The 72,089-nt window shown below is 37.8% G+C and overlaps 6 protein-coding genes and 1 long non-coding RNA gene across 7 annotated transcripts; all 7 read left to right on the top strand.

The window, feature by feature from the left end:
• Positions 1-24,696: 24,696 nt before the first annotated feature.
• On the top strand, positions 24,697-27,489 carry LOC110370234 (uncharacterized PE-PGRS family protein PE_PGRS34). The gene is made up of 2 exons (XM_064036827.1): positions 24,697-24,811; positions 25,118-27,489. Exons 1-2 carry the CDS (start codon positions 24,779-24,781, stop codon positions 27,074-27,076), a joined length of 1,992 nt encoding a protein of 663 aa, XP_063892897.1. The 5' UTR covers positions 24,697-24,778; the 3' UTR covers positions 27,077-27,489.
• Positions 27,490-28,759: 1,270 nt separating this feature from the next.
• Positions 28,760-34,290, top strand: LOC135117545 (fibroin heavy chain-like). Its single transcript, XM_064036950.1, has 3 exons — positions 28,760-28,777; positions 29,586-30,324; positions 30,377-34,290. The coding sequence occupies exons 1-3, from the start codon at positions 28,760-28,762 to the stop codon at positions 34,288-34,290; spliced, it is 4,671 nt and encodes a 1,556-aa protein (XP_063893020.1).
• Positions 34,291-34,460: 170 nt separating this feature from the next.
• Positions 34,461-35,216, top strand: LOC135117544 (uncharacterized). The gene has a single exon (XM_064036949.1). It carries the CDS (start codon positions 34,461-34,463, stop codon positions 35,214-35,216), a length of 756 nt encoding a protein of 251 aa, XP_063893019.1.
• Positions 35,217-37,527: 2,311 nt separating this feature from the next.
• LOC110370188 (uncharacterized transmembrane protein DDB_G0289901) lies at positions 37,528-43,990 on the top strand. Its single transcript, XM_021325929.3, has 2 exons — positions 37,528-37,616; positions 38,524-43,990. The coding sequence occupies exons 1-2, from the start codon at positions 37,560-37,562 to the stop codon at positions 43,093-43,095; spliced, it is 4,629 nt and encodes a 1,542-aa protein (XP_021181604.3). The 5' UTR covers positions 37,528-37,559; the 3' UTR covers positions 43,096-43,990.
• Positions 43,991-48,342: 4,352 nt separating this feature from the next.
• On the top strand, positions 48,343-49,355 carry LOC110370152 (uncharacterized). The gene is made up of 2 exons (XR_010276924.1): positions 48,343-48,508; positions 48,616-49,355. It is a non-coding gene; the product is annotated as an uncharacterized LOC110370152 (long non-coding RNA).
• A 3,262-nt stretch (positions 49,356-52,617) lies between these two features.
• LOC135116554 (uncharacterized) lies at positions 52,618-54,957 on the top strand. The gene is made up of 2 exons (XM_021325858.3): positions 52,618-52,803; positions 53,807-54,957. The coding sequence occupies exons 1-2, from the start codon at positions 52,783-52,785 to the stop codon at positions 54,809-54,811; spliced, it is 1,026 nt and encodes a 341-aa protein (XP_021181533.3). The 5' UTR covers positions 52,618-52,782; the 3' UTR covers positions 54,812-54,957.
• Positions 54,958-67,601: 12,644 nt separating this feature from the next.
• LOC110370129 (uncharacterized) lies at positions 67,602-69,025 on the top strand. The gene is made up of 2 exons (XM_021325859.3): positions 67,602-67,691; positions 67,928-69,025. The coding sequence occupies exons 1-2, from the start codon at positions 67,671-67,673 to the stop codon at positions 68,843-68,845; spliced, it is 939 nt and encodes a 312-aa protein (XP_021181534.3). The 5' UTR covers positions 67,602-67,670; the 3' UTR covers positions 68,846-69,025.
• Positions 69,026-72,089: the final 3,064 nt, after the last annotated feature.

Here is a 72,089-nt window from a genome sequence, read left to right as displayed (position 1 = left end):
TATGTCATTTAAGTTTTAAATTATTAAACATTCAGCATGTGGCTCAATTAGGATGCGTAGAAATTTTTGCGCTATTTTTTTTGTAAATGCTTAGCTTAGTGAATCTCTAAACCCAGCAAAGTTAATTTTATTATTTATTCAACTGTACAAATAAACTATCATCAAATAACGAATGCAGAAGAAAGGGTTCGTCTTGCGTGGGCTAATCAACGCGAATGCGAAGCGATCTGAAGCTATTCAATGATGCACGCTGCGCTGCGTGTTGTGCCAAGACACGTAGGCCAACTCAAAAGGAATCGACTGTCCGTTGTTTTTACGTCGCGCCGCATCGTATTCTCATCCAGATTGCTCACATAGGACGCACCGTAACGGGTGATATAATATAAAACAAGAACCCCACAGATGCAAGGGAAGATTGGAAAAGTTTTGTTGTATACGCTCATATTTCGCATCATGTGATGCAGCGACGTCTCAAAACGATTTATACAATCGAATAATAGTGATCGAAAAAGTTTCTCTTGTTTTCCTTTTGTTTATTATTTTATTGAAGAGTTGATAACTTTTTGGTAAAAAAATATAAAATATAGGTATTTGTGTGTCTTCGACATATGGATAGTGTAGTAATTATTTATTTCCAACAATCAGAATATTTTATCTACCTAGCATACTAGTCAAACAAAAAACTGCAATATCTGCGTATTATAGAATGTAACGTTAACATGATTTTGTCGAAATATTTCGGAATAATTAAATGAGTTGAAAATGAAATTATTAAACAACGTGTTATGACTATTAATAGATAATTGTAACATTCCATTTTTGAATACCAATGTAAAAGTTCAAATATTTCATTAATTTCTCAATAAAATTATTTGTTGCAATCGAATTAACATGACCTCATTAATATGCTGACAATGAAAATCATCATCATTCATTTGATTGTTTAAAATGTTTATTACATGAACCGGTACTTTTTAGGCGTATTTTCACCAACAGTTCAGGTCAGTTAAACGACCAACTGTATTTTTATGTGATGTATATGAATGTAATTTTCCTAAAACCAACTGCTTATCCAACCTTGCTTTAGGATTCATTTGTTTTGGTAACATTAGTCCCCAATAAAATGTTGTCTTTCGAATATTGGTGGTGTCAATTCAACTGTTTCACATGTTTTCTTTAATCAGATGTTTATTTTTTTATGTAAATGGGCCTAGGATAAATAAAATCGATTATATTATTATATAAAAGCGTTACCCAGGCACTCAGAGACATTATATGAGTATTTAAGTCACTCCTTAGTGATATATTATTATCATAGAAATTCTGCACTAAGGAACGGCTTAAGTAACCATTAAATGTCTCTGAGTGTGTCCATGAGACTCCAAAAAACTCTGAAATAAATTGGCTGGCACAGTTACACTATAATAACGTAGTTATTATAACTGTGAAAAGAAAATGAACGTCTGACGAAGGATATGATCCCATGACGCGCGTTATAAAGACAAATCGATGGAGAACTCATTTGTCAAAATCGGTCAGGGGAAGGAATCATGATTACTTATTGTACGGTGTGAACATACAATATTATTTGAACGGATATAATAAATAAATATTGAACGCCATACCTTGTAAGTGATCCTGTCATGAGTGAACATGGTTCTTATTCTTTCAGTTAGGTTAATTTTACACTGATGAATTTGGTGGTTTTTTTTTGGTAAATTGACAGACAATACAAGAAGTAGACCTTAGACGCTAGTAAAGTCTAGTTTCATATTTATGTTAGTAAATAAAAATTGACAATACGGTAAATTATTGAAAACGTGGCGTAGCTTTAAATGAACCGTTTAGTTTCAATATATAATAACTCATTCGAAATCATATGTCCAGATCTGTAATTAGCGGCAAACCTTGCAAATCTATGACACGAAAAAAGGTAAAAAAGAATGTTTTTGCAGCGTCTACCAGTGTGGACGCGATAAGTCGATTTGATTGATGATAGTGATGTGTGCCAAAGTCGCGTCACTCCTGATGGACGTCCGAACACCTATTCCATTTCAAACGAACTTCTGAGGCAGAAAACGAACCTTTTTTTGGTTTACCAATGTGGATAGAAGGTTTTGATACTGGCATAAAAATATACCAAGTACCTAAATGTTTTCATAAAGATACTCTTATAAAAAGAACGTTCTCTTTTTGATTTCAAACATCGATTTAATCGTCTTCGTGTAAAGTCATCAATATATGTAGTACTAATCTATTTTAGGAACAAATACTTGTGCTGTATAAGGCACTATGTATCCACAATACATTTTTATAATTACATTAGATCGGGCTCGCTTCATCACTCACTTTATGTAAGTAATTACACCTAACAAATGACCTACGTTATTCATCATAAAAACACACGTTTTTCTTCATATCTATTTGTATCTAAAACTTCTAAACAGAATTCTATCGAAACATTTTATTCTATGGTCGAAAAAGTTTATCCTACCTTTGATAATTCTCTACTGTTCCCAAAAAATGTTAATTATCTTTTACGTTTAGTCTTTCAAAAAGGAAGAGATAGTTTATGAGGTGGCAAAGCGTCGCTGCTAATTAGAACTTCAGTCACTTATCATTGAAACGCCTCTCTGGGGAACAGGGGGCTCAATATCAACGCTCCAGCTCTTTTATTCAGCCTTTATTATGTTTAAACTGCTTTACTTTTAAACAAAGCACGATTCAGTTTTAGTACCTGCTGTGATTAAAAATGTACACTTAAACTTTTAGTTATTTACTCTAGAGACTAATTGAAGCGGTAGAAACCTGCAGGTGCATTGTTGTTGATGTGTATGTATGCACCCTTACTAATATTGTAAATGCGAAAAACTACAGAAGCAATATGCCTAAAGAAAAAGCACACTGACATTGTATGGCATGAGACAGGATCAGCTACTTTTCATCTGGGTGCGGGAAGAAGGATGCGGTTGGAACCTCGGGGTATAGCTAGTACAAGATGAAAACAATCAATTACCATACTCAGTTAAATTGTTTCCATTTACATTCTAAGTGATAAAACAGTCACATAAAACTCCATCCCAGCGTAACATAATAGAATAAATAAGTTCTCTAACAGAAAAGTGGCAAGTGTTCACAATTTTTACATCCCAACTAATTTATTCAGTGCATGAGTCCAATTATACAGTGGGAACGGAATAAACTTCGTTAGCATGTAATTAATGGGCCTGACAATTCGGTGTGGGGGTTTAATTTAGCATATTGTCGTAGTCTACGTAGAAATGAGTGGCGTAAAAAGGTAGGAAGGTCGACTGATCTTTTTAGTAGAAGAGCTCGCGGCATGTACGCGAATGGCAGGCTGGATTATTCTTTAATTAACAAATTGTGTATTGTAATGTATGTTTTGAATGAAATTGTGTGTGGTTACTTACAGTATTTTTTTTTCTTTAGGGTTCTTGAAGTCTGAAAGCTTAAAAATATTGTCATAGAAATGTAAATTAATCGGCAGATCGTGTATGTACGTGTGTATATTAAAAATATGAAGAGAAAAGATAAATCTTCAACTATACCTTCATGATTTTATCAATATTAACAAAAATGTAACCTTAATAATAACGTTTGACTTGTTCGGTTCATCAAGAACAATTTATTTGTACAGTAAATATTTGTCCAATTACCAGAAGACAAGACAAACATGTTGGTCGGGCGTGTCCCCGGACTACGCGCGAACTTCTACCAATTCTACTAAATTACAATTAAATATAATCCCTCAGAAACACGGAATTATCATATTTCCTTGGCTTAGGGAAGATTTTTTTTGGTTATATAAACGCTTTGTTTTTTTCCCAAAGGAAAGTAAAAATCATAATGTTATTGGGAAGACGTGTTTTGTTTTTTAATCGTAAGATGTAGACCATGTTATCTAAGTTAATTAATATTTTGAAAATGGAATAGATTTTTTGTCTGACTGGTTATACATTAATGTACCTAGCTTAAGTTTGTTTTCATTACAAAGAGAATTTGTTTTTCTACAATGCTAAAAATATTCCAACCTCTTTACAAGACAAACACACTAATGAAGCATAGTTTTCAGTAAAACTTAATTAGAGAAGTAAAGTTTAAGCAAAATATTAAAACAATCATATAGAAATACCGGGTTAATTAATATTCAAAAGTCGTTAACAAAGTTATTTCATTTTCAATTTGCGCCTCTATTTTCACATTTTAAGCGTTGAACCCTTTTAATGACTAGTCGAATAGTTACTAATTTAAACTATTTCATTGGGAAGGTGTTTAATGTACCCCATTTGAAATTAAAATACGGGTTCCTATTTCTGGGTAATTCTAGAATATTATATTTATCTAAACATGTTTATACTGTTAAATAAATGGTTGTTGTTTATGGAATGTTATCGTTAATTTGAATTCGAAAGTTATTTGTTTGTTTAGCAAATTGGACGAGCTTTAGCATGTTATTTGAGGGATTTAAAGTATGTAAGTGGATCCATAATTATAATTTATGTTTTCATAACATTGGGTTAACATTTTTAGGAACGATATTTAATAGGTATGTCCTCTGGCTTCTGAAAGCCAATTATTATTTGCGTATGCTGAATGTTTAAGCTGTAGGTACATAACAAACATTTACTTAACTTAAAAACGAGAATTTATATTATTGATATGCTTACTGTGTACATAGCATTTGAGCTTCAAAAGGACCAAATTATTAGCTATTTTTCGTCCTTGTCCCAATTATCCTCTTCAGATCCATATTTAACTACACCAATATCAGAAACACACGCTTCGCTAACACAAGAACGAACCATGCGGATTGTCAGGGATTTGGGCGGATTGTGATCATTATCCTCAGATTCAATGGAAGTACCCTACTTTTATAAATCCCTGTAAGAGCCTTCCTAGGCGCAAATACTTGTTCAACATAGTTCAAGATCTTGTTTCGATATCGGTAGGCTATTTGCATGTTTAGTTCGTTCATTTGGATCTTGTTTTTCGAAATGGTGCCGTGGAACTAGTGTGGTGTTCTAGATAGGAATGTATGGACTATCTTGTATCTGATGGGGTGGGCTTGACTTGGAAGGGAATGAAAGCAGGATACTTTAAATCGACTTGCCTAAAGTCGACCTACATAGTCAAGCTGTGTGAGTAGTTATTGCGTTTATGTAATTAGGCTCTATGAATCTCTGAAGGTATTTTGATGGGAATTTTAATTTTGATCGTCTTGTGTTTAAACATAATATCCGCAAAACTTGAACCCTTATCCATCTGTGTGGCGTACCTACCCATTACATCAAGAATTTGTCAAAACGTCAAATGCAAATAAGCATTCTACATTAGTGGCAATAACTCACAGGGAGTGCGTAGAATTTCTGCTATCACACAGACACAAATCCAACATTTTTTATTCTTACGGACCCGACCTTAACTCATCGGCTTCGGCGAGCTCCCATTACTTATTGTCGGAATGTTCTAGATATATATTCTTTTGTCTCTATAGATTTTTCTTCTGCGAATACAATATAGACGGGAAGTTTATTGTAGGAACCAGTCAGCTGAATAATGATTTCGTATTACTACAGCTTGAAGCGTTTTAGCCCTTTTCAATGTAATGGACGTTGTCGGAAAATGTGTTAACGACTGCGATCTTTTTGTTGAAGGTCCTGAACAAAACGATTATGGCGGAAAGTTGTGAATTTAACACTTCGTTTACGCAGTAAAAATACAGGAGTTAAGCGAAATAAAGAAGCTCGTGGCTAAATAATATACGCAAGCGTTTATAGATCAAATGGTACTTAATGCTTGACGTGATCGGTCCATGCTAGGTGACCATCTATGTATGTCTTCTTTCTTATTTCGAAAACACTTAGGAAAAATTTACATACACATGTGATAATGTATTTATTACGACATATTCAAAACAGCTAAACCAAAAGAAACAGCAGTTTTCTGAACACCAAACAAGGGAAGTAACCTAAAGGAATATTTTCAGTACCTAATATTAATTCCCCGTGCACATTAAGAGATCCTAATATAAGATAGGGCTAAAAGTCCTAATCAATTACGTGATAACATCAGCCCCTATTGCCCCCTATAATTTGGGATAAATGTGTCAAAGGAACCACAATCTGATAAAAACACGTACCTTATATTACATGTAGAAGAAAATTCTGTAGCTAGAAATAGTTTAATTCTAAATGTTGATTTTAGAATCGTTTATTTACTCGTCTGAGCCTAGACTTTAGGTTTTATTTGAAGTCTCGTGAACTTATTTTCAGACTTCACCTATTTGAAACATAATGCTATTACTTTGTAGGGCTTAGTTTTTGTGTTGGGTGACTAAACTAACAATCCGAATGTGATACGCCTATAGGCCTGAAATAATGATGATGTTTTAGGTTCACAAAGGCATACAAACTTATGAAATAGAAGCTTATTTTTTATCAACAGTATAATGTAAAAGTTAGGTCTTATGGTTTTTAGTAAGCTTAAATAAACTAAAGAGTTGACTGTCTCATTTGAGCAGTGTTTAACAAAATAAAAAAGACATGTTCATTTTCTTTTAACTCTGAGTTAGCAATACCAATATTCATCAGCAACGGCTTATAATAGCTATCATTATAACGGATACAAATGTTTTTTTAACCACCCAGCTAATGTTTTAACCTTGGTCCATTTACACACATAGGTAAATGTCTACCTGCCGTTAACGAACATACCCACTAAAACAAATATTCCTTCCGCATTTCACTTCAAAATAAAACGTACGCACGTCGCTTAAAATTCAACGCAAAAGCTAAAAAAATGGGGACATCAAACAAACAGTAGATTATCCTAATTCAATAGAATCCTGCGTTGGGACGTCACAGGGACCCCAAAAGGCTGTGGACCGGACTAACTTAATATTAAGGGTCCCTAATGTTTGGTCATTAGCTACTAGGAAGAATGACGCCTGCCTGATATTTGTCTACCTGTAAAAATAACTGAATTACTGATGTATTTTTCTTTTTACGTCTGATAATGTGAATTTTGTGAGATGGGAGGAAAAATACTGGAGTATGGTTAAATATTAAAAGGTGTAAGAGTAATACCAAATTTTACTATTAATATATTTTTTCCTCGATGCAAAAGGTTTTCCTATGAATAGGGATATTTTACGTATGAGGATGCTAAAAGATCCGTATAGGTATAAGGAAAGTAAAGGTTTTAAAATGTAAGAACGGATAAGATTTCATGCACATATAATTTGATAGTAAGTAATATGGACGTTTTTACTTTTTCAAGAACTAAGTTCATACAATTTTACCTATGCATATGAAACAAATGAATACTCACTATTTACATAAAATAAAATTGTAAGCAAATTTGAATAACAATGAAATCTATATATCACGATACATCATGCGTAAAATATAGCAGTTTCCTCATTCAACTTTTATTAAAATTTATTCGAGGTTTGCTGCCTTCAGATATTTGTTTATGGCGTGTAGGATAGCTGAATAAATGTATATTATGAAACAATAAATCACCGCTATGGAACTTGTGCTGTAATGCAATGTGTTTCCGAGACATTAGTATTCTATTTTCCTGTTTTACGTCACACAATATTTGCATTTTGTGTTTTTAGGACAGCCCTATGTAGTTTTTGTTCTTTATTACGCTTTTGTACTGTTATATGTTAGAATTTGTTCTGTACTAACTCATAAGGTTGAGTTATGATTATGAAGACGTCGAAAGATTTACTTGGCTTAGTTTTATTCGGAGAAAATGTAGGTGTGTGTGTGTAAGAAAACTTTGACTTTCATGGGAAAGTTTTTGATCGATGATGTGATTTTAAAGTTGGTCTCCATGGGATTTGACCTTAAACTTTAAGCCATGAAACTTAGCGACAAGAGGGAGTTGCCAAATACCCTAAGATAACCAACAAAATTATGTCGATAGTTAAAATCACACAAAAAACAAATAAGCTCGCAATCCATAGTAAAAAATTCTACCATTAGAAATGACACTTTTTATTACCATAAAGACTAAAAGGTCCCAAACGAAAGAATCGCTCACCCATTTACATATTTCACACTTAGTTAATTGACTTTGCTGCGACGCATCCAGACTGGCACGGCGGACATCCGCGTTAACAACCGTCCAAATTGCCTTAAACCCATTCACAAGAGAAACCCAGCTTTAACGTTTACAAAATAGGGTTCATTTTAGACTGTAAGGCAAATGGACATCAGCACTTTTGTTTCAATTACAGAACGGGAAGCCAGGCTGTTTTTTCTGTCTCCAGTTACGGGCGGATTTGCATACTATTTGTTCAGTTGCATGCAGAATCCTTTGATTCATTTCTAAGACTTTTTTCAATGACTTCATTGTCAGCGTGCAGTGTAATGTCTATTGAAATTGTGTCCTCCACGCTGCTTTTACGGAAATTGGATGTCAATACGATTGTTTGCCGAAGAGACCGAATATGAAAATGTTTCGGAATTGTTTTAGTGACTACTAAGTTGTAATTTCTATGCTTGAAATGGAGATGGTGTTTTCGTTTGTCTGAAATCCTTTTTTGTTTTACATGATACATAAGTTCCATCTCATTGGTTTGTTTGTAAGTTTAGCTAGTGGTTCTATATTTTGATTCGTAATAATCGTAATTCTAAAACCAAGTAGCTAGTTTGGGGTTAGACTCTTAGATAACCTGAAAGTCTATTTAAATTCTATCTAACAAAGTTTGACTTTTCCTGTAAGTACCTTCATAGTTCTGATATAACCCTATGTAAGCGAAAGGCTTAATATCCCTACTTTATACAGAACTTTCCAACCTGCCTAGGGCGTTAGCAAAATTAGTTCAAACTAAACTTGAGTATTCGAGCAGTTTATTGTTTTAATAGGTTATACAAAGTGATACTTAGTGGTTTTGGAGTTACCGCGGCCTTGGCACATAAAGGGCTTAAGAAGGAACATGATGAGTTTTAGTCAGTAGATTCTGACGCTCCCTCACGCTGCACCATCATTTTATGATTACATCATAAAAGAGTGGTATCGGAGGGCTTGTACACGTAACCTCTCCCTGCACCCACCTCCCGTGAAAAGTGTTGTCCATACCCAGATAAAACATAGCATAAGAAATTTTAATATTTTAAAAGCTAAGTTGATTGTAGGATTAGACTTATTTTATTTTGAAATTGGGTATAAGATACTTTTTTTTTCTCTGCCTGTGTGAATCTGTCTGAAATCACTTTTTTCCCGATATAAAATATGTTACCTTGTTATAATTGCGTAGTGACGTCATTTCAATGCTTTTCTTTCAGGATACGTGAATAGAAGAAAAACCTTTTCTTTCTACTTTTTTCATCATTCCGGGCACGTCTGTGAAGTCCACACGAAGAGGGTTATTGTCCCTCCCTGTAGTCCCTTCTAATAGGTAATAGGTCATAGACCTTGTAACAACGAGATAGTAATGTTCTTAAAAATCTCAGTAGGTAGTAGAGTGGAGCTGGTTGCATTTGGAAAAAGGTAGATCAACATGAGGTCAATAAATTGAAGTTTTAATAAGTTCTAAAAGCAAATAAACGTATCGTCCATCAACCAACGAGACATACTTTTCATTACCCCCGCTTCTAATTCCAAAACTCTTAAATAAGCTCTTCAAATTCGAGTTGCAGCACTTTTTCCGAACGATTCCTTAATTTGCAAAGTTTCACGACCACACTTTAGTATTCGCCATGCGAAATGTAAACTGAGTTAACTCGAAGTCTGCACTAACTTTGACAATAATCAACCATGAGGAAAATCACCGAGAAGTCGGCAAACTATGTAGACAAGATGAATCGTCTTAATTCTACGTAAACATGTGAGCGTGAGAGTACCTATTGTACATACAGAACATTTACAGCTATTGTTCAGGTACTGAGAGTAAAGATTATTTTGTCTGTAAATAGGTTGTATCTACCCAAAAAACGTGTGATTTATTTACCTAGCAGAGGTAATTAGATAGCTTCCGGATAAAATTAAAACACTTGAATAGATTTTTTTAAGATTACGTTCGGCAAAGCCTACACCATCACTAAAAATGTAACTTAACTGACTTATGTATAATTGGAAGTAGCATTAGCATTTATTCAGTTCTGTTTATATAAATAAAGACTAATTGGTCGTACATTTATACATATACGTGCAGCAGTATTCGTTAATCAAAAACAATGTGTTACTCGTGTACAAACATTTTGTTCATTATTTTTTCGAGCAAAAATAACGTTTTTTTTTACTGCGTCGTTTCAATTAAAGTTATGAAATGTTAGTAAAGTAGTTACAAGATAATTTTATAACCTAATAACTTTGTTATTACTTATGAATTTATTATAAAGTACGCATATTTTTTGGACCGAAAAATATTGAAAAACTTTTACTATTTGTACACCATTTACATAAATTAGAATTAGAAAAAGTTCTAACCAGCCAGTTGCAAAGCACACTTTATGACAGTATTTCTGAAACCACCAAAAAGTTTTGACATAAATTATAGTATGGTAGACTGGGTGTACTAATTAGAATGCAAGTCACCGCGGTGAATGCTAGCACAACGCTATAATTCTCGCTTAATGACGGGTGGCACTACCAATCGCCGTTTTAGAGCATTAAACACCAAAGATTTATTGATACTGCGCGCACATTTCCTCACAGTAAATTGTATTGAAATGTCGGAGTTCAACGGTCCTTTATATTTAATGAAGTATTGTAATGGAAAGTGTTTCTAGAACTTTTATTTTAATTACAATGTACCTTAGGAGTGAGAAAAGACAAAGTTAACAATTTATATGTAAAGCCACAGTATCAGGTTATGTTGTAAGGTCTGCACTGGACCATATCATTACAGTAGTACATATCGCATCCATAATTTAACTTACAGAACCAGCCTAATTCTCTCAGAAAAAAGTTTTACCGCCAAAAAAAAGGCAGTTACCACAGTACATCCATTTGGTCGGTAATTAAAAATTGACGCATGAGAGCGGACTGCAAAGAGGTACAACTACATAGCCGAACTATTTAGATGAAGTTGTTTCGAACTACGTTGTCGCTAATTAGGCTGTTTCAGTACCGTAGTCCCGTATTGCTGTACCAAAGAGGTTTCACGGCAAGCAAACCCGAATAATATAGAACTATTTGCACTTACACTAGTTTACGATTTCAATTATGGTGCGTGTCTTTTTATGTGTGTGGACGGGATTAGGTCTTTTCGTTCTTGTATATTGGGTTCTTTAGACTTTAGCAACTGCTTTAGTGCTTTAGCGACAAATAAAGCTTAATTTACTGAAAAAATAATGTCATTTTGCAGTGCCCTTATGATTTTAAAAGTTAAGACATACAGATGCTGAACAGTTGTTGAATTCCAGAGAAATAGGTTTAAAATGGAAGTGACAACTTTTTTCGGGATATTTATACCTAATGATTATCGGAGAGCATATTTATTTAGTCCATTTACCTACTACAAAAGGATTTCGTTTTTTTCGTAAGTACTCCAAATTGTTACGTGAAAGGCTCGTATTTCAGTAAAAACTTGAACAAGAACTAGACCATCAATGATGACGGCATTGTACTCTAATACTATACAGTCATATACTTTCATAATCATTACCATCACTAACATAACAGACTAAACTGTCGCAAGTGCAGTGAGGTAGCAACTCCAAGACTGCAATAACAATTAAGCAAGCTGCACCAGTTCGTGGTGATTTGGGCGCAGCGCACTGGAAAATGTGCGCCACAATTATTACCACCATTGTTCCGACGTTGTTACGTTTGTCATGTCACAGCTGAAATAGTATTCCAACTGTTGGTGACAGTTATGGGTGTTCATCCTTGCTAATTATATAAAGGAGAAAATACCTACTCGTTTAATTCTACACATGTCTTTGACTGTTTTTGGACGCAATTTGGGTTGGAGGTATATGACAATCCGGGAAAGTATCAGCATTATGAAGCAATGAAAACAAGCTTTAGGGTTTGGAGAATGAAAAAAAAGTGAGAACTAATGCTATTTATAATTTGGCAGTAAAACAGCTGTAAGCCCAGCGAGACAACAAAAGGTTGGTGATGTTTCTAACGCTACTTTAAGGCCATGGAATGTCTGAACTTATTAACTTGTTTACTATCGCCTTATGCTTTTCACAACATTTACCTATAATAAGTTTGGTCATGCAGTAGAGTTCTACAATATCTTGATAACATAATAATCAGGTGGGTCACGTAGCTATACGTAAAATATTTGTAATTTACGCAATGGAAGTAAAGGGACATCAATCAAATTGACGTCATTATTATTGGTATTATGTTTGTTTGTTTTCCATATTTCGTGGCCTTGAGTTGGTATTGTACCTTCATTATGGAAATGTAAGGGATGATTTACAACATAATTATGTAGTCCATACTTTTTGTGTACAGGTAATGATTGAGACATGAGATGACTTATTTGTCGATTGAAAGATTGTCAATTGTTTATGTAGAAACAATAGAAAATCGTAGATTGTTGAATGAGTGTAGTAGAAGAACGGATAATGATGTATGGATCACATTATGGAAGGTTGTCTATATAGGCTGACAATATCGAAATTCCATAGATTTAAGAGTAAGTAGAGTAGGTAGTAGAAGATTATTCAGTCAAACCGAGAACTCCTTTTCCCAAGTTTCTATTCTTAAAAAGATGTATATTTAAATTCTGCCATTGTATAGTTATCGGCACGAATCTTTAGCTCTGAACTACATTTGCGCAGAAGTGAGGACCGATAGGTCCGGTAAAACGTTTTCCAACTACCGGCCCAACAGTCACCCGACTGTTTAGTCTGTAGTATGCACGTAGGTTTACGGAGGCTTAAAAATAATTAGAAATGCCGGGTAACAACATACTTACAACTAAAACACAATTCGATTACAGAATAATTAATGTTCCTGCCTCGTATTAAATATTGAACATGGCGTAAATAATTACTACAAATTAAATATGTACTGACATTGACTTCTGTCGTGCCTGCGTACTGGTGGCGTATGGAATGAGCGAGAAGGCAAGCTGTACACATGGGTGCGTCTCTTTCATTCACGGTACATTCGGTTCCAGCTCCAAGGAGAACCAAATGACTAGCGGAGATGTTACAACGCAAAATCTCCTAAGAAAGTAGTGCGCCAAAATGCGGGACAACAACGTTACTTTACCTTTCACGCCTTCTATGGAATCCGCCCATTATTTTCAAAATAAAATCACCAATCAATCAAGATCAATCTTTGACAGATTGGTTTTGATTTGACAAGGAACACGAACGTCTTTTCAGTTCTAGTAACTGATCACGCCTATCGTATGTTGCTTGACCTACAAGACAATACCTGGCTTGGCTTCCTTATGGCATCTCCGCTATCTTTTCTTTCCTCCGTGGGTACCTCTGTGCGACATAAGACGAGCAGACAATGAACAATTGCAGACGGAAACATTTACCGAACCGCGACTGAGGGTGTCTTTTCCGTCAAATTCTGTGCAGAACATTATGAATTGTGTGACGGTAATTAAACAAGAATGTCTCCTGAAACGCACGTCGTGTTTCTCTACTGAATACGCATACGTTGTAGGAAAATGTAAGTAAGTACCAAGTTCCATACACATACTTTAGTTAAAAATAGTTACTTTTTAATGATGTTACTTGGCAAGTTTTAATAGAAAATTAAATACTTGAGTCATTACGTTTAGTAGGTTTATAACAAGGTGTGTGAAAACTTGCCAAGTAACATCATTAAAAAGTAACTATTTTTAACTGAGGTATGTGTATGGAACTTGGTACTTATTCAGATCTCACTTCTTTTATAGGCGAAGTATTCCCATTTCATCGAACTTGGCAGTCTTTCACATTTTTGTTTTGGGATGGTAGTGTTTTCAGTAAAGCATGTAGTTTAAACATACTCGTTCCTACAAATGTATGCAGTTCACAAGGTTAAAAACACACATTTTTTAACTTGAAATAAAACGCTTCGCCTGGATTTAAGATAATAGAAATTCATATGGATATCGACAAAGTTCGCCCTCTGAAAGGCAGTCAGATTAAAAGTAAGACCGTTCTCATGAAATTATAATTTAATTTTTTCTCCACGATATTCTTTCTCTTTTGAATACCATTGTGGTTGTATTGTTCAGGTTTATAAGTACTCAGACTTATTATTTATAGTTGCGATATGTAATCGTTTCTCTTTTTATAGCCTTTTTTTAAATTAGTTTATGTATTTCAATGATTAAGTTGGTTTTTTATCTGGAAGCGTACAAAGGTCCGTTTCTTTTCAATGAAAACTAACTATCCAACTTTTTTCGCATGTGGTATAAAATGAAACTTGTCGAAAAATAAATAGATAGATACACATAATTTTTAATAATTTGGCCTCACATTGTACACTGTATTTTATAATATTGTCCATATTTAATGAAAATACTTCATACCTACCTAAGTAACATTTAACGATATACATACAATATATGTATGTACATATCATTGTTTAGCACAAAGCTTAATATTAGAATTTTGTTCACCGATAAATTTGAATTTTCTTCGCTTATTAAACTTTTAATATAAAAGCTTGGATCGCTGTATCGTAGTATTTTTCTAAAATCACTATTGCTCAGTACATATATATTTTATTTTCTACTACTGCTATTGTAACTAGAATTATTAGACTATGGTAGTTTAATCATAAAAAAAATATGTTGTTAATATAATATTTTATAAACTTTCGTTACAGTTACATTGAGAACTTATCAAAAAATGTACAAAGACCTAAAACCAGGAAAAACATACTGGAGAAAAAAATGACTGAAAAATTATCATAAACACCAAAAACAAGTAATTTCGGTTATAAAAATTAGTTTCCTTAGACCCGATGTGAAATGTTTCACAAATGAGGTAGCTTTTGAGCTTTGTATACAGCTCTCAACTTTGCCTATTTATTTTAGAAAATTATCATTTTGTTTTAACGTTTACTTAACTTCTATGAAGTAGAAACGCTTAGAAGTCAAGTGGTTGTTATTTGAATAGACTACGACTTCTCAAGGAAAACAGTTTTATATAGTATTTGTTTTGACGGTCTTATTTTTTTAGGTATAAATGTCCCCTCGATTGAGAGTATGTTAATAAATTAAATACTTATTCTTAAAATGTTAAATGCCAACCAGACCAGAGGACTCTTCACTTTATAGACATAGTAGTTTTCTGGCCGTACAAGTATACTTTAATTCTGTAGTTTGCGTTTCCTTGCACGCAGTAAAGCTTTGTTATTAAATAATCAAAAAAGCTTGTAAACGTTTAATGTACCTACGTTTTCAGTTTAAATGTAAATGATGGGACTACAGAAATGGTTTGCTGAAATAACATACCGGTTGTTTCAGTGCGGTCGCGACGGCTTCGAAAATAAATTATTTTATGTGTTTGCTAATTTATTCAACTCATTTGTTGCACACTGGAAATTAATGAAACGAAAATTAATAAAATAATTTGGCAACATACGTTGTGAATATTGTATCATTTAAATGAGTGTGTTACACGGAATTTAAGCTTTAATTACTTTGGAATGGAATGTCATAAAATATGGAATTGTTGAAACTACATGATATGATTACGATAATAATTATGGTTTGATCAAGCGAGGGCCAGAATGAATGTATGTAACAATTATTGACGTCTCTTGTCATTATACATTTGACATAATATATTTATTTGATAATTTAACATGAAAACTTTAATTTTGATTATTAAACAAGTAGCTACATGCTACATACTAAAATAATTTTCTTATAAGAAAGAAGATATTCTAAGCTGTATAAAAATTAAATAAATAAATCGACCTTCGTGAACACTAAAATACTGCTTATCGCTGACGCCCCGGTATCGTAACTTTTTGCTCAAAATTGTAAATGTCTTGCTGATTTTAATAAACGAACGATTTGCATGCAGCCAGGACGATTTACATTCAGATAAGGGTGAACATACTCTGAGAAAAAAATAAACTTCTGTTGTAAGTAATACTCGCTAAGTTATGGTAAAAGGTGCGTGGAACAAATTATGGGAGAATACCGTGCAATAATAAGGCGGGATGGTGTCTTTAAAATATTTTGCTGCGTGAGCAATTTTATTCCCTCTTTGTGATCGTTTTGGGAGAAGAAAATATGTTATGACGGTTATTACAGATATAAATGTTTTGAGTTTTTGATGGCAACATTATTTTTCTTTAACACTTTACAAACAGTTTAATAAGACTACACTTTATGAGAAAATGCAGTTACTAAATTCACACAAGTCACAAGAGCTCTATCATGAGTTTTTTCAGTTCGGCTGATATTAAATACAAACTATGTTGAACATTCACATTACAGTTACAACAATTATGTAGCTTTTAATTGAATCTTAGCTGAATTCATGTTTATTAAATTGTAAAACTATAAAACCTCATATTATTTTATAAATATATGAGTAATATATACCTAATTTTATATCAAACCTCCTTGCAAAAAATAAAGTACTAGTCGCATTATTATAGTATAGATTTTGATTGAATCGAATTCAAAATGCGTTGAGCTTAGAACTTTGAGAAGTCGATCAAAATTTAAGCGATTCTAAAGTTCTGATGAAAATTGGCTCGCTGAAACTTAGTCACCGTGCAGCCGTGGACGCTCACTCTGGATATATTCTAATTATGGTAATTGTGTGATATAAGTTCTTAGTCCTCTTAAATTGCTTTGATATATATGTATCAGTGCAGTTGTCGTTGTACTTAAATCTGCGCAGGTATTCATCTGAACTTGGTTTGTATTTATTTTTTGTTGGCTGCGTTTTGTGTTGTTTAAAGAGTGTCCATGGAGTTTATGCCGGTTCTTCTACATGAGACCAACTCTTTGGAACCGTGCACCTAACTTTGACGTTTCGAAAGAGCTTTTATAGGCGTATTTGAAATTTGAAAAAAAAAATGAGTTTGAGTTTCACTTTTTTTGTGTTCTACGCGATATGATCGTACGCTCATTGGTCAATTTTAACAAAAGTTTTGTGAGTATGAGATAGGCTTTGAAAACACAGCTTAGTAATGCTAACACAATGTCTGCAAACAAACTGAATCAGATTCTCAGCATTTACAACCACAAATATGCTTTCTGGTTGCGGTGAAATTTTACCGTAATCTGTTAGATATGCAGTGCTGAGCGGCTTGAGTTCACAGGTGAGGTAAGCAGATTTAATGCTTACTCGCATAATACTCTGTCGACTGTGAGGTCTTAGTTCTTCGTGAATTGTGTGTGGGTGCTTACGTGCTGGCTATTGTGACCACTGAGCCTGTTCGGTTTATGAATTTTCTAGAACTGGTATTTGTTGTTTTGTAGATAGTAGAGAATATGAGTTTGTACTGATGCGTTTTGCGATTGAGGCAGAATAAAATACAGCAAATACAAAGTCGTGGTGGCCTAGTGGGCAAAGAACCAACCTCTCGAGTATGAGGGCGCGGGTTCGATTCCAGCATGTCGATTCTATAAAATATCACAACTCACTTCGACATCACTCTCACTTCGACTTCGATCTAAAGGTAGAATTCCGTGGACGCGACAATAGTCAACCTATGAAAATGTATGGCACCGTTGCCGAGGCCCGTGACAGTCGCGCGCGGCCGACGAATTTCGTAAGCTGCTCGCGGCATTGTCAAAAATTTAATTCTGGTTTTACTAAAATTCTATAGATGTTATTAAGCGCTAGACCATGTTGAGAAGCGTACGGCCGCGAGCGGCTCACGAAATTCGTCGTGCGCGCGCGACTGTCGCGGCCCTCGGCAGCGGTGCCATACATTTTCATAGGTTGACTTTTGTCGCGCGCGGCTGCGACAATCGCGACCCACGGAATTCTACCTTAAAGTTTCGTGATTGACATTGTCAAACTACACTAGCGCTACACTATCGAGCGTGTTGACAAGTTGAACTAAATCATAGTCGAGATTTTGACAGATCTGCCAAAATCTGTCTATCTATAGGGGAGGTAGGGAGATGATGGCAGTTGGGAGACATGATCAAATCAGAATAAAGGGGTCCTTTTATTCTGATTTCTGATCATAGTTTTGTTTTTTTTTTATTGGGTAGTTTACGTTACCGACTGGTAACGGTGTTCATCCATAGACTATCTGTCATTTCTGTGAGTTGTCAAGAACAAACACTCGTAAAAGTACTTAAATATTTTGTTGCGGTTTCGGATCGTTATAAAGAGAAAACTAATGAAAGGTATGTGTATTTTCTATTATTAATTATTGATTGTCAAAATCTCCAGTTACAATTATAGTAAGTCGATGCAATCCACACCTATTGCAGTCTGAGGGTTAACCGAAGACGTTCCTTATAATAGTAAAAAATCTTCAGGGCATCCTCAACAAGAATCGTACGATATTTTTGCGGGGACAAGGCTTATCGAGGCTGCGGGATTGTTCCAAAGAATTACCGCGGCCCTGGTTTCCCCTCAGGCATAATAGTGTAATCGATCTCAGTGGCGTGCACTTGGAGAGGCCTATGTCCAGCAGTGGACTGCGATAGGCTGATGATGATGATGATGATGATGGTTTCCCCATGATGGGTTTTAGTCAGTAATAGTCTGACTTTCCCACAGCGAGAGGGGTCATTTGATGACTTCCCAGGTCGGGCAGGAGTCGTTTGAACGCAGCGGCTGGCTTCTCCAGTTTGGGGCCGTTATATAATGCTCCAAACATTGTGGGATTTTTTGGGATTTTCAAAGTCAAATAGCAGCCTGGGGGTTAATTGTAGACAATTCTTGTAGTAGTAAAAAATCTTCAGGGCATTATCCTCTACAAGAATCTACTATTTTTTTCTTCTGGCCGGCACTTTCATTTTTGGGTACAAAATGTTCGAGACTTGAATGATCTCCTTTGAATTACTAAATTTGATCCAAGAATAAATAATAAAACAAACGGGGTGAGCTAAATAAAACCGTTTAAATATCTCGTAATGTTGAAACTGATTGTAATTTTTAGGAAAGCTCTTTCATTATAACTAGCCGAATATAAGAAATGGCAATAAAAGTTGATAATGATCTGTAAAATCTGATTTTTTATGCAATAAATTGTGAAAAAGTGCCCATCCCTCCCCTACCTCCCCTAAAGTATGAAATGACATTACGAATCGAAGTGAAATGCGAGTTGTTGATCGAGTTTTATAGAATCGCAGTACAGGTCAGGCAAGTACCAATGCAACTTTTCTAAGTTTGTATGTACTTTCTAAGTATATCTTAGACACCAATGACTGTGTTTCGGATGGCACGTTAAACTGTAGGTCCCGGCTGTCATTGAACATCCTTGGCAGTCGTTACGGGTAGTCAGAAGCCAGTAAGTCTGACACCAGTCTAACCAAAGGGTACCGGGTTGCCCGGGTAACTGGGTTGAGGAGGTCAGATAGGCAGTCGCTTCTTGTAAAGCACTGGTACTCAGCTGAATCCGGTTAGACTGGAAGCCGACCCCAACATACTTGGGAAAAAGGCTCGGAGGATGAAATACAAATGAGTTAATTTTGGCTGTATGACTGGCACCAAATTCAAATTAAACAGTTAAGAACAAAAATTGAATTTAAACAATCTTCTGAATTTTAAAGATGCGTACTTTATTGATGAGGGAAATTACTTTTCAGCAAAGCCCTACTTACACTACAGCCACTTTAGACCATGCCTTTTCTCGTAAGAAAAATCATACATACATACATGTTATAAAGGTTAAATAAAACTAGTAATATCGGGAAACTGAGTCCGTTCCGCTTCACGTGCCAGTAGTTTTATTGTAATAACTAGGAGCGATGTGGGTAGCCATGCCACCGTATCGTGCAGGACCGCCTCTATGAAGTGTGTCATACGTTTCAAAGGAGAACGGAACCGATGCTCGTTTGTTTGGCCAGCCGAGCTTTAGATAGCTATCGTTTTTATTTTTATAGTAGGTACGTAGTTTATAGTGGATACTTTTTTTTTTTTGTAATAGAGGAATTTTATTCAGAATGTAATGATTTTTGATGTTTTCCACAGCGAGCTGCTATTATCCATAGACGAAATTCCGCAAAGCTAAGCTATCGGTGAAGTTTCCAGAAAGTAAGATCTTATTAAAACTATGTTAACAAAGTTCGAAATACTATTTTTTGTTTATAAGTACGTATTATGCCCGAAAATTATGGTCTCTATATATGTGTATTAGATCTCTGTAGTTGATAGTGGTGCGTAAGTTTACGCTTGAGTCAGAGATTCTAATTTGATCTTCAACTTTTCATGGCAAACCCCCTTGTAGCTCAAGCGTACCTTACTCGAAGGGGTTAACAAAAATACACATAGAGTGTACTCAAGCCAAACTATGGGCTAGTTTTTTTAAAAGGGTAGTATTATATTAGTTCTCAGTTAAGTTTTTTGGGCTACTTATAATAGTTACAGAAAAAAACTTTGACGTAATCTGACTTGCATATTGTTACGAAAGCAATAGGAAAAACAGGAAAGAAAATATATTTCCCTTGGATTTTTTCAGGGATTACGGAAGCGGAAATGAACATAAATAAATGTGTATTGTTTTCTTTCGATACATTGTTATGGTGACTAAGCGGCTGGTTGTCATTTGTGTACCTATTGATGAAATGTTTTTCAAATAAGTAAGAATTTGTCTTATTGAAAAAGGCCAAATGTCAGCCACGGTGACAGCTCTCGAAGAAGCTCATTTAGCTATGCAGGATCAAAAGCTACCAGATTCCGGGCTGCACCCGGCCGAACCCGTGATCTCAAGCATAACAGGCACTTTGTTACCACTGAACCAATGGAGCAGAAATACAAGTGTTGAGAAAATACTATCAATACATCAGAATTAATATCAAATATTGGTAAGTTTATTCCACACTAAGACCTGATAAAATCGCTACGTCCAAGTAAAATACGTTAAAAAGTTACACCCGTACCGATAGTTCCGTTTGAAGTCGGAACACACCGCACGAACAGAACTCGGAATTCTGACCTTAATTTTATTCAATTTGTAACTCTCGAACCCAAAACTTTTGTGATGCATGACTCCAACTGTAATTCGAGTTTTATTGCTTTTACTCTGCCGGATATTTCGTAAAAGGTTCGCTCCTGTGGGATATGAAAAAATAGGCAAGAATGATAATTTTACATTCGAAATGGATTTTCATGATAGGTGTTAATTCCCAATTATTTCGCGTGTCGATGTCACCGGTTTTTTCGTGAATGAATAATTCATTATTTATGTATGTGTATTTTATTCATAACAATAAAATATTAACATTTAGATATTATGCACGATTTATCAATATAAACAATAGTTTTAAACTTATCCTAATATGGTAAATGTGAAAGGGGGTGTATCTGTTTGTGTTGATATTAAAGAAAAATATCTGAAATAGTGTAGATATTTGGTATCGAGTTCAAATCAGAGATCGCAAAAATAAAATAGACCACCAGCAAAACTTTCGGAAAACACAATTCTCTTTCCGTGTTTCTATATCGAGTTAACGAACTAGCACATTGTAGGGAAGCCAATTTCCTTTCATATAAATTAGAAGCTGGTAGCTGATATTTCAAACTGCGGGGTAGCCTTTATCGGGGCGCTGTCACAGGGCAGGGTGGAACGTGGCTCTTGGCTCCGAACCAAGCCTGGCCTGTCGCGCATTGCTTCCTCCTCGCCTCTCTAATTTTTCAAAACAACATGGCAGTGCTCCAAGATGAATAACACGTTATTCTGATAGTGCATACATTTATGGATTTATAGCCGGCAGCTTTTTAGTTGTGGCTTAAAGTTTGCGTTTTTTGAGAGGATGCTTGAAGTAAACGGTGGGATATCGAGGGTAGATAGGGCTTTCTCCATACCTTGTGCCACAAATAATTAAGATGGTGCAAAAATACTTTAATGTGCATATTTGTAACAGCCTCACTGAATTTTTATGACATTTAAACGTAGAAATATTTTTTATTACTAAATTATCCGTGGTGACATATTTCTGCCTTCAATAAACGTCATACAATTGAAAACGATAAATATTTCAACAGTAAGACTTCAGTTACAATAACAGGAGCGGTATCTATGCCGTTCACCATCAGAGCTGCGTTTAAAATGACTACCTGTCTTTAGCAGGCACTTCGGTTCCAGCTCAATAGTTATAGACTGAATCTTTTTACTACTACTCCAATGGAGCTTTCCCCCGTGCGTTTTATTGAATGCATATTATTTCTGTCTAACTACGAGTTTCGATTAGCAATTTGTACTTGAAAGATCGAAACCAATTTCAGGTTGTCACCCAAGTCAATTTACGTAGAACCTGATAAAATTAGTTACAATTCATTACACGTTTTAAGTTGCTTATCAATTTCGTAATTTCTGTAGTAATTTAAATTAACACTGTGATACAAGATGTAATAAAACGACATAAGACTGTGAAAATGAACATTTATTGTAGACAAATATGGCGGAATGACAGAAGCACAGATGCACACAAAAATGTTATGGATAATGACAACATGTAGAATCATAGGGTAGAACAATGAACCAACAATAAATTGTTTGTTACGTGTGACTGTCTATAACTTTTAAGAAGATGCTTACAGTGGTTATTCTTGTTTTGTTATTTGTAAATATTCTCGTATGTTGAGTGTATGAGTAATTTTTTAAACGCTTTACACGTAACAGCTAACTTAATTTTATTAAAACCCAAAAAGAAATCCAAACACACCTACAAGATTCTTTACAATAACTTAATACAGTAACGTATAAAAAATGCCTAAATTCGGGTATTTAGTACAGTTGTAGGGAAGCTAGACAGTTACTGCCAGTTAGCACACTTTGTGGCACATTTGAGACAATCTTTATAAGCATAAACTTGGTTTTACTCCGCACAAAGTCTGCGTGCTCAGATAAATCTAGACACTTTATTTCACTTATAAAGTTCATAGCTGGGAGTTTTAACAGTTTTAAGTAAACACGAAGTTGGCAACTCGTCTCAATTACAAGTTTACGTGTGCTAAACAAGTCTGGTCGTGTGTTAGAATACGATGGAACTTTGAACGCGTGCGCTGTCACTATTAGAACTGTGAAGCGCCGCGACGCCACCATACAACTTTCAACAAAGGGGTGAAAGTTCTTCAATTTAAGATTGTTGTTATTGAGCGGTATTACACGCGTTAACCAAAGGTTTTGGTGGGCCTTGCAATGGTTACAGATAGTTACGGGTTTCGTATGTTTTGTTCAAGTTCTGTTAAAGAACACAAATGCGTCCTCTACCGGTCTATCAGAGGGGTAGCGAGCTAACATTACTCTCCACTAGCTAATAAAAGATGGGGCACTCATTTTGCGGCGCCCAATGTCCGTGGTGTCGCTCGCGGTGGCTGATTCTGTTGCTGCTGTTTTCTATCATAACTGCGCTGCAGAAGGTGGGGACATCTTTCTTTACACTCCTCTTGCATCATCTCCACGTGTAAAGGAAACTTCTCTCTAACAAACACTTCTCATCTAAATAGACCAACCGTTTACCTACAAAGCTTTTGTTCCGCATTTACGCACTACGCAATCACGACTTTTTGTCTGTATTCCATAGGGAGTAACGAGTGCCCGAACTAATTGCCCGAGGTATTGTTTGCATACATACGCCTGCCTCAGCTCGCATTCATACCGATTGATCCCATCCGACTTTTATATTAAACCCCTTTCACTTTCCACATATAGCTACACTGCTGTATAAACTCGTTTCGCGTAAAGGCTTTTAGGGAGAGTAAACATCATTGACGCATCGCGGCCGTAGGTTAAAAATGGCCGGGCTTTTTTGTCCCAAGTCTTTCATAACCCACCCGTTTTATGTGCACTGGATAAGGCTTTATGTAGTGAGCTGCAGTTAACGTGTGACTCAGCTTCTGTGGGGAAATAATATAGATTTATTGTTGTGGAAAGTGGTTCACAACAAGGAAATTGATAAATTGTGCTGTTATGTGTTTCACGGAGTACATTATGATATGGTTTCTATACAATTTGTGAGCCTAAAGCATTTTTATGATTCTTTCAGCAAAAAAATATAGCACTGTTTATTGAAAGTTGATAGGTTATCGGCAGTTTACAAAAAGCTGATACTAAACGTCTTCAAACATTATAACAAAATTTATTTTATTTCGTGAGCGAGGCAATTCTACCAACATTTAAAAATATTCGAAGCTAGTACATAAGTGTGAAGTTACTAGAAATTAACAAAACCGCTGACACGGCCCGAACCAGTGAAACTAGTGGTGCTCCGACTAGCAGCACTTATGTACAGACCAGACACCTAACTTTAGAGTACTTAATAACTTCAGCTCAGTATGAAACCCTGGTACTTTGTGCGCTTTATGTTAAACTATTGAAAAATTAAAATGTACCTACCTAAATAACCTTCGCCTATTTTTATCTGGCTTTCTTTCATGATATATTTCGATGTCATTGTGTCATCTTTTATGTCGTATTATTTTTGCATTTTGTAGAGAAAACCAGGTGTAAAACTATAGGAAAATGGAAAAAACGACACATTGATTACACAAATTGATAGATTTTTTCATTATTTCAGACAACATTCGTGTAACCAGTAAAAATAAGGCTTGTAAGTAATAGGAAATTGCAAGCCAGACCGTGACAAAAGGTGATTAGATCTAGTTGGAAGCCACTGACGCTGGAGTTTAAGTCACTCATATCATAATAACGAGCACCGAAGCTCGGCAAGATGGCGATACTTGTGAGAAACAAAATTTCTCTGGTGAGTGTCATATTACATTGGCAATTTAAATAATAAAGTGCAATCCATACTATTCGTTTACCATATTCAATTTTAAAAGAAAATACCAAATTGATAATGTTATATAGAAAAACTTTCTATGTAAGCTCTAGGCAGGCATACATGCAGTTACCATAGAGCTCAGTTCCGATAGCATTACTAATGAAACGAGAAGCTTCAACAAACAATCACCCGTCTTAAAGAGTTATCCTAAAATGGATCCAAAAATATAAAATAAAAAGATTGAAAATCAATAGACAACTTGGTTAATTAGCTGATTCATTTCAGTGGTTCATCTTTGCTATCGTCATCATATGTCGAGCTGAAGATGTGCTCTGGAGCAGAAGGCTGCCCAATGATATTTATGAAAACCTAAGCTCAGAAGGTGATGATCTTACTTTTGATAGCCGTGAGCTTCAACACCTCCGGTCTGATACTAATTCTGATAAAATTGAAGCAGGTATTGCAAGAAGCTTTGAAGATGGCATCGGTATTGATATTGATACTGATGTCGAAAGTATTGTTGGTGGACATTCAGTACCAAGTACAAATGATCGCGGTAGTTTTAGTGAAACTATGTCTAGTGCTTATGGAGGCACTACTGTTATTACTCACGAAATTAATGGGGGGATTACTAACTCTCAAATTGGTGCCACTTTCGTTGGGCAGGGAGCAAATGGGGTCACTGCTTCAAATTATTTAAATGGTGGTACTATTTACTGGGTGCAAAGTAATGGGGCAACTACTGGCAATGGGTATAGTGTAACTGTTCTTGATCAGGGACGAATCATTGTGGATACTTCAAAAAATACTCAATTCGGTACCACTTTGTTTTGGCTAGGAGCTGATGGAATTATTGTGCCAATTTATTTTATTGGTGGTAATGGTCAAGGAGTAAATGGTGCTAGTTTAGCAAACATCTTTGGTGGCAGAATTGTTGTTAAGCCAGGAGGAATCATTGTGGATGGTTCTAAAAATGTTCAAAGTGGTAGCACTTTCTTTTGGCAGGGAGTTGAGGCAAGCGCATCTTCAAATGCTTATGTCGATGGCATTACTGTTGGGCAGATAGGTAATGGGGGTACATCTAATGCTGAGGATGGCCATTTTATTGTTATACAGGGAGCTAATGTTGGGCAGGGTGGTAGTGGCGGTACTTCTTCAAATAATAATGGTGGTAACACTATAATTTGGCAGGGTGGCAATGGGGGTAATCCTATCGGTAATAACGGTGGTATTATTTTTGGGCAGGGAGGATCTGGGAGTATTTCTACAGATATTAACGGTGGTGACACTAGTGTTGGGCGGGGTAGTAATGGGGGTAATTCTAATGCTAATAATGGCGGTTTTATCAATGGGCAGGGAGGTAGTGGTGGTACTTCTTCAAATAATAACGCTGGTGGTACTATTATTTGGCAGGGTGGTAATGCGGGTAATTCCAACGCTTATCAAGGTCATGTTATTTATGGGCAGGGAGGTTCTGGGAGTATTTACGGTGGTGGCACTTTTATTGCGGAGGGTAGCAATGGAGGTAATCAAGGTAGTATTATTTATGGGCATGGAGGTTCTGGAAGCATTTCAACAAATAATAACGGTGGTGGCACTATTATTGGCCAGGATGTTAATTCCAACGGTAATAATGGTGGTTTTATTTATGGGCAGGGAAGTTTTCAGAGTATTTCTACAAATATTAACAGTGGTACGGTTATTGGGCAGGAGGTTAATGGGGGTAATTCTAACGGTAATAACGGTCACATTATTGTTGAGCAGGGACCTAGTGGGGGTACTTCTTTAAATGGCGGTGGTGGAACTATTGTTGTACATATAGATGACGGTAATGATGGTATTGTTGCTGGGCAAGGAGGTACTGGGGGTGCAGCGGCTATTATATATAATGGCGGTACTTATCCGTTTGGTTATAATAGTGGTAATTTTTTTTGGCATGGAGTACATGGGAGCAGCTATCAAAACGGTTATAATGAAGCCTCTATGTTTGCAAATTCTGTTCCTTACCCAGTTGTGAATGGTGGGGGCGCCGTCATAGTGACAGGTGGAATACCTGGTAGTTATAACATTCTAGATGATAGTGGTGTGATGGGTGCTTATGGTGGGGCTGGTCTTCAGTCAGAGGGAGCTGAGGCAGTGGGGACCATTGGTGGCGCAGCTGGAATATATGGTGGGATATCAGGCAATGTTGACGCTGGGGGATATATTAGTGGTTCAGCTGGTGGAAGTATCGGGATATATTAGTGGGGAAAGTGTTGTAGTACCACCTATTAATTGTGCCAGCTACTTGTATGGCAAAAAGTAAAATAATATTGTATGTTTTGATAATTGAAATATTTTTTAAATAACATATTAGGACTATGTAAAAGAGAATTAAATCTGAAGTATGTTATTTTGTAACTGAAAACTCGTTTTCTTACCTAAGGTTACACCAATATTAAGGAATTGTATTTTAATGTAATGTGTGTTTAAGCTGTTTTTCTTTTTTATTCAAATATATTTATTTTTCTGTACTAAAGTAGTTTTTTTTAGTCTTACGAGGAATATGTTCCTTAATAACGTGATAACTTTGTAGTAAATTATGTAGCTTTCTGATGTTTGAATTTTAGTGCAATGTCTTTTACTTTACCAATAACTGTTACTCAACAATTTGTTAAGACGAGGATCTCATATAATGAATTAAATAAATGTTTAGTATAAAATCTGTTTTATTATTTATAGAACTTTTGCTTTAATAGTATTACGTGAATTTTCATAATAAACAGTTCCTCAATTTTGTACCATTATATTTTAACTGATTTCATACAGCAAAAGAAATAATACGTCCCAGCTGATATTGGCCACAGCGGCTGTTCTCATGTATGGAGATCAGCCAGCTGCACAGGCCAAGCACAGCACAAGTGCACTCTCTATGCGTTAACTCTCATAGCTTGATGGGACGGGAATCCGACAGACTGGAGAGAGATCAGCCGCAGGACGGACATCAACGTGCTCCAACGTGACAAATACTTGTTTGTTATGTCCAAATTATAATGGCATTTGATAGTACATGCTTTTACCTCAGTTATAATACTGATGAGTAAATAAATGTTTGTTTCTTAACAAAAGAATTGTTATAAATAAACAATAGGAAATTCCAGAGATGGTTATGAGAAATCCAAAGACAACAAAAAATATCTAGAAACCTTCAACTTGCCTGAAACACATGCCCATAGAAATGAGTACGTAGCCTTTTTCCTTTACTTATAGATCGATAATAAGCAGAAATATTAAAAATGGTGAACGGTGATCGCAGATAGGTGATGTCCTCCTAGCCGACTATCGGCCACGGCGGCTGTTCTCATGTAAAGAGATTAGGCAACTGCGCAGGACATATTATAGAGCACAAGCATTTGCGCAGACACAAGTGCACTCACTATTCCTTCACCTTCACTCTCATAGCCCGATGGGACGGCAATCCGACACGACCGGAGAGAGATCAAGCGGCATTGCTCTCCGATGCACGGGTGTATCAATGACCGACGTCCACATTCCGGGCTGCTTTGTGTTTTCTCAAATCCACAAAGCGATTTCGGCCCGACTCGGGAATCGAACCCGAGACCTCGTGCTCAGCAGCCATACTTGAGACAGCTGGACAAACGAGGCAGGTAGGTATAAAATAAATAAATGCTTCGTTAACCACTTAGCTAGAAAGTAATTATGCCATTACATTTTCAAATCTGTTCACGCGTACGACATTTTACGACTGTAGTTGTGACTGATGAATTTTTCTTATCACTTGTAAATTAAGTAATGATTTTCTGTGAAGACCACGACAAGAAACAATTAATTTCTAGCGTTTATATTTGATATTGAGGAAGTTGCGAAGTTAGGCAGTCTCGTATTTACCTCACCATTGGCATCGGAGCTGGAAGACACCAACGTAACATGAAAATTTACGCCGAGGTGAGTCTCCAGTGTTTTAAAGAAGTCTACAGATACAAAGTTTGAGGATGAGTAAGCGAAGACTAACATAACAATTTTCCTATGGAGCCTGTGGAGCCTTTGATGGCTAGTAGTTATGATTCAGATACGACGTAAATAAATATTTTTCTAGAATACTCAAATTAGCAGCTATGATACTTAGTTGCTATTGCAGTATCGGGTAGGCCTATAGTCTTTTTGCCTATAAAGACTATAGGTAGGCCTATAGTCTTTTTGCCAGAATCCTAATGGGAAAAATTACATTAGCTAATTTTCTTCGAAAATATTTTTCCACTTTAATAAATGAGTGTGCAATACTATTAGGGTTAAAATAAATTTTAAACTATTTTGATAGTGTGTTGAGAATCATTAATTGGAGATTCTCGACACAACATACAATAATATTTTTTTTTACATATCTTTGGAAGTGCTAGAGATTATAATGAAATTATACACAATCAACATCTATGTATATGATTTTATCTTTTACACTACTAGAGTCCTCTTTCTACACAGGAAAGTAGGAAAGTTAAAATTAAATTTCAGATGCAATTAGCTTGAGATAGATTGACGATTTCGACATTTAGTGGTGTCCAAGATTCACAAAGAGATAACACTCCTGTTTGAAAAGTCACATTTTGATTTTAATGATCACTCGCATGTTTAAGAAACAGTTGCTTACGTAGTACTAGGCATAGCTAATAAACACAAAAGATTATAATTACACCAGTAAGTACTAAAATGATTTAGAATTCAACGCAATTAATAATTTCTAAACTTTTGTTTTCAGATTTGGTTCTTGATTCTTGCCGTCACTTGTCACATTGGTGTATCCTTGCCAAGAAGTCAATATGGTGTCAGAAGCAACAATAATAACTGTCCATTAATTGCACGAAGTTTCTCTGTTGGGGGAGATGCATCAGTTGGTGGCTACATCGGCGGAGGTGGAATTGGCGCTGAAGCGGGTGGTTCCATTGGCGCTGGAGCTGAATTTGGTGCCAGTGGCTACATAAGTGGAGGTGCAGAGATTGACGCCAGTGATGGTGGTTATATAGGTGGAGGTGCCGGGAAAGGCGCAAGTGCTGGAGGTGGAGCTGAAATTGGCGCCGGCGGCTACATAGACGGAGGTGCCGGGAGTGGAGCCGGTGCTGGTGGCTACATAGGCGGAGGTGCCGGGAATGGAGACGGTGCTGGTGGCTACATAGGCGGAGGTGCCGGGAGTGGAGCCGGTGCTGGTGGCTACATAGACGGAGGTGCCGGGAGTGGAGCCGGTGCTGGTGGCTACATAGGCGGAGGTGCCGGGAATGGAGACGGTGCTGGTGGCTACATAGGTGGAGGTGCCGGGAGTGGAGCCGGTGCTGGTGGCTACGTAGGCAAAGGTGCTGGGATTGGCGGAGGTGCCGGTGGCTACATAGGCGGAGGTGCCGGGAATGGAGCCGGTGCTGGGGGCTACATAGGCGGAGGAGCCGGGAATGGAGCCGATACTGGTGGCTACATAGGCGGAGGTGCCGGGAATGGAGCCGGTGCTGGTGGCTACATAGGCGGAGGTGCCGGGAATGGAGCCGGCGCTGGTGGCTACAGGCGGAGGTGCCGGGAATGGAGCCGGTTCTGGTGGCTACATAGGCGGAGGTGCCGGGAATGGAGCCGGTGCTGGTGGCTACATAGGCGGAGGTGCCGGGAATGGAGCCGGTTCTGGTGGGTACATAGGCGGAGGTGCCGGGAATGGAGCCGGTTCTGGTGGCTACATAGGCGGAGATTCCGGGAATGGAGCCGGTTCTGGTGGCTACATAGGCGGAAGTGGCGGGAATGGAGCCGGTTCTGGTGGCTACATAGGCGGAGGTGCTGGCAGTTCAATTGGCGGAGGAGCTGAATTTGGCGCCGGTGGATACATAGGCGGAGGTGCCGGGATTGGCGGAGGTGCTGGTGCTTCCATTTACGGTGGAGCTGAATTCGGTGCCGGTGGCTACATAGATGGAGGTGCCGGGACTGGAGCCGCTGCTGGTGGCTACATAGGTGGAGGTGCCGGGATTGGCGCAGGTGCTTATGGTTCCATTTACGGTGGAGCTGAAATTGGTGTAGGTGCTAGCATGAGAACCACTGGTGTAACAAACAGGCGTAGTTTTAGTGATGGTGGGGCTAACGTCAACCCTGGTGAAGAAGCTTACATTGATGGTGGAGTTGAAAGTGGCGAAGGTTACATTAGTGAAGGAGCCGGAATTAGTGCCAAAGCCAGTGGTTCAATTGGTGGAGCAGATGAATTAAGTGCCACTGCTGCTGGTACTCATGATGCTGATGGTCGTGATGGTGAGGAAGCCGGAACCAAAGCTGGTGACTACGTTGAGGGCGTCGCCAATGGCGAATTAGCTGAAGTTGGCGCCAGTGGTTACGTCGGAGGAGGAGCTGATTTTATCACCCAAGTAGGTACTTCCATTGGCGCTGGAACTCAAACTGGTGGCAGTGCTAGTGGGTCCAATGGTGGAAGTGCTGGAGTAGGCACTGGTGGATCTATTGACGGAGGAGTTGACAATAGCACTGGTGTTACTATAGACGGCGGTGCCGGGATTGGCACCGAAGCAGGTGCTACCATAGGTAAAGGAGCTGAAATTGGCGCCGGTGGTGTTGAAATTGATGTAGGTGCTAACATGAGCCCTTCTGGTATAATGAATCGAGGTGGCTTTATTAGTGCAGGGGCTAATTTCGGTGTTGAAGCTGGATTTGAAGCAGGTGGTTACATTGGTGGAGAAGTCGGAATAGGAGCAGGAGGCTACATCGGTGGCGAAGCCGGCATTGGCGGCGGGGGTTATGTAGGCGGTGGTGCAGGAATTGGCGGAGGTGCGGGCATTGGTGCCGAAATCGGCGCTGGTGGTTACATTGGTGGTGGAGCTGGAATTGGCGGCGGAGGTTATATAGGTGGAGGCGCCGGAATTGGCGGAGGCGCCGGAATTGGTGGAGGTGCCGGAATAGGCGCTGGTGGTTACATCGGTGGCGAGGCCGGAATTGGCGGCGGGGGTTCTGTAGGCGGAGGTGCCGGAATTGGCGGCGGAGGCTATATAGGCGGAGGTGCAGGAATTGGCGGAGGTGCGGGAATTGGTGGAGGCGCCGGAATTGGTGGAGGTGCCGAAATCGGCGCTGGAGGCTTCATCGGTGGCGAAGCGGGAATTGGCGGCGGAGGCTATATAGGGGGAGGTGCGGGCATTAGTGCCGAAATCGGCGCTGGTGGTTACATTGGTGGAGGTGCCGGAATTGGTGAAGGTGCGGGAATTGGCGGAGGTGCCGGAATTGGCGGAGGTGCCGAAATTGGTACTGGAGGCTACATCGGTGGCGAAGCCGGCATTGGCGGCGGGGGTTCTATAGGCGGAGGTGCCGGAATTGGTGGCGGAGGTTATGTAGGCGGCGGTGCAGGAATTGGCGGAGGTGCGGGCATTGGTGCCGAAATCGGCGCTGGTGGTTACATTGGTGGTGGAGCTGGAATTGGCGGCGGAGGTTATATAGGCGGAGGTGCAGGAATTGGCGGAGGCGCCGGAATTGGTGGAGGCGCCGGAATTGGTGGAGGTGCCGGAATAGGCGCTGGTGGTTACATCGGTGGCGAGGCCGGAATTGGCGGCGGAGGCTATATAGGCGGAGGTGCGGGCATTGGTGCCGAAATCGGCGCTGGAGGCTACATTGGTGGTGGAGCTGGAATTGGCGGCGGAGGCTATGTAGGCGGAGGTGCAGGAATTGGCGGAGGTGCGGGCATTGGTGCCGAAATCGGCGCTGGTGGTTACATTGGTGGTGGAGCTGGAATTGGCGGCGGAGGTTATATAGGCGGAGGTACAGGAATTGGCGGAGGCGCCGGAATTGGTGGAGGCGCCGGAATTGGTGGAGGTGCCGAAATCGGTGCTGGAGGCTACATCGGTGGCGAAGCGGGAATTGGCGGCGGAGGCTATATAGGCGGAGGTGCGGGCATTGGTGCCGAAATCGGCGCTGGTGGTTACATTGGTGGAGGTGCCGGAATTGGTGAAGGTGCGGGAATTGGCGGAGGTGCCGGAATTGGCGGCGGAGGTCATATAGGCGGAGGTGCCGGAATTGGCGGCGGAGGTAATGTAGGCGGCGGTGCAGGAATTGAAGGAGGTGCGGGCATTGGTGCCGAAATCGGCGCTGGTGGTTACATTGGTGGTGGAGCTGGAATTGGCGGCGGAGGTTATATAGGCAGAGGTGCAGGTATTGGCGGAGGCGCCGGAATTGGTGGAGGCGCTGGAATTGATGGAGGTGCCGAAATCGGTGCTGGAGGCTACATCGGTGGCGAAGCGGGAATTGGCGGCGGAGGCTATATAGGCGGAGGTGCAGGAATTGGCGGAGGTGCGGGCATTGGTGCCGAAATCGGCGCTGGAGGCTACATTGGTGGTGGAGCTGGAATTGGCGGCGGAGGCTATATAGGCGGAGGTGCAGGAATTGGCGGAGGCGCCGGAATTGGTGGAGGTGACGGAATAGGCGCTGGTGCCGGAATAGGCGCTGGTGGTTACATCGGCGGCGAAGCCGGAATTGGCGGTGGAGGTTACATCGGCGGCGAAGCCGGAATTGGCGGTGGAGGTTATATAGGCGGAGGTGCCGCAATTGGTGGAGGTGCCGAAATAGGAGCTGGAGGCCACATCGGTGGAGGTGCGGGAATTGGTGGAGGCGCCGGAATTGGCGGAGGCGCCGGAATTGGTGGAGGTGCCGAAATCGGCGCTGGAGGCTACATCGGTGGCGAAGCCGGAATTGGCGGCGGAGGCTATATAGGCGGAGGTGCCGGAATTGGCGGCGGAGGCTATATAGGCGGCGGTGCAGGAATTGGCGGAGGTGCGGGCATTGGTGCCGAAATCGGCGCTGGAGGCTACATTGGTGGTGGAGCTGGAATTGGCGGCGGAGGCTATATAAGCGGAGGTGCAGGAATTGGCGGAGGCGCCGGAATTGGTGGTGGTGACGGAATAGGCGCTGGTGCCGGAATAGGCGCTGGTGGTTACATAGGCGGCGAAGCCGGAATTGGCGGCGGAGGCTATATAGGCGGAGGTGCAGGAATTGGCGGAGGCGCCGGAATTGGTGGAGGCGCCGGAATTGGTGGAGGTGCCGAAATCGGCGCTGGTGGTTACATCGGTGGCGAAGCGGGAATTGGCGGTGGAGCCTATATAGGCGGAGGTGCAGGAATTGGCGGAGGTGCGGGCATTGGTGCCGAAATCGGCGCTGGTGGTTACATTGGTGGAGGTGCCGGAATAGGCGCTGGTGGTTACATCGGTGGCGAAGCCGGAATTGGCGGCGGAGGATACATTGTTGGCGGAGCCGGAGGCTTTGTAGACGGAGGTGCTGGAGGATACATCGGTGGCGGAGGAGGAGGCTATGTAGACGGAGGAGCTGGAGGATACATCGGTGGCGGAGGAGGAGGCTATGTAGACGGAGGAGCTGGAGGACATCGGTGGCGGAGGAGGAGCCTGGAGACCGAGCTGGAGGATACATCGGTGGCGGAGGAGGAGGCTATGTAGACGGAGGAGCTGGAGGATACATCGGTGGCGGAGGAGGAGGCTACGTAGACGGAGGAGCTGGAGGATACATCGGTGGCGGAGGAGGAGCCTATGTAGACGGAGGAGCTGGAGGATACATCGGTGGCGGAGGAGGAGCATGGAGCTGGAGGATACATCGGTGGCGGAGGAGGATGGAGGATGGTGGCGGAGGAGGCTATGTAGACGGAGGAGCTGGAGGATACATCGGTGGCGGAGGAGGAGCCTATGTAGATGGAGGAGCTGGAGGATACATCGGTGGCGGAGGAGGAGCCTATGTAGTCGGAGGTGCTGGAGGCTACATCGTTGGCGAAGTCGGAATTGGCGGCGGAGGTTACATAGGCGGAGGTGCAGGAATTGGTGGAGGTGCGGGGATTGGTGGAGGTGCCGGAATTGGTGGAGGCGCCGAAATAGGAGCTGGAGGCTACATCGGTGGAGAAACCGGAATTGGCGGCGGAGGATACATTGTAGGTGGAGGAGGAGGCTATGTAGACGGAGGTGCTGGAAGTTACATAGGCGGAGGTGCTGGAATTGGCGGAGGTGCCGGAATTGGTGGAGGTGCCGGAATAGGTGGAGGCGCCGGAATTGGTGGAGGTGCCGAAATAGGCGCTGGTGGTTACAGCGGTGGTGGAGCCGGAATTGGCGGAGGAGGTTACATTGGCGGCGGAGGCGGAGGTTATATAGGCGGAGGTGCTGAAATTGGCGCCGGTGCAGGTGTTTACATTAGTGGAGATGCCTCTTCTCGCGGTTACATTCAAGGTTCTGGTTTTCGTGGCAGTAGGTTAGTAGTAGAGCCGAGTGGCTATGAAACTGATGTATCTTATATTTCCCATAGTAGCGTTGGCGACAGCGATGACACCATGGTTTCGGCTAAACACTACGATCGATACTTTATCTATCATGAAGCTTAATAAGATTGGATAGTGTAATTAGGAATAGTTAGAATGAAAAGTATTTACAATTGTTAAGCAACTTGTTCTTACTTTTGTTTGTATCTAATAAAGATGTGATAATGAATGACGTTCTTTAATGGACTGGTTTTAATTTACTTTAAATACCCTTGGTAACGCTTATCAAGCCAGAAGCGTGATGCATGGTAGCATGGCAGCTTCATCAATTTTTGCATCATAAAAGTCTTTAGAGAAGTCATTTTACAGCATATAGAAGACATTGAAAAAATATACATAAAATCTACGAATTCAACAAAAAATATATATACCTACGCATTTTGGGTTATAACTTAGTCTTTGTTTCATCGGTTCTTACAATCAAAAGATATAATTTATTGAATGGCTTTAAGAAGTTAAATATCACAGCACACGCAAATCAGTTACTACCAAGACCATTACACGGATTTAATGAATGACTGTTCATAATTCAACTCCACATTGAATAGATGGCGTTGTATTTTTTTAAGGACTACGCTTGGGAGAATGACAGTGTTTTATGGTCTCTGCACACAGCGGGCGCGGCGCGGCGGGACGGGACGTCGACGCGACACTGAGCAGTTGTAATGTACTAGATATTACGGAGGCCGCCACACAGAGCCGTCCCGCTCGGCGCGACGGGACGCGACGATCTAGTACATTGTGCCGCGTCGCCGTCCCGTCCCGCCGCGCCGCGCCCGCTGTGTGCAGAGACCTTTACGTTTTTTAACATAGGTAATGTAAGAATCCCATACAATATTCAAAAAAGCAAGTAAAACGAAGTTCAGTAATACAAACATCTAAAAATCAGCCCTAAACTGTGTTGCTATACTAAAATACTGTGACCAATCTTAAATAAATACAGAATCAGCATGTGAAAAATATAAAGGTGTTTAATGTAAAATAAATTGGACAACGTCTACATATGGAATGGAAATCGATTACATGACTTGACCCAAACATCTCAGTGCAAGATTTTAACTTTTTTGTATGATCGTAAAGTTTATTTTACATTATATTTTAGCGATATTAGGTATTTAAACTATTTACCTCTACATACATTTATATAAAATCCTTTCTTTGTCTTGACATGGTCTTGACGGTCCTGACTGACTGACGGATTAACGCACAACCTTCGTCACTGGACGTAGATACTTGAAATTTGGAAGAAATCATCCATATGTGGCCACAAAAATCCTTTCCTCTAGGATTTTTGTAAATAGTATGTCTAAGATTGTCAAAATAAGACGTAAAGGTTGTAGGGGAATTCAAGATATTTTCTATGTCAATGATTTTCACCGCCATTGTATGTGTCAAGTTGACAATAAATCAGTGAGGCCATGGCTTCAATATGGCTGACTAACTAGGTACAGCAAGCAACCTCCTTGCAGTATAATCAGAGTAAAAAAAGTTATGCCACGTTTAAAACAATATTTATCATATTGAGCAGCAATAAGTTATTTCGTTTTATGTTTATAAACTAGCCCACTCTTTCTCGTCCTGACACACTGCCTGTGTATAATTAGGTACTCCGTGCACACGTATAAAAATAAATCTGTGTACAAAACTTTTTGGTGCCTCCTTATATGACCACATTTTTTTTTAATAGTTCTTACACTATCGAACATTTCAATTAATGAGGTCGTATGTTATAATAATTGAAAAATGTATTTTAACACGAGTGAACTGTGCTAAATATAGAGCTTACAAATTAATAAATAAATCATGCAAAAATTGTTATGGTACGTAAGTTTAATTGCGCCCGATTCGATACAGTTCTTAAATCGATGTACCCTTAGCAGTTATAGGTATGACCATAAAATGATGTGCCCAAAAATCATAACTAAATTGTATATCCTATCCCGAAAATATATGGCTAGGAATTGATATTTCTTGAGAGACCTCACACAAATCTTATAATAAGGAAGGTTTGTGATTTTTTATATCTGTAACAATTTGAAATCAATCTACAGGAATAACTTTGACTAAATAGCCTTATTTACTCATTATCTCATTTACTCAGTCATACTGTAATTTTTTACCAAAATTTCCACGAAAATCCATAAAACCCGAATCAACACGGACAAAGTCGCGGGCAAAAATTAGTAATAGCATATACATATATTACATATATACTAAACCATTTAGTGCAATGTATTTTTTAAAGTTTAAATTAAAACATTTGGCTAATCTGCGTTTACCGACATATAATTTTAGAAATACGTTGTTTTGGGGGGCGTGGCTAATGGCGATTTTATTCTTGCATTTATATGTGGTATAACGTTACCTTATCAGAGCTAGTTTGATTTGGTCGTCCATTAAACGGCAATGTTGGCGCCTAGGGTCAAGCTAACGGGACTTTTAAATATGAAAATATGTTCATTGGTAAGTACAATGTGCAATGTGCTTGGCAGAAATTAGTGAAAAGTCCATTTCACTTCAGCGCTAGTGTCTTTGCGATAGCTCAGTAAATACGTACAAACATACAGGGTATGTCGTACCTAATCAGATTAAATCCTATCACATGTAAGTATACTTTATGATATTCTTTGGCGAATTGTAAAAAAAATGCCTAATCCATTCAGCGGCTTAGCCACAGGAGTAATTTTTCGTTGTTATGATTTACAACATCATGTGTAAAGGGGAAATAAAATTAGGAGTATCAAATGTTTTGACCAGTTAACAGCTGTCGGTTTTCAAGGGAGAAATTCCGATGTTTGTAATGACTGACTCTTATATGGTGTATCGTAAATTTTTATTCTATTTACTTTGTTTGAAAAATAGTGCTAATCGACATAAATATATATAAACAGTATATTCACATGTTTATTTTAATGTGATTAGGTACGACTCACTTTGTATAACAATTGATGTGAATGCTAAAACATTTTGTCTAAAAATATGCAAATCCGTCGATTTATTATATTTTTATATGGATAACACTAGCTTCCGCCCGCAGCTTTGTCCGAGTGGTGTGTTGATACATCCATACATAATTTCATCCAAATCGGGCCGTTTTGGGAGAAAAAATAAAAAAGTTTGTGACAATGTATGGACTTTCACATTTAAAATATTCGTAGCATTAGTAGAAAGTATAGGAGTATACATATGAATAGAATAGAAAGTAAAGTATACATATGTAATAGATCTTTATCTGTTCCTGCCATTAGTGTAATAAAACGAATGAATTCGATAATTTACGTGGGGACCGTAGAAATAAGAATTTAATAATAGTCTAGATACAAGAATAGAGTAAAAGTCTATATCATTATCATTCAATCCTTTTTTACAGGTGATCCTTTTAGGCATTGTAACGACATGCCAAGCTAGTGCGCTACCAAAAAAACTAGGGACTAACTATCATGAAATTGAAGGAGATATAATATTATTGAGAAATAGTCTGCCTAGTGATTCTATCGAAGAAAACCTAAGTAGTGAATATGACTCATTTGAAGAAAAAGATTTCATCATTCAGCTCGATCCAGCACAGAGTACAAATCCATTCACGCAAGGCAACAGTGTCTCTAGAAATGGACTGGATAGTAGCAACTCTATCAGTTACGTTCATGGTCGCGGCAAGGCTTTGGGATACGCCCCGAGTAGTAATGTTTATGGATTGCCATTGGGTCAAGGGAGAAGTAAAACAGTAAGTTTTGTAAATGGTGGAAGAGACGCTTTGGCATACGCCCAAAGTAGCAGTGTCTATGGATCATCATTAGGTCAGGGAAGGAGCAACTTGGGTAGTGGAACTGCTGGTAGTATTCACGGTGTTGGCAGTGCTGTGGGCAACGCCCAAAGTAGCAGTACTTCTGGATTACCATTGGGTCAGGAGGGTAGCAAAACTGTCAGCTATATCAGTGGAGGAGGTGATAGTTTGGGATACGCCCAAACCAGCAATATTAATGAAAACGACTTGGACAGTAGCAATTCGGTCAGTAGCGCAAGCGGTGGAGGTAACACTTTAAGTTATGCCCAAGGCAGCAATGACTATGTCGATGGTGTCGGCAGTAGCAATTCCCTCAGTTTTGTCCACGGTGGAGGCAACGCTTTGGGATATAGTCAAGATAGCAGTTCCAGTGGATCATCAGGGGGCCAGCCAACCACAACTAGCAATCCGGCCAGTTTTGTAAGTAGTGGAAGTGACGCTATAAGTTATGCCCAAGATAGCAGTGTCAATAATGATGGTGCCGGGAGTAGCAATTCGCTCAGTTTTGTCAATGGTGGAAGCAATGCTTTGGGATATGCTCAAGGCAGCAGTTCCAGTGGATCATCAGGGGGTCAGGAGAGTAGCAATTCGGCCAGTTTTGTAAGTGATGGAAGTAACACTTTGAGTTACTCCCAAAGTAGCAGTATTTCTGGATTAACGTTGGGCCAGGAAGGTAGCAAAACTGCCAGCTATGTCAGTGGAGGAAGTGATAGTTTAGGATACGCCCAAGCCAGCAATATTAATAAAAACGACTTCGACAGTAGCAGTTCGGCCAGTTATGTCAGTGGTGGAGGTGATGCTTTGGGTTATGCTCAAGGCAGCAATGTCAATGGCAATGGTGTCGGGAGCAGCAATTCCCTCAGTTTTGTAAACGGCGGAGGCAATGCTTTAGGATATGTTCAAGGTAGCAGTTCCAGTGGATCATCAGGAGGCCAGGAGACTAGCAAAGCTGTCAGCTATGTTAGTGAAGGAAGTAACAATTTAGGATATGCCCAAGGCAGCAATATTATTGAAAATGACTTAAACAGTAGAAACTCTGTCAGTTTTGCAAGTGCCGGAGGCAACGCTTTAAGTTTTGCCCAAAGTAGCAATTTTAATGGTGATGGAGCTGGGAGTAGCAATTCTCTCAGTTTTGTCAATGGTGGAGGCAACGCTTTGGGATATGCTCAAGCTAGTAGTTCCAGTGGATCATCAGGGGGCCAGCAAAGTAGTAATTCCGTCAGTTTTGCAAGTGGTGGAGGTGACGCTTTAAGTTTTGCCCAAGGAAGCAACGTCAATGGCGACGGTGCCGGGAGTAGCAATTCACTCAGTTTTGCCCATGGTGGAGGCAATGCTTTGGGATATGCTCAAGGTTCCAGTGGATCATCAGGAAGCCAGGCGAGTAGCAATTCTGCCAGTTTTGTAAGCGGTGGAGGTGACGCTTTAAGTATTGGCCAAGCTAGCAATGGTGATGGTGCCGGAGGTAGCAAGTCTCTCAGTTATGTCCATGGTGGAGGCAATGCTTTGGGATATGCTCAAGGTAGCAGTTCCAGTGGATCATCAGGAGGCCAGGAGAGTAGCAATTCGGCCAGTTTTGTAAGCGGTGGAGGTCACGCTTTAAGTATTGCCCAAGCTAGCAATGGTCAAACTTTAAACGACGTGTTTCGAGGGCCAGCCTCGCCACAAGCTCATAGTTCGGGTAAAAAAGGTAAATTATATGGTTGGGGGAATAGCGGTAGTCATGCAAATGCTGTCTCTAACCTCAATGGTTATGGACACGGCGGCGCTCATGCAGCTGCTGACAGTATTGTGGATAGTTGGGGTCATGGCAGCAGTCACGCAAACGCTGAAAGTTTCGCAGATGATTTGGGTTATAGTAAAGGCTCTGCAACAGCCAACTCAAACGTTAATGGTTGGGGTCAAGGTAGCAGTCATGCAGGTGCTCAAACCATCGGATATGAAAATAAACTAAGTAAAAGCTATGCAAATGCTGGCTCAAGCATTAATGGTTTGAATCATGGTAGCAGTCTTGCAGTCGCCAATAGCAATGTAGGTGGTGGAGGATATGGCAACAGTCATGCCGATAGTCATGCACATTCTGGTGCTGATGTTTCTGGAGGTGGTTCTGCCTATAGTCAAGCAGATGCTGAAATGGATACATACAATAACATAGACACAAATGCTTATGCAAATGCATATGCAGATGCAGTTGCTCATGCAAATAGATATGTCAGTAGTCAAGGACATGCAAAGGCTGATGCTTTTGCAAATGCTGCTGGGCATACAAATACCGATGCTTATGTGAATGCAGCAGGGTACGGTAACAGTAAAGGATATGCAAACACTAACGCTTATGCCAATGCTGGTGGGCATGCCAGCACTGGAGGATATGCAAAGGCTAATGCTTATGCAAATGCTGCCGGATATGCTAACAGTGGAGGATATGCAAAAACTGACGCTTATGTTAATGCAGATAGATATGCCAACAGTAAAGGATATGCAAATGTTGACGCTTATGCTAAAGTACCTGGGTACGCCATCAGTGCAGCATATGCAAACGCTAACGCTTATGCTAATGCAGCTGGACATGCCAACAGCGGAGGATACGCAAATGCTGAGGCTTATGCTAATGCAGATAAATATGCCAGCAGTAAAGGATGTACAACTGCTGATGCTTATGCTAATGCAGCTGGGTATGCCAACAGTGGAGGATCGGCAAATGCTAATGCAGCTGGATATGCCAACAGTGGAGAATATGCAAACGCTGACGCTTATGCTAATGCAGCTGGGTATGCCAACAATGTAGGATCGGCAAATGCTGACGCTTATGCTAATGCTGCTGGGTATGCCAATAATGGAGGATCGGCAAATGCTAATGCAGCTGGGTATGCCAACAGTGGAGGATATGCAAACGCTGACGCTTATGCTAATGCAGCTGGGTATGCCAACAGTGGAGGAAATGCAAACGCTAATGCTTATGCTAATGCAGCTGAGTATGCCAACAATGGAGGTTCGGCAAATGCTGACGCTTATGCTAATGCTGCTGGGTATGCCAATAATGGAGGATTAGCAAACGCTGACGCTTATGCTAATGCAGCTGGGTATGTCAACAGTGGAGAAAATGCAAACGCTAATGCTTATGCTAATGCAGCTGAGTATGCCAACAATGGAGGATCGGCAAATGCTAATGCTGCTGGGTATGCCAACAGTGGAGGATATGCAAACGCTGACGCTTATACTAATGCCGCTGGGTATGCCAACAGTGGAGGATATGCAAACGCTGACGCTTATGCTAATGCAGCTGGGTATGTCAACAGTGGAGGAAATGCAAACACTAATGCTTATGCTAATGCAGCTGAGTATGCCAACAATGGAGGATCGGCAAATGCTGACGCTTATGCTGATGCTGCTGGGTATGCCAATAATGGAGGATTGGCAAATGCTGACGCTTATGCAAATGCAGCTGAGTATGCCAACAATGGAGGATCGGCAAATGCTGACGCTTATGCAAATGCAGCTGGGTATGCCAACAGTGGAGGATCGGCAAATGCTGACGCTTATGCTAATGCAGCTGGGCATGCCAATAATGGAGGATCGGCAAATGCTGACCCTTATGCAAATGCAGCTGGGTATGCCAACAACGGAGGATCGGCAAATGCTGACGCTTATGCTAATGCAGCTGGGTATGCCAACAGTGGAGGAAATGCAAACGCTGCTGGGTATGCCAACAGTTTAGGATATGCAAATGCTGACGCTTATGCTAATTCAGCTGGGTATGGCAACAGTGGAGGATCGGCAAATGCTGACGCTTATGCTAATGCAGCTGGGTATGGCAACAGTGGAGGGTATGCAAACGCTGACGCCTATGCTAATGCAGTCGACTATACCAGTAGGGGAGCATATACAAACGCTGATCGTTTCGCTCACGAAGACAATTTCCCTTGCAAAAAGTCTAGATGTGGTCAAAGACATCCGTTTGGTGCGCACACAAAGGCACCCACAAAAGTAGTTACAATTGCCAATTCAAACGCATTGGCAAACGCTAATGCAAATGCATATACAAGTTCAAAAGCAAAGGCGAACGTGAAGTCATCTGCACATGCCATCGCCAACTCATATGCAAACGCTCAAAGCGCTCTCCCCGTCCTTAGTTTGGCTGCTCGTCATTGGGGCCTATAATTGGACACTCTCTTGTCTAATATTAACAAAAACACTTGAGATGCTTCTCAAGCTATAACAGTGACTTACGTCTGATTAAAATGTGCATAATTAGACACGTGATTGCAATATGGGGCATGAAAGTCGTAATAGTATTAGTTTATCAGGCAAATATCGTGAGTTACTTACTCTTCATAAAACGGTTGTGTTATGGCATCATTTTCATGACAGTAAACATTGTATATTTTTGGAGATATCCGTGAAAGTCCTTATAGTATATTTTTTTTACTATACAATAAAATATACATATAAAATAAATATAAGTCGCTCCTCGGTAAAACACTGGTAGTCAGCTGCATCTGGTTAGACTGGAAGTCGACCCGTAGTTGGGAAAAGGTTCGGGAGATGATGGCAGATGTAATTTATCAATGTTAAAAGTCGTATAAACTAAGTAGCAAATTGTTATGAAAAAAAACTATTTTGATATTATTATTTTTTTCACAAAATATTTACATTAATTGTTTTTTTTATATTTATTGGATGAAAATGCCTATTATAGTCGGTGATTACTTTTTTTAGACGTTTTTATTTATTTGCTTGATGATTTGATGCCTGGCCTTTTGGCTATGTAAGAAAGAGTGATAAATGGTTCTGTTTATATTTTATATAGGTATATAAAAATATTTTAATGGTAAATTGTATTTTTTTGTATTGTTTATGGAAATAACGAATATAACATATACCTTTTGTATTAAAAAATATTTTTTTTAATTATAATCTGCATTATGTTAAGGTTAATAAAACCTTGAAATAATGCCATACCTTTTTTTAATTCATACCTACATGTGTATAAATGAAACTTTAGAAAAATGTGTAAGTTATTAAAGTAAGTAATGTAAATAAACCATATATTTTAAGAAACTTTCATACCATCACAAATATATATGTGTTTATATATTTTTAATAAATAAATAAATGTACATATGTTTTTTATTCTCTGCACCAACACTAGGTAATGTCTAGTTGTTGCATTTAAACCCAGTAGTTGTGTTTTTCGCTACATTGATATTTATTTATTGGATTGGCAACAGAGGCTGCACAATCACAGTCAGTATATTAGCAGTATGGTGGTTTAGTGGGAAAAGATGTAGTCCGTGTCCATTTCTGATTTCTCCTTGTTTCACGCAAACCCCAGACGTGTCATACTGTGAAATCAATGACAAACCAGACCGCCAGTGAAATATCTAGGGCTCATTCATTTCAGGTGCCCATAAATATTTATAACAATATTTCAATGACACAAATTCAACAGTTGATTTAGGTACAATGCAAGTGTAGATCAATTTGAGAATTATATAAGACTAGCTTCCGCTCGCGGCTTCACCCGTGTGGTGTATTAATAATAAGTAGCCTATTTGTCAATCCAGGTATCACCTATCTACATAGGAAATTTCAACCAAATCGGTCCAGCCGTTTTTGCCGGAAAGAATAACAAACATACATCCATACATTCTCACAATCTTTCACATTTATAATATTATATAGTAAGATTATATTTCAAACGTCTTTTGGATAATAAAACTTGTAATATAACAAGAATATAACCTGTACTACTCGTTGATGTAGAATCATGTGACATTAAGCAATATCTTGTTGTATTGTGCATGAATACAGAAAAACAATCGAAAACCGTAATTTGTAGTCAATAAAATTATGATTATAACATTTTTTGCGGCAAATAAACTTACCACGACACGTCCATGTATCGAGAAACAATTTTCCAATGCTAATGTTAATTTTGTCCTTTTTAGGATTCCCTAGTAAACTAGGAATTCTTATAGGTTAGCCATGTTTGCCCATCCGTTTGACTGCGCTTAATCTCATTGACTGATAGCACTAGAAACCTGAAAGAAGACGCCATTATACATCCATCATCACACTCCATACAAAATTGCCCCACGTCCTATAACAAAGTGATATGTCTCAACAAAAATATAAAAAGGTTTAAAACAATATGGCATACTTTTCTATTTTCTATTTTCAAAACAATTTTTTCGAGAGAAAGATAGTGTTTTGGGTGCATTCAGCCTCTTAATTCGATACTTTTTATTTTGAAAATATAACGTTTCCAAGCATGTAAGCATGATTAAGAAAAAACTTTTTACAAAAAAAGAACCGACTACCAAAAACATTAAAAAGCCAAAAATATACATATAATAAAATTGTAGGCCGTTCGCCACCGATTTATTTTGGCAAAATTAGTTTTATTTTGCTTTTTTGTGTTTTTGGAATTCTATTCTTTTTTATTATTTTTTTAAAATTATGGCATTTCAGTGATAAGCATATTTGTCACTATCCACATAAGGAAAGTGCTCGTCAATATAAATAATGTAAGCCCAAACACGAGGTCGTTAACATATTCATTTGTCGAGTTCCCTCGACCTTCTCTGGTCTCCATCATCAGGTCAGCTAAAAACCTTCACTGTTGAATAGTGCAATGCAATTAGGCATACCTGAGTGTCAATTTTTTACCCTACACATGCCTACAAATTTCAAAAGTTGCCCTCGATTTCTCAGGGGTTCCATCGTCAAATCGTTACCTCATGACAATGGAATCACCTGGTAAGTAATCTTTTTTTTTATTAGCCTATGCTGTCCCACTGCTGGGCAAAGTAATCCTAACAAACAAAAGAAAAATCGGGTCAGGCGTTTTTGGGTAATCGATGAACATACAAAAATAATAATTTAAAAAATTCTTCTCCATGTGAGAGGAGGCCTGTGCCCAGCAGTAGGACGATGAAAAGGCTGTAAAAAATGGTAGCGGACGAATTGAGAACACCCTCCTTTTTTTTGAAGTCGGTTAAAAATACATTGATTAGTCAAAAGCCAGTTACCAAGTTGAATTTAGAAATTCTCAGTTAAGATTTGCTATGGTTTGTAGCAACATAGTATTTTCTGTAGTTTTAAAATTTAATTTTGTGCTTAACTTATTATTGCATGTAATCCCAATTTGCCCGTGAAAATTTACAATTGGGTTTTTCTGTAATTTTAAAAGATTATACGCAGTTTAACATGCAAACAATAACTGATTATTAAATCCCACAAATAGTACAAAATTACTTAATTGGTTGAAAATATGATTATTATGTATTACAAAACCCTTGGTCTTTCGTATATTGCATATTTAAAAAGTATATTCATGTACTGTTAAGCTGAGTCAATATGAACAAAGTATATGTAGCCCAAACACAATGCAGCTGCTATTAAGAAGTTCCCTAAATTATACTTTGCATTGATGGTCAGGTCTTATAAGTCATAACGTATTTCTGTGTCAAGTGCTCATTAATACTAATAAAGTGTACACGATGAGAAGTTTAAATTAGGAACAGAGTTTCTCCACTATTATTTTATGACTTTACAAGATTTTAGGAACCGGCTCTGACAAAATAATGTCGTAAAATACTCATTTATTTTCTAATCTGCGACGGAACACACAAGCTAATAAAGCTTTAATGAAAACATTTCACTAATCAGTATTTGACATACTTGTTAACGGACTGCTAATTTGTTTCCGATACCGAAACATACGGCAATTATGTTCAGACATTAAAATGTTACTCACAAATTAAACACAAATGTCTTCATAAAACTGGCTTATTACAGTTGATCAGTCGAGTTGGTCCATACTATTCGTAAAGTGGCAGCAATATAAAGAACATAGTGGAAGCGTCTCAGGACCAGGCTTTTTGAAACAACTAAGATGAAAGCATACGTTCTGGTAATTATTTAAACAAGTTTTCCATCAAATATAGGAATAGTATATCAATGCCATCAAAGCACGTTTTCATTGCATTGTTAGGTTTAACTGTTTACAGAGTTTCGTTGATGAAAACCTCTACCTCTCAGGTGGAAATATCCGATTCATAGAATCGATTTACGGAGTCTGACAGAGCCGAACTGAGTTGATCAGACTTGAAGACATTTTGTCTAAGCTTAATGGTGATGTTGCGAAGAGTCTGTTCACGTACATGACACTGATAATTGATAATTGAATGAACTAATTAATATAGTATTAAAAACTTATTTTCGTTTTTTTATCTATTTTCCGCAATGGCATTGCAAATTAAGATTTATTACAAGAAATATACCGGATGAATTAGGACAATAATGTGTTTCTTGTTTCAGTTGGCCCTTCTTGCATTGCTTGGACTTAGTGCATCCGATTCGATAAACAGGCAGCTCGCAGCAAGGCGCTACTATGGCAATGGAGACATTGTGTATGATCCAGAGCTCGAAAATCGATTTGGTATCGGTGGTTATATAGGAGGTCACATAGGTGGTTATGTCGGGGCTCACGGCGGAGGTGGCTTTGGTGGTCAAGGACGAGGTTATATGGGAGCCTATGGTGGTCCTTATGGTCGCTAATCTGTAGGTTTTGACAAAATAACAAGAAGAAATGAAAAATTATTTATGTAATACATGTCCTTTGGGTTACTTCAAACATATTTATATTTTGTGCAGTTAATGGATTGTAAACGCAGAAACGTCATATACTTAAAATTATGTATAAAATAAGAAATCATAATATACCATATTTTATGTTGTTTTATTTCCCTCTTCATAAAAATACTCACTTGGAGAAAGCTACAAGCTACAAGTATTTTGCAAGAGTAAAGGTTTTCAGAATATTAGCGATTTTAGCGGAGCTGTTTGCATTTTGTGACATCTGTCCCACCTATGGGATAGTTACCTGACCTTAAATAAATGCCGTATAGGTTAGACCTCGAAACGGGAGAATCTATACCCTAAAAACTTTGATCGTATTATCATCGTGCCATCTCATTTAATAACACAGAGGCAGGCCACACGGTCATCTTAGTGGTCAATTGAAACTTTTCGATTGATACCTGAAATTGCATACCACTCATTCCCAAAACTAGAGTAATTATAATTGATGCAACTATACCCCTGGGGCAATTATCCTGGTTTAACCCTAAAATCTACATAAAGAGGATATTTTTTTTGTTTACATCCAAAGGCTCTGAAACTACTGAACCGATTTGAATACTTATATACGCTGTTCTGCTAGCAATTTCGGCCCGACTTGGGAATCGAATCCGAGACCCCGTGGTCAGTAGTTGTATTATACAACTACTAGACTAACAAGGCAGTAATCAGATGTAACATAATAACAGCCCAAGTTCAAGATGTAGTTTTAAAACTCAACACAAAAATTCGTCACAAAATTAAACGTCTTGTATTTTAAAATTCGTTTTCACGGAGTTATTGATACAAGAAGCGGTTATCGCTTGTTCAGGAGCCGTCACAAATGGTACTATTTAATCCTGTAATTGGTAGTACCAGTATAATACCTTGATCGCTACCGTTATGCGTGGGTGGTGAAGGAACAAAAATGAAATTTTATAGTATTGAGGTAAGAAAGAATTTCATTACAATAAAAAAAAAGATTAGTACACAGGATGATGATATTTTATTCACAAGTAAGGGAATTATTTAAACGACTTTCTAATTTCTTTTCAGTTGTTTCTCGGATTCATCATCTTGTCATGTCAAGTGCACCGATACGATAGCATTTCACCGGATAGAATATATATATCAAGGCGAGAAGCATACACGGATCCTGGCCATGAGATTATAGAACTACTCGGAAGCAGGAGGGATGGAAATTATGGACATCGAATTCATCACGGACTTACGGTCCCCTATGTTGAGAGAGCTCAATATCTTCGATCTCAAGACGACTCATTGCTAGCTAAGAAACTGTATCTGACTAACGACGGAGAAATAATTGAAATACCTCCACATATTGGTCCTAAAGTAAATTTTGCTGACATTGATAAATTGGTGCTAGATCGACTAAAAGAAGAGGACCGAAATTTCCTAGAAGCAAATCTGACACCAGCTGAAAGAGAGGCTCTTCTGATCAAAGTGCAAACTGAAGGGGAGAATTTTTCCCTGAATGAAAACCGATTTGGAGGTTACCTAAAAAACCTTGCCTCTGATGTCGGTGCTGGCGCAGCCGGTTTTATCGGCAAAAAGTTAGCCGGTCCTCTTGGTGGTCAGCTAGGAGTAGCCATGGGAAGTTATCTTGTATTCGCAATGACCGAATTGTTGGGAAACATCAAAGGGAAAATTCGAGGAACTTCAGTCACAAGTAACGGAACCACTACGAGTGTTAGGACCGTTACAATGGATGACCGAAGAAGAATAAACAGATACATTTAAATTTCTATATTTTTAATAAAAATAAAGAACTGGTACTGCAGTGGTTTTTAATAATTATACACGAAGTTTTACAATCTGCGCACATTTAACTCACTACCCGTTTGTTGTTATTTATTTGTGAAAGAAAATAAAAAAATAGGTGTCTATTATTTTAGGGTTATCTAAGAGACGGGCTATTTACTTTTTTTAATTCAGCGTGAGTAATTCCCAAAAAGAAGGAGGTTTTCAATTTCGGGATCTTTTTATTCTCGGTGTGAAATAAAAAGAGGAGCCGACCGGCTCTTTCAGTCGATCGGAGCTGATTTCGGTCTGTATGAATAGAAAAATGGGTGCCGATGCTCTCCGAGCCAGTTTGTCTGAACGGCAAAGGTACTATAAAGTACCCGAAGGGATCATGTTGAATAATCGCTATTCGATAAATGTCAAATTTGGGGAAAATGAAAAAATCTGAAAAATGCAAATATTTTGAAAACTACTGAACTTCGCCCATACATAAGGATGGTTTGATTTGTTGCTCTTAGGGCTTTCTATTAGCTCCTTCTGGAATTCTTCTTCTTCCTTCTTCATACAATATTTATAACAATATAAAGTTACTCGGTTTTGAATTCACCTGTAAATCATTTGTTTGTATTTACACGGGCAGATGCACGTCTTAAAACATTTTGGTCTAGAATAATAATTTATTAAACAATGTAGGTAAAATACGAGCGAAAGCGTTGTGTCACTTCTGCGATTACATTCTATGAGCGTGACATCATGTCACAATACAGATAACGTATTCAGACAAATTATTTTTATGGACGTTCTTCTTCTTCTAAATATAAAAAAATAACTTTCAAATTGAAATCATTGTTTTACGTTTAAACTAGCTTCTACTCACTGTTCACTGAAGTATCTAAGTAGGTACTATAAAAAGTAGCGTACCTTGATAGATCTCCATTCATCAGATTATCGCGTTCAAGAAAACGTATTCTTTAGCTGTACACCTATTTGGTAAACATAAGTCAGGTATAGATTGTTATTTCAAACAACTCAATGATTTCCCTATTTGGTATAATTTTCACAAACGTCTCACCAAAGAACAAGTCTCTTGATGTCCATAAAAAATGATAGAAACTTGAATATAGACTTATTTCTACAACTTGAAAAATAAACTGTTAGTACAATTGAAAAGAAGCCGTATTATAATAATTATAGAAAAAATATTGTGCAAATAAACACGCGTAATAAATAAATCCTACAAAGTTATGGAATGTTTCATTGGCTCGATTTCACCGCTAGTTGTGATATAACCATAAAAAAATACTCTCTATAGTATATCTTATGTGATCTTAATCAGTAGGTATTACCTGTTTAGCTAGGAATTGAGCTTACATTAAGTAATCGAATTGCGAAGTTTGTGAGTGCTTGTGTTGGTTAAATTTTGAATGGTTAAATTTATGGAAATAGATTTTCCTTAAGAAAATTAAAATTTGGTAATTTATATATTCCAAATTGACGTGGGCAAAGTCCGGGCGAAAGCAAGTCTCCTTATATGAGAGCCTACACCTAATTGTTTCCGAACTACTAGCAAAGGACGATGGGCGTTTTGGTACCTTGTCCAACAGTGTTGAATGTAGTACCATTGCGTAGGTCTTGGCAAGGCAAAAAATGTTTACTATGACGACTAGTCCCAAATCCTTGTCCATTTCGCGTGACATCGACTAATAGAATGCATAATGTTCATAAATCATTAACGTAGATGTAGTTCTTAAATCCAACTGTATCGAATAAAAACTGGTAAAGTAACAAAAAAACTAGAATTTGGCCTTTTTAGAATGTTTGCCTGCCGATTGATTTGAAAAAAGACTGTGCAAACCTTTGCAGTTCACGCAGAACTAGCTGATATTATATAGCTGGTATTTGGTGAAAGCTTTTTAGTCTTTACAATCAATTGAGGTTGAAAAGTCAGGAGACGATGTTTACATAGTACATATTACGACTCAATCTTGCTCGTCAAGACGTGCTGAGATAATGATGGATTTCTTCTTAAAAAAAGATGAATATAAATGTTTTGAGCTTTCGTCAAATCAGATGACGATTGTGTTTCCGTAGTATGACTCCATAGACTATTACAACCTTTAGATTATAATAGAGTGTATCTCAAACAATGTAAGATGTCTGTTAACTGAGTTTAAAATTATTACACTGACGACATAATATGCCTCTTAATGAATTTGCATATATGGATGACATACTTGTATGTCGATTCAATTTTTATCGTTACTCGGATCGGACAGCTAATTGAGGCAAGCCCCATAGTTTTTATTATTCTTCACGTTAATACCTTTCTAATGATATATCATACGCTACTGTTGGAGCGGGTACCAAATCCCATACAAAGTGCCCATTGTCCTTTAAGGATTTTTATCTAATTCAAAGCGTTATGTAGAAATTGAGGAGCATTTACTTGCATTTTACTTGCATCATTTACACCATTATTTTCATTACCATTAATTTCGTTTAGGTATATTTGGGATATTTTTAGCTTCGGATCTCCTGCTGCCTTTCTACGAGCAAAACATTCAACATCCCACTTGGTGCTATGTGTTACCCACACTACACTCACCAACACACGTGCCCAGCACGGTAAGTGGGGGTAAATGCCCCCAAATTGCTGGGGGTCTTTCTCCATTAGTGGACGTTTTACAGCTGTGAGCGCAGTATAAAAATAAGAAAATAAATAGTTTTACTTTTTCTTTACAGTAAAAATAACAAGCACTCTATAATATGTTTTCCCGTTATTATGTTATTCAAAACCGTGATAATTTATTAAATTACCTACTAGATTCTGTGTTGGGGTACTGTAATAATGCATGTAAATATGGAATTGTTTTATGTACGACATTATTATAGCCTATAATGCATTTTAATACAATTATTAAGTACATGTACCTATACAATTTTGGCAGAATTTAATAAGGATTTTTTATATGTACTTTTGTTGTTCCCCATGTTTATTGATTTAACATGTTTATGTTTGATTATAAAGGTTTATTTTACAATAAAATTTACAAGAAACCTCTCGCACAACTAATTTTTTTTCCGAAAAATCTTTATTTATGTGGTTATTTGCATGTGTTAACTTAAAATAAATGTCACATGACCGTGTTTGTTTTTGTATACAAGGACTTTTAAAATGTACAATTTACATCAAATAAACAACTTTGTATAAAAAAATAATTAATATTTTCGAGAAAAGGGGTCGAAGTCAGGATCAGTAAACAACACTATGTTCTCGATTGATTCATTACATCAGTCATATATGTAATATGCATAAAATTATGTTTTAGCATGCGTTACAAATTTAACTCAGGTGTTTCGGCACATATATAATGCCTCCCTAGTATTCTAGAAACATCTTAGTTAGGTACTCACGTTAGAGTAGACTAAGTTGACGGCAATATTGGCAAAACCACGACGATGAAAACGCATAATATTTTGGTGAGTTAAGTAATTTTTTGTATTATTTAACTACTTTTAACTTTCGTCTTTGAGTAACAAAAGCGTTACAAAAACTTTTGCACGAAAAGCTTTACCCAACTGTCAATTTAAATTCTCACCTTGCATTTGACTATCATATAAAAGCTATTCACATCATTTTAAGTTCTAGTATTTATTTATTTTGAAAACCACATGATACCTAAGTATATAAAAAAAAAAATTACAAAATAATTAAAACCGACTTCTAAAACACTGAAGAGCAAAAAATAATAATATTTTTAGATGCATTGGCCTGTCTAGAAGTCAGTTTATTTCGCCACCGACTTTTAGACCGATGCACCTAAAAATATTTTTTTTTGCTCTTTAGTGTTTTTAATTTTATAAGTCGGTTTTAATTTTTTTAATATAAAAAACTCTAAGAAGCCGTTTTTTTATTTGTAAAACGTTTTTTTTATACTTTCAGTGGCAACCATAGTTGTCACAATCCATAGAAAGTTCTCGTCAAAATGAGTAATAAAAGCCCAAACATAAGGTAGGTAATATATACCATTGCCAGGTTCCCTCGACCTTCTTCCGTTTCCATCATCAGGTCAGCTCCATACTTTCACTGTCGTATAATGTTATCAGACAAACACCTAAGTGTCAAGTTTTTACCCTATGCATTCCCACAACTTTTGAAACTTGCCCTCGATTTCTCATAGTTTCCATCATCAGATGAGAAATTATGTCCATCAAATTGTTTAATTACTTTTTTTTCTTCGTAAGTAAGGCTGGCATCAAACTTTTATCTATTATACATTTTTTTTATACCCACGAAGGCTCAGCTACCATTGACCCGATTTGAAAAATTCTTTCGCTGCTGGAAAGCTATAGTCATTCCGAGGAACATAGGCTACATTTTGTTCCGAAACGGGTAGTATTCCCATGGATCGCGGGTGACACCGCGGGAAAACGGCTAGCCATATAAAATTAATTAAATATTAAATTAATTCCAATGTTTCAGATTCTACTACTGGGAGTACTGAACGTATGCAATGCTCGCCGAAGCATATGCTACTATCCGTATGCATGTGGATCGTCACCTTCAACGATCATTAAGTACCGACCAAATAACGGCTACACGAGACCTCTTATCATGTCGAGATTAGATGGTGATTCTATCACTAGTAATGCTAATGGCGTTATTAATGGAAACCAAGGTGGTTCTATCGCTGCGAATGCCAATGGCTACATAGGTGGTAATGGTGGGCAAATTGCCAGCATCACCAACGGATATATTGCTCGTCAAATTGCTGAGGCTATTGATTACGGCAGTGCTAAAGGATTTATTGCCAACCAAATTGCCGAGTTTCTTGATGCAAACGATTTAGCGGTTGTTGATGCTCGGCAAGTGGGAAAAATCTTAGGTACTGCTAACGGACTTATAGCTGGAGGTGGAGGATCTATTTCTGCAAATGCCAATGGCTACATCGGTGGTAATGGTGGCCAAATTGCCGCCAATGCTAACGGAGTTATTGCTAGTCGCATTGCCGAGCTTCTTGATGCAAACAATTTAGCGGTTGTTGATGCTCGCAATGTGGGACAAATCTCAGGTACTGCTAATGGAGTTATAAATGGTGGCAGCGGTTCTGGCTCTGCTAATGGCAACAGCTACATCGATGGTGTTGGCGGGGGCGCTGGAGGAGGAATCGGTTGGGGACTTGGTGGGGGTGTAGGCGGGGGAATTGAAGAAAGAATCGATCGGGGAATTGGTGAGGGAACAGGTGGAGGGCTTAGTGCGGAAGTAGGTGGAGGGCTTAGTGGGGAAATAGGTGGGGGTGTTGGTGGGGGCGCAGTTGGCGAAATTTCTGCTGGTGCTAATGGGTGGAACCGTTATGGCGATGACATTGAAGCCATAAATAATAGATTTAGCATCGGTGGGCATATCGGTGGCAAAGTAGGTGCCTACCTTGGTGGCAATTTAGGTGGATATGCTGGGGCCGGTGCCGGAGGATACATATATGGATAATAAGATGGCTAAGGAAATTCAACTATATTGAATGAAGAAACATTTAATGTGATACCAATTGACGGAAAAGTTTCTTTGTCTGCAGTAAAAGGGTATTATATCAGTCTGTATAAAAATATCACAACAACGAAACAAATAAAAAATCTTAAATATTTACAGTGTTTGTTTTAAATTTGACAGCGGTTAAAACTTGATAAACAGGTTAGTCCCTTACTTACTATTGAAATGTTGGGGTTCCTAAAGGGGTTGCTTAAAGGAGACAACCACATTACTTGAGAACTATTTAATGACTAACAGTCTTACTTAAAAACGTGAATTAAAAAATAATTTATACTTAAGGGGTGTTTAAGAAAAAATCTTACTTATAAACGTGGCTAAATTAAATAATTTTCTTAGCAATGTCTTAAATGAGCTGTCAAATTAAGTAGCCTCACACCCTTGTTTAACCCGCTAATTAGCAAAATGGCTGGATTCGTACCAGCTGATTTTTCATTTCCGGTTTATTGACAGCTCAACTTTTTAATTTTATATTTTACGGATGCCATTGTTGCCATTACACAACGTTTTGATGACAAATATTTTTTTAAGCTACCAACATTCCGGTAGTGTTGAGAAATTAGTATGTTTTTATGTCATTATCTGTTCATTACTTAAGACATGCTTAAGCAACGTTTATAGGTCAAAATAATTCAATCACTACTTAAGGCTTTAAGTAGTAATTAGGTAAAACAATGCTTAGAAGATGATTAGTTGATTTTTATAAGTAAGGCTGTAAAAGACTGAAATGACATATTACTATAAGATAGACGGTATAATGCAACTCAGCACTACATAAGAGAGTTAACACACTTAATACTATAATGGACCGTACTCACTATAATTATTACACTTCACCTCCCACGGAAAGTGAAAAAAAAGTAAAATAATAATTTGCTTTTTTTTTTTAAATCATTAATTAGCATTATTAAAAATTTAAACTTATTTGAAATAAAATCTTAACCTACATATATATTCTATTACAGTATATCCTACATTCTTATCATTAAACATTGATAACATTGCAATGTTATCTCAATTTAAAACTTACTCATTAGCTTACTAACATTAATTATTCTTACTCATAACTTACTCACATATTTAATTTTATCTTAACCACATTCATTGACAAAAGGGCCTAGTCCTATTTTTATGTACTAAATCTATTTTATTATTCTTAAGTATTTTAACATTACAACCTAAATCTTCCACGACAGTGTAGGGACCTTCAAATATTGCATCTAATTTACTACGTGTTTCATTTTTTAATAAAACTAAATCATCTTTCTTATATGCAGTTGAATTAACAGATTTATCATATATTTCCTTACGTCTATGTTTATTTAGCAACAAATTATTCTTGGCATCGGCATGAGCTAACTGTAACCTATATTTTAATTGTAATGGGTAGCTATCCATGTTGTACAAAGGATCTACTGAATCGGAAATGCTATCTGGTATTCGACAAAGTTTTCCAAAAACAAGTTCATATGGCGTATAATTTGTTTCAGAATGGACTGTATTGTTAAAACTAAAGCACCAAAATGGTAACCAATAGCTCCATGTGTCAGTATGATTGTTACATTGAATTCTCAAAAATGCACCCAAAGTTTTGTGAGCATTTTCAAGGGCTCCAATTGACTGGTGGTGATAAGCTGTAGAAGATAATTTTTCAATATTAAGAATTTTACAAACCTGTTCCATGGTTGCAGAAATAAATTCTGTTCCTCGATCTGTAGCTATTGTTTCCGGAATACCAAATTTTAATATAAACTCTCTAACAAAAGCATCTGCAATGGACACCGTTTCTTTATTTTGCATTGGAATAGCTTGAACAAATTTTGTTAACTCGCACTGCATAGTCAATATATAACAATTACCACTATCGTCTCTATCTAAAGGTCCCACAACATCTAAGTAAATCTTTTCGAATGCCGAGGAAGCTGTTGTTGTAATTTCCATCGGCTCCTTAATATAACGAAAATATTTAGATTTTTGACATTTCGTACATTTTTTGACAAAATCCTGAACATCTTTGTCGATACTTGGCCAATAGTATCGCCTCTTGATGGTATTTACCATTCTGCGCACTCCAGCATGACCACTGGTAGGCAGTAAATGAAAGTCATTCATAATTAACGTCTTCTCATTGTCATCAGTTATTCTTTTAACACCTCGTAGTATACATATTCGTGGTCCGGACCATTTAGTTAGTGTAGTGACTTCGTCACAAACACTTTTAACAAATTCTAAATTATCATCATTTTTAATTATACAAACTTCATTTATACGTATTCTTTCACAAAAATAGCTTAATTTCTGCACAAATTCGGCTCGCGAGAATTGCGCCTTAAAATCAAGATTAATATACAATGTCTTTTTACTGTCTAAAAATGCAAAACATTCAAATTCTGAAGTTATCAAGTCATTATCCCTAAATCTTTTTAATTTGTTGCCTTCAATCAAACACATTTCTACTGAATCACAAGGTTTTCTTAATATATCCACAACTCGTGGTTGATCAGGCCAGTTGTTAGTGGAATTATTAAGAGCTTTGTTTTCATCTACATATTTCATCTTATCCTGCTCATTCATCCTTTTCTTTTGCGCTCTAGTCATTACAGCCAATGCTTGCTCATTCATACTCTTAAGCTCATCAGATGTTATGCAAACTCTAGATAAAGCATCTGCCACAACATTGTCCTTGCCTTTTACATAAACAATTTTAAAGTTATATTCTTCTAAAGTTAACCGGAATTTAATTAATCTACTAGACGGGTCTTTCATCCCAAAAAGATATAACAATGGTTTGTGATCCGTCATGATGGTAAATTTATTTCCATATAAATATGGCCTAAAATATTTAACAGACCACACTATAGCCAAAAGTTCTTTTTGAATAGTTGGATAGTTCTTTTCTGCTTTATTCAGGGGTCTACTAGCATATGCAACTGGTCTAAGATCCTTATTACATAAAACAGAACCAATAGCAGTACCGGAAGCATCTGTCTGTAAAATAAATTCATGATTGTCCGAAAAATCGGGATATTGTAGAATGGGTGAACTCATTAGTGCATTTTTCAAAAACTCGAAGGCCTGTTGACATTCATTAGTCCAAATAAATGGTACATTTTTTCTACCTAACATATTTAAAGGCATCGCTATATCTGAGAAATGTCTTATGAATTTACGGTAATAGTTACAGAAAGCAACAAAACGTTTAACTTCCTCTGCATTTTTAGGTGTAGGATAATTTTGTAGTACTTTAGTCTTTTCGGGATCTGGTAAAATGCCTTTTTCTGAAACCAAATGTCCTAGATAAAGAATTTCTTTCTTTAAAAATTCACATTTTTGGGGGTTTAACTTCAAATTGACTTTTCTTAGTCTTTCCATTACACTTATTAAATTTCGATTATGGCTAGATAGATTTCTTCCAAAAACGATAAGGTCATCTTGATATACCAGACATCTATCGTAAGTTAAACCAGACATTGCTATAGACATCATACGACTAAAAGCACTAGGACTGATCTTCAATCCCATTGGTAAACGTTTCATGCAGTATTGGCCAGTATTTGTAGTAAAAGCCGTTAATTTACGACTACTAGACTCTAAACTCACTTGGTAATAGCCTTGGTGAAGGTCAAGATGTGTAAAATAAATGGCTCCAGTGAGAGTATCTAAAATTTCATTAATATTTGGTAAAGGGAATTTATCGTCGCAAATAAATAAATAAATAAATAAATAAATAAAGCTTTATTTCATTCCACATTTTGCATGCTAAATTGAGAAATATAAATATAAAATAACAACTAAAATCAAACAAATCCATATAAAATTACTTAAGTTTTAAAATACATTTTGAATATTTTTGAAATAATTAGATAGATTTTAATTTAATTCTATATAATGACTAAATTATTTCATTTAGTAAAATCAATTTAAAATTGGGTTGCGGTTTTAGTTGCTTAGTGTGGACCCCCTTCGGGTAAAAGCCTCCTCCAAGGACTTCCATCGTTCTCTTTGTCTAGCCAAGGATAACCAATTTTTCCCTGCTACCTTTATCAGTTCATCTGACCATCTAGCGCCTGGGCGGCCTCTAGCCCTACGACCTCTAGGACCTCGCCATTTTACCACTCTGATGGTCCACCTGTCGTCGTCGTATCGGGCTAGGTGTCCCGCCCATCTCCATTTCATTTTCAGAGAGAAGGTTAAAGCGTCGGTTAATTGTGTTTTGCTGCGAATGAACTCATTTTTGACTTTGTCCCTTAATTTTACTCCCAATAAACTTCTTTCCATTCTTCTTTGAGTTGTTTGTATTTTGTTTCTAGCTTTTTGATCGAAAGTCCAGGTTTGACAGCCATAGGTAAGACATGGTAGAATCACTGAGTCCATAACAATTTTTTTGATTGACGGTTTGAGTTGTGATTTGAATATTTCTTTGTGTGCCCAGTACTTTTTCCACGTTATTGCTATTCTGCGATCTATTTCTTTCAAGTTTCTATCTTTTTTAAATGAAATCTGTTTGCCTAAATAGATGTAACTTTCTACAAACTCTAGTGGTGTTTTGCTTACAAATATGGACGCGGTGATGTGATTAGTCATTATTTTAGTCTTTTCCAAATTCATTTCTAAGCCGACCTTGATGCTAGCCTCATGTAGATCGTTTATCATATTGTTAAGTTGTGTAGGGTTCTCGGAGAATAGAATTATATCATCGGCGAAGCGGAGGTGGCTTAGGTATTTGCCGTTTATGTTTAATCCCTTCGTAGACCATTGTAAATTTTTCATCAGGTGTTGTAGTACAGCGATAAATAGTTTTGGTGAGAGCGGGTCGCCCTGTCTCACGCCTCTGTTTATTGTAATTCTTGCCCCCATTCGATCTAGTTTTATTCTGCTCGTACTTGCCGCGTATAAGTTTTTCAGGATGTTTATGTACTTGTCTTCAATGTTTATTGACTCTAAAGCTTCCCAGATGCTATCGTGCGATATAGTGTCAAAAGCTTTTTTGTAGTCAATGAACGCTACATATAAAGGCTTGCGGAATTCTGTGTATTTTTCGATTACCTGGTCTAGAACTTGTATGTGGTCGTGTGTGCTAAAGCCTGATCTGAAACCGGCTTGTTCTATCGGCTGGTGCGCGTCTATCTTGGATGTTATTCTTGTTAGAAGACAGGAGGCAAACAGTTTGTACAGGCAAGACATTAGGCTTATTGGGCGATAATTACCTACATCCTTTGGGTCGCCTTTTTTATACAACAGGATTATTTCTGATTCCGTCCATGAATGCGGCACGGCCTCCTCGTCTAATATTTTATTAAACAATATGTTTATAGGTTTCAATAGTAGGGATTTTGCAATTTTAATAAATTCATTTGATATTTTATCTTGGCCCTGGCTTTTTTCTGATTTTAGCTTTGTAATTTGAGTTAAGATTTCAGTGCCAGTAAAATCGGGAATGGGGGATGTATTATTGTTTTGGTTGGTAATTTTCCTGTGATGTGTGTTATTAAGCTGGCTGTAGAGGTTCGCATAGAAATCTGTGGCAACCTTTATGATGTCCATCCGGGTGTTAACGTTCCTCGAGTTCGGCTGAAGACTTGTGATCCAGGTCTTTGTTTTGTTTAATTCTTTGTACGCCTTTTTTGCTGACCTTGACTTATCAATGTGTTTTTTTATAGTATTTATTCTGTATGTATCGTAGCATCTCTTTATTTCCTTGTTAGTAGTTTTGTAGAGCTTTTTCAATTTTTCTTTGTCGTTTTTGTTTAATTTCGGTTTGTTTTGTAATTCGTTTCGTTCTTTCATAAGTTCTAGTGCTTCGTCGGAAAGTATTCTATTGTTTTTGTTTGTTTTTATGTTTTTAATGCTGTTCAATATAGAGTGCTCAATCTTATGGCAGTATTCGTTTGCATTATAGGAAGTGTTTGTCGATATAAGTTCAGGTATGTATTTTTTTAGATTTACGAGGTAAATATCTTGCTCTTTCGGTGTTTTCAGTGTGATTGACGGGTTGGAAAAGTTGCGTCTATTTCTTTTATTTACGTTTAAGTTTAATGTAGCTCGCAACATTCTGTGGTCTGAACCGAAAGGGACCGATGACAGAACCTCATATTTGGAAACAAGTTTTGGTTTTGTTATCATGATATAATCGATTTCATTTTTTGTGTTTTTGTCTGGAGATATCCATGTCCATCTCCTGTGCTTCTTCAAATTGAACATAGTGTTTGCTATTTTCAAATTGTTTTCATACGCATACTGAATCAGTCTCTCTCCACGAATGCTTCTGGCTCCATGTCCGTATTGTCCAGTCACTAAATGATCGTGACGATTCGGTTTCCCTATTTGAGCGTTGAAGTCGCCCATGGAGATAATGTATTCGGTCGAGATAGAGTCATGAGCTTTAGCAAGGTCTTCATAAAATGCATCGATTTCCTCCTGCGATGAGCTTTCAGTAGGCGCATGCGCTTGTATAAAGGCAAAAAGTGTCTTTTCCAGAATAATTTCCAGTATACACACTCGATCTGATATTCCGATAAAGGCTTTAATGTTTGCTTTGTACTTTTTCTTAACCAGAAAGCCTACACCCAGTTGGCCTTTGGTTAAGCCGATGTAGTACATAACGTAGTTATTGTCTTCAATAATATTTTCTCCGAGTCGGCGGATCTCGCACAGGCCCAGTATATCGTGATTGATGTTTTTTATTGCTTCTTTTAGTTCTATCAATTTAGTTGCGGACGAGAGCGATCGAACATTGAAGGTGCATATGTTGTAATTGATTTTATTTTTTTCTATCCTTGGAGGGTTTTGGTCGCATACTCCCGCGGTGACCAGCCGTATTGGGAGTTTGGAAGTGGGTAGAGGGTCCGGCTGTAGTTGCTATACTATGTTGCTATGTGATGTTGGCTCCGAATAGTTATTACCGGTGTCTGTCTGAGTGAGAACTAGTTTTGGTTTTTGTATTATATAATCTTTCATGTTAGATACTTTGTTTTTCTTCGATGGTTGTCTAGCGGCGGCATTAACGGGTTGGTTCTTGTGGTTAACCTCTGGTGATTCCGATAGGTTTCTCTTGTTTAGTTGCTTGCTCGAAGAGTTGTTATCCCTTTGTAGAACTATCAGTTTATCGTATTTGATGAAGGCAGTATTGCCAGCTTCCTTTTCTTTCTGCAGTTGGGCTTGTAGTTCTCTGCGCTTTTTCAGGACGTCTATGGGGTAATCCTCCTTTATATAGTATTGTGTGTTTTGTAGGGTTTTTAGGTTTTTTTGGATCTTGATTTTGAGACCCATAGTGGTAAACGTTATAACTATCGGCCTGGGTTTATCGCCTTTCTTTCCTACTCTTCTGACAGCTTCGATGTTGTTATTGTCGCATGAGGCTTTAAAATACGTGTTTATTATTTCTATAATTGTGTTTAATAATTCTTCATAAGATTTTTCTTTGTCTTCAACTCCAAACAATACTAGATTTTTGCGTCTGATATGCCGTTCCAAGATATTTAATCTTATATTCTGTTCCTCTAATTTTGTTTCTAAAAATTCGTTCTTTAATTCTAAACTTTTAAATTTTTCGTTAATATTGCTGTTGATTATTGCTGTTGATGATTGTTATCGTCGCAAATAACTTCATTCAATTTTCTATAATCTACCACTAAACGCCATTTCTTCTCACTACTTTTGTTATTTTTCTTTGGTACTAATAAAATTGGACTGGACCACTCACTTGTTGACTCTTCTATAATATCATTTTCAAGCATATTTTTAACTTGCTTAGCTATTTCTGGTTTAAGGGCCTGTGGTAACCTATACGGTTTGACGTAAACAGGAGTAGAATTTTGGTTCACGACTATAGATTGCTCATAAATATTCGTTGTTGTTAATTTATCTCCCTCTAAATGAAAAACATCAGAATACTTTGCACATATTGCCTCAATTGATTGCTTCTCTTCTCCGTTTAGATGACTTAAATTTAAATCAGACAACAATGTTAACATCAATATTGGTCTTATTAAATTGACAGACATTATAATCTCCTAATTTATCTATATCTGGTGTGAAAGATGGAAAACTCACTTCCTTGTCACTAACATTAAGTATCTTGATAGGAATTCTATTATTACTAACTTTTGCTATTGCGTTTGCTACAAACACATCTTTCGCTAATTCTTTACCCCGTATAACAACTTCTCCGTTTATATTCTCACTAACAAAAATAAAATGAACTGATTCTGAACGAGCCGGAATAGTTAAAGCATTTTTCATCCTATCTTGTTCGGAAACGAAATGTAAATTATGTTGCTTATTATTCATAAAGAGTGTTAATATATTTGTATTAATATCTATATTTGCTCTGAATTTTTCAAAAAAGTCTAACCCTATGATTCCATCAGCTCTTAAGGGTAGCGAATTAAAAACTAGAAAATTGTGCTGAATTGTTACATTGCCATTATTTAATAATAAATTTACCGAACCTTGAGACTGTATCTGACCACCTATTCCATTTATCAACGTGTTATCGTTACAAACAACAATATTTTTTGGTAACAACTCACTCTTAATAACTGACAATGTTGCACCCGTATCAACAAGAAAGTAGTATTTTATATTTTTAATATAAAATGTTATGTACTTCGCGTTACCTTGCAATGACCATATAAAATGCTTAAGATCGAAAAAACTGGTCTGATGTACCTATATTATTATTATTTTTACCACCTTCACGCGTGTCATGTACTTGTTCTACCGGAAAGGCATTTTGACCTCTTCCGCGGGTCCTTACATACCTGGAACCCCTATTACCTCGTTGATAACCGAAGGACGAGCGATAGTTGGTTCTAAAATTTCCACGGAAACCTCCTCGGTTATAATTGTTACTATATTGGTGTCCGCGAGGGTAATTGTTACTATATTGACTACGGCCAGTATCTCTGTGGTACCTTGATCTTTGTGATCGCCTGACATCATACGAACAGCGTCCATTTTTAGATGCATATAAAATATTACCTGAAGCTTGAAAAGACGTGCACTCTTCGTCTTTTGCTGCTTGTATGGCATCTTTCAAGTTGTTGAAGCCGCGTGCCGAGATGATGGTGCTCAGCCTCGAGCTACGGAGACCATCTGAAAATCGTTTTATGGCAAAGTTTTCGTTAATCGGCTTTAAAACGGAAAAGGTATCTAATTTTCCATCAGCTTGGGTAATTGTCAATTCTGTAAATAACTTTTCTACCTCACAACCATAGTCCTCAATAGACCTCGAACCTTGCTGAATATTTTGAAGCTGCGTCTGTATAGCCATAAACGATTTCTTAGGTAAAAGACATTTCTTCAAGTCGTCAATCAATTCTTGAATAGTTTTGTATGAGCCTGAAATTCGCAACTTTGCGTTCTCACTCAACCTACTTTTTAAAACGAAATTAATTAATAATCCTTTACCTGGGGCGTCCAGCATGCCAGCATACATTTCCACGGAGTCTATTAGGCGCTTGGTGGTGGCCTCAACACCGTCCATTACTGGAATCAAACTACACGCCACCTTAAGATCGAAATCCATTTTTCCTAAATCTAATGTAACTGGAAGAATACACAATTTAACTATTTCCTCGTACTTCTGCTTTATCTTTTCGTAAAGATCAATTGCTAATGCCAAGTTAATATCCTTACTTTTCTCTAACAATAAAAATGTTTTACAACAATTTTCGAAAGCGCTCTTTGCTTGTTCTGACTTTGCTGAAATAATATTACCTCTGTATCTACTTTGTCCCTTTTTAACTAAATAATTACGTATTTCTACCAAAAAGTCATAACTTTGTTTTAAAACATCAACCATATTCTTAATCTAGAAATATAATAAGATACATGTAGAACATTCTAAATGAATGCGCTAATGCAGCAAAAATGTCCAACGTTGCATTTTGTTTCCGTTCGGTGTCGTATGACTGAGTGTCCGTGCATGATTCTAGCGTCTTTAAGTTTTTGCGTTATGAAATATGATACCGCGTTATTAGTTCACTTACTGATGTTTTACGAAAATACGTCAGAAAATAAAATACACACCACTTAACAATTCACTGCTGCTGATTGTCGGTACCTTCAGTACGTCCTCTGATGGATGATCTGATCCTCTGCATGGTAGTCATCGCGATTTCCTGCTGAATCCATGCGCGGTGGCAGTTTCTGTACAGCCTCAGGCCAAAATACACTGCTACGATTCCAATAATGGCCAAAACAATGTAGGTAACAATGCTAAGCCGCTCCACGTGACCTCCGATACCTTTCATCAAAGCATCATTGTTGCCTCCAGCCGAGCTTTGCGTGAGAAAAACTTGCTCCTTTTCCACAGATGACCGACACATTTTATTGATTATTAATTATTTAATTTATGCTGAAATAAGATGCTAAAAACGGAAACTCTTAAACTTGACGCTATCCCCTTGGCAGAGCCCATGGCAGGGTCGCCATGAAATGTTGGGGTTCCTAAAGGGGTTGCTTAAAGGAGACAACCACATTACTTGAGAACTATTTAATGACTAAAAGACTGAAATGACATATTACTATAAGATAGACGGTATAATGCAACTCAGCACTACATAAGAGAGTTAACACACTTAATACTATAAAGGACCGTACTCACTATAATTATTACACTTCACTATGTTGGGTTCGGCTTTCTGTCTCCCCAAATAAGTACCTCAGCAGCTAAGTAACAGTGTGTAATATGGATACCTACAGCTTTTCTCAGCCTCAATCTAGATATTTGTTCAACCCAATTCCCCTTGATATGAATAGTTGTCAGTCCTTCCGGCTTTTATATATCCGTAACAACTGCTAAAGATGTTTAAACGACACGAGGGGCCCAATCATTTAATTTGTTTTCGAAACACGGAAGACCTCGTCATGTCATGGATGGACATCTTAACTTAACCGAAGAATAACTTTCCGCTGTAGTGAAATATAACCTGTTTTGTATATAGTATTTTATTTTTAGTAGTTTAAATTTGTAAATATTGTGTACATATTCTTATTTCACAATTTAATATTTACAATACATATTTACAATAAAAATCAAAAACTAACCTTGTAAAACAGAACAACTAAAAAGCGTCAAAAAATTCGTCCCCATCGCTTCTTCTTATTTAAATAAATAAATTTTTAGCCTGTTATCCAAATAATGGCCTTCTAATTAAAATATTATTTTTGAATCCGTCCTGTAGTTTTTGCTTCTATTCAATACATGCGTAAAATAGTAAAAATCCTACTTACAAATAAATGGAAATGTTTGTATGTGATGATGATGTCCTACTAGCCGAGTACACGACCCGAGAGAGATCAGGCGCAGTACGTCGATTCTATAAAATTCAGACAACAACTCGCATTTCACTTCGCTATTCACTCTCACTTCGCATTCGGTTCAAAACGTTCTAAAAGTCATCTCATACTTTATCTGTTAAAATCTCGAGTTTAATTTAGTTCAACTCGCAAACACGCTCGCAAGAGTAGCGCTAGTGTAGTTTGAGGATGCCAATCACGAAACTCACGGCGGATTCAGATGCGAAGTTAAGAATGAAGTCTTACAGAATCACACCACAGGACCGACATTAACGTGCTTTACGATGCACGGGTGAATCATTCATTAACTTAATATGGTGTTTATGTTACTAAGTAATAAATCTTTTCAATAGAATTAACACCGAAATGGTAAATGGTTTTACCAGAAAATTTTTAGCTGCACATCCTACTAATATTACAAATGCGAAAGTCAGTAGTCAGTATTTAAGCGCTTGGGCAAGATTGCTGATGATTCCGTTTTAAAAATGGTCTTCTACTCCTTCTACCAATTATTATTTTACTATCAATTAATCAGTCTAACATTTCTGTGGTTTCTTAAAAGTAGCATTCAGACGTACCGATATGTAACGTTACCCCACCGATCAGCTGTATTCCGAAGTGGTAGTACTCCGGTTGCGACAGCTGTGCATTGTTGGTGTTGCCCTACGATTCCACAAATCTTCCTTGGACTTTTGTGCCGAGAGTCATTCACATAGATGAGTAAAATGGGACAAATACAGATACTAAAAAACAATAGGTCGGCGATCGCTCAGCTTTATGGAAAACTTTATAATTTACACAACATACTTAAAGTTACTAAAAATAAATGTAAAAAAATTGGATTGGCTGGAGATAAAGAAAGATAGTACTCATCAGTACTTAACTAACCAGATTTCAAAACATCGCTGATGTAGCTGACTACCCCAAATTACACATGCATCACATTGCCACCCACACACATACACACTCACACATAAATATAACTTCTTTTTTTTTCTTCGTACAATAATTATGTATATGTGTTCCTTCTTCCTCATTATTATTGTATAAAAAAACCATGTCGATATAATATTACATATATCCTACTAGTCCTAATAATATCCTACTAACATTATAAATGTGAAAGTTTGTGAGAATTTATGGATGTATGTTTGGTATTCTTTCACGCAAAAAGGGCTGGACAGAGGTGGTTGAAATTTCTAATGTAGATAGGCCCTGATTTAACACATAAGTAACTTTTTTTCAACACACCACGCAAGCGAAGCCTAGGGCGGAGCTATGTATGCTAGTTATGTATAATTTTATGCAACTATTCATTACATCGGTCAAGCAGGTCAAATATATTAAAAAATGTTCAAGTAGGTGTGACAAATCATAATGTAATATTTTAATACGTATATAATGTCAACCTTTAATACTCGCTGTACCTTAGTTTAGTACTCAGATTTGAGTAGAGGCTGAGTTGACGGCAGACGGTATTACCGACGCAAAAACAACAATGAAAGAGCAAAGTATTTTGGTGAGCTGAATAAAATTTGTTATAAAAACCCTTTTTAACCGACTTCCCAAAAAGGAGAAGGTTCTCAATTCGTCGGGATCTTTTTTTTTACCTGTGAACTTTCACTTTTTCTACAAAATCCATTGAGGGGTTTTGTTTAAAAGAGAGAAAAGCTTCTAGTCAAATATCTTCAAATTAATTGCTCCTTTACTAAAGATAACATTTCAAGTTTTATAATGTATCAACATTTGTTTCAGATTCTTTTATTGGGAGTACTAAACGTGTGCCACGCTGGTAGATCCTTATGCTACTCTGTGTATCCATGTGGACCGCTTTCATCAAGCTACTACAGGCTATTATCTTACCAAAGCCCTCTAGTATTCTCGAGAGGTGGTAGTATAAACGCTGATGCACACGGGGTTATTAATGGTGGCGGTTCTATCTCTGCTAATGCCAATGGCTACATAGGAGGTGGTGGTGGTCCTTATTATGGCACTGGTCATCGTTGCAATGGTCTTGACCACGGATATCTTCTGAATCGCGATGGATCAATCTCAGCTAATGCTAACGGCATTATAAATGGTCACGGTTCTATCAATGGTAATGCCAATGGCTACATCGGCGGTGGTGGAGGTCATATTTCGGGACAAGCTAACGGGATTATAAATGGTAACGGAGGTTCTATCTCTGGTAATGCAAACGGCTACATCGGCGGTGGTAGAGGTCGTATTTCAGGACATGCTAACGGAATTATAAATGGTTACGGTGGTTCTATCTCTAGTAATGCAAATGGAGTTATTGCTAATCGCATTGCCGGGTACCTTGATGCAAACGCTTTAGAAATTGTTGAAGCTCGCCATGGGGGAACAATCTCAGGCAATGCCAACGGAATTATAACTGGAGGCGGAGGGTCTATCACTGGGAATGCCAACGGCTACATAGATGGCAATGGTCAAATTATCGGCAATGCAAACGGAGTTATTGCTAGTCGCATTGCCGAGGCTATTGCCAGTGATGTTGGCATTGGAATAAATGACGGATATTACGATACTATTGATGCCGTAGATTCTAGATTTGGATTTGGAGGACACATTGGTGGGCATATCGGTGGCCATATAGGTGGTGCCTATCTAGGTGGATATGCTGGGGCTAACGCCGGTGGATATATTGGATAATGAAGAAGGTTAAGGAAATTAATCTATTTTGAATGAATAAACATTTTGATGAAATACAAATTGGAAAATAAATAAAAATAATAATTAAAGAAGCATCTGATATAACTCCAATTGTCATCCTTGTCTGCAGTATAACATAGTATATCACTTTGAAAAGTAAAAATATTATGAATAAATAAATACATGTAATTTTTTTGTACCCTTTAATATTCCTTTTAAGGCTAATGAGGCTTAATACATAACACGTCTTAGTTCTCCTTTTGTTTTTGTTTTCTGAAGAGGTATTTGACTTGAGAATTATATTCGAAACAAGCTCTTCCCAACCATATTAATGAAACTAAAATATTTTGCTGATAATCCGCTTTTTAATCTGTGTTTTTTCATAAAGTTAAGTAAAAATATTTCTGATAAAAAAGTGCAACACTTTAAATAAAAATAACCAATATGGAACACTTAAGAATATTTGATTCGTCTTCTTAGCTGATAAAATAGGCCTGTTGCTCTCAAATTATTTAAAATAATAAACAAATAGATTGAATCGAATCCAACTTGTTACAAAATGTTCTTGTTCAAGTGTTAAAAAATATAAAAACTAAATTACACAACTTTTTAAATAGCACCCTGCAACAATTACAATACAAAACCTGAAACTATAGTTCAGGACAGAGGACGTAAAAATATTCCAGTAGATATTAAGAATTCCCAAATTGTCTCACTACGTATTCAAGGTACATCTCTTTAAATGAGTCATAATAAATGTTGGATATAAATTAAGCCAAGGAAGCGACCGTTTACGTATGGCTTTTTATCTGTGTAGCTTAAAAGTTGCCTCACACAGGGCAGTAAAAGTTTGGAAAACAATAATTTCATGAAGTTTGAGAGGAGACCTCCGTACGGATCTAAGTATTTTAAATGCAATTCATACTTTTATCCAAGTTACCATGTAAAAGCTTACAGAAAAGGAGGAGAGAAATATAGCGGAGATGATGTAAGGAAGGAGGATCAGGCGCCTTCTTGTAGTTCAAGCATTACACAGTAGGCATGATCAGTTAGTAGAACTAACGATACGTTTCTGGTTCCCTGTCCAATCCGTCAATGATTAGTTTTGATTGACTGGAGATTTTATTTAAAGACTTCAGGAGCCCTGCTGATTAATGCCCATTTCCTATCTGTATGAGAAGAAGCCTGTGCCCTGTGTAAAAAACTGATGAGGATTTGCCAAAGAGGGCTAATATTTTAACAATTGGCCTTATTTTAATCGTATTTAATTGATCTTTATGCAAAAACAGTTATGAATGCTTTTTCATTTTTCATAAATAGGTACCTAGATATAGTTTAGAAAAGTCCTCTAACAGCGCGCACACTACATAGATTTAATCGTCCAATAGTTAATGTTTGCTTATAAATCAGTAAGAAGATGAATCGAAGTACACGCGTAACAACTAATAAGTATTTGTTCGGTATCAGACCGACGAAAAATTTCCTACCAAGGGCCGACTAAATACCTCTAGTCTGCAGTATGCTAACAGGCTAAAGCCTCCCGTTTGTGGCATAGACAGGATTATTTATTGGGCTTATTAATGAGAACTGCACAGTTAACTAAGATACGTTGTGTATATTTTGCCAGTCTTCCAAATTGAAACATCACTGGGTATGCTTCGGCGTAAATGGCAATTGCCTATTGATTTCTGACACTTACGCGAATATTGGACATTTAAAAAAATCTACTTTTACGGATTTTATTGCGGTTATATTGATATTGCCTGTATCGCCTGTATTGCATCATCATCTTCCTGCTCTGTTCCGTGAAACTTATACACGGCTTGTAATTACATACATATATTCCGGCCTTAATTTGCGGGAACTTCAAATGCTATTTTTTTGGCAAAGTTTATTGGGATTTTAGGATATTAGGATAAGTTTAAATTATAAGAACTTTTAAGTAGAACGAAACATAAAAAAAATTTAGGTAGGTACCTATATTATATACCTATTTCAATATCTACTTGACCGATTTGAAATTATTTCAGTGTTAGATGGCCCATTTATTGAGGAAGCCTATAGGCAACTTTTTATCCGGAGGCTAATATTAAAATGGCATCTGTTAACACAGTCTGCACTGTCTGCGTCAAGACCGCCGTCACAAATCACCGATCCTCTCTAAATACATATAGAGAGTTGCTACCTAATTGCTACCAGGTACCATTAGTTGCTATCAATTGCTACCCTCGTGGTTTTAAAGATGTTCAGCATCTTAAGGTGACAGCCATTCTTAAGATATCAGGATGGCTGTCACTTTTCCCAGTGTGAAAAAACGGCGCAAAAGTATTGAGTTTTTTTTTCACCCAGAGTTGCTACCTAATTGCTACCCTCCAGAATTAAATTTTAGACCAAATCGATTAGGTGGATAAAAAGATATTAATAAAATGAGTTTTTGCGCCTAACAAAAATAGATTAGCCTTAGCTCAGTATTCCTGGTAGAGTAGGTAAAAACAATATTGCTATTGTAATCGACATATTGTACGGAACCATGCGTTTTGACAGACATCGCTAAAATTTAAGAAAGGCCCATTTACCAAACAAAATGATTGATCTCCTACAGCGTTTCTACTGTAACATCTTTTCAAATATTTTTTAAAATGACTCTAGTGTAGGTATCGAATAATTTTTGGTACTATAGTATAATAAACTAGGATAAATTCAACATATATAGTTAATACGTCATTGAAGTACTGAATAAGTACTCGTGTGGAAAAACGTCATCTTAAAATTGCATTATGTTCAAATGATTGATTTATTATAGTAAACGGTTTTTATCAAATAATAAAAGTTTTATTGTGTAAAAAAGCGTGACTAAATGAATTTAGATGTAACATTTAACTTGGCTATGTTGACACTTTTAATAAATTCGCGCATAACACCGGATTTAGTAGAAGTCGACGCGCGGTACTGAAAGTGTCAAAATGAAAGTCTACGTTTTGGTGAGTTAAAAATATTGTAGTATAATACAAATATAAATCCTCTATAAATTCTTCATCGTCGTCACAGTTACAGCCTTTTTAACGTCCCACTGTCGGGTACAGACCTCCTCTCACAATGAAGGACCACGTATGCCCAATGCGCAGTTGCATTGGTACTTGCGTGCACTGCATCATACACGAGAGGTTGTGGTTTGCCCAGTAGGCCACCACGGCTTGACCTTTATAATTATTTTAGTGTACATATTAAATTAATTTAAAATGTT

This window comes from Helicoverpa armigera, chromosome 11 (genome assembly GCF_030705265.1).
Source record: "Helicoverpa armigera isolate CAAS_96S chromosome 11, ASM3070526v1, whole genome shotgun sequence".
NCBI lineage: Eukaryota > Metazoa > Arthropoda > Insecta > Lepidoptera > Noctuidae > Helicoverpa > Helicoverpa armigera.
The sequence above is the reverse complement of the archived record's forward strand: the minus strand, read 5'-3'. Positions and strand labels throughout refer to the sequence as shown.

Coding starts and splice junctions, on each gene's coding strand:
- LOC110370234 (XM_064036827.1), top strand. CDS start 24,779: ATGGCGATACTTGTGAGAAACAAAATTTCTCTG. Junction 24,812..25,117: donor TGAGAAACAAAATTTCTCTG/GTGAGTGTCATA, acceptor GATTCATTTCAG/TGGTTCATCTTTGCTATCGT.
- LOC135117545 (XM_064036950.1), top strand. Junction 30,325..30,376: donor CGGGAATGGAGCCGGTGCTG/GTGGCTACATAG, acceptor TGGTGGCTACAG/GCGGAGGTGCCGGGAATGGA.
- LOC135117544 (XM_064036949.1), top strand. CDS start 34,461: ATGGAGGATGGTGGCGGAGGAGGCTATGTAGACGGAGGAGCTGGAGGA.
- LOC110370188 (XM_021325929.3), top strand. CDS start 37,560: ATGTTGGCGCCTAGGGTCAAGCTAACGGGACTTTTAAATATGAAAATA. Junction 37,617..38,523: donor ATATGAAAATATGTTCATTG/GTAAGTACAATG, acceptor CCTTTTTTACAG/GTGATCCTTTTAGGCATTGT.
- LOC135116554 (XM_021325858.3), top strand. CDS start 52,783: ATGAAAACGCATAATATTTTG. Junction 52,804..53,806: donor TGAAAACGCATAATATTTTG/GTGAGTTAAGTA, acceptor CCAATGTTTCAG/ATTCTACTACTGGGAGTACT.
- LOC110370129 (XM_021325859.3), top strand. CDS start 67,671: ATGAAAGAGCAAAGTATTTTG. Junction 67,692..67,927: donor TGAAAGAGCAAAGTATTTTG/GTGAGCTGAATA, acceptor CATTTGTTTCAG/ATTCTTTTATTGGGAGTACT.